General features: G+C 47.4%; 1 protein-coding gene across 1 annotated transcript; it reads left to right on the top strand.

The window, feature by feature from the left end:
• The first annotated feature begins 41,612 nt into the window (after positions 1–41,612).
• Positions 41,613–62,930, top strand: LOC142775556 (NADH dehydrogenase [ubiquinone] 1 beta subcomplex subunit 8, mitochondrial-like). Its single transcript, XM_075877012.1, has 2 exons — positions 41,613–41,988; positions 62,875–62,930. Exons 1-2 carry the CDS (start codon positions 41,613–41,615, stop codon positions 62,928–62,930), a joined length of 432 nt encoding a protein of 143 aa, XP_075733127.1.
• The last annotated feature ends 9,159 nt before the right edge of the window (positions 62,931–72,089 follow it).

Genomic DNA, 72,089 nt, shown 5'->3' with positions numbered 1-72,089 from the left:
CCAAGGTAGACTTCTAAAGAAAAAAGTGCAAATGTCAGTGCTACGTAACACTGGAGTGTTTCATACCAGGTACATCAAACTCTGAATGCGGGTTGCGTACTTCTTGAACAAGCAAAGCATTTTGATGTTCGTTCTTACATTGCTCAATGTATCCATTGAACATCATAAAATTCACAGTGGGAATGGGTGACCATAAGTGATGAAAGCATAGCTGTAACCGGCTTGTGGTCGTCTCAGAACTGGGGTTGTTCAGTTTAGACGTAGTCTAGACGCATGGCGACCGCCTGGGTTTTACTCCCTGTATCCTGCTTCTGTGGCTCGGCCAATGGATCTATTAAATAGCGTTATACTGAAAAGCAGTGCTAGTTCCGTGAAAAGAAAGAAAAAGTAGCCCCTTCGTTTGAGTGTAACCCGTGAGTGTAGAACGCGGCATTTTCTGATTTCGCTAGCTTGTTGATCGGGCTGTCATAATTTTTTCTTTGTAAGTGCCCTTCATAGTGTACAGCCTGCAACCTTCTAAGTTGAGTAAATTTCTAGCACATAGAGATCTCTTGCTGAGGCATCACAATTTTAGGAACACTTATAATTGCGATGTCTCTGCAAGGGATCCGCATGAGCTAGAAACTTGCTGTACTCTATGTTCCTACACTCAAACCTCGTTATAACGTAATGGGATATAACAAAATAATGGATATAACGACGTAAATTAAATTCTCCTTGCAAGCTTCATTGAGAACTATGTATATTAAACCGCGTTGTAGCAAAGTAAAATTGACCGGTAAATGGATATAACAAACTAAATTAGTCTATCAAATAGTCTATAAAAAAACGACCGTAGTGAGTGAAGTATATCGTTTTCTGCTTAGTTTGACGCTCGTTCGCCGCGGCTCTTTCAGAACTACCACGCCAAAATTACAGCCACGCCAGGCGCGGCCAACAGAACCGTCCTCCTCACACAGCCAGTGGAGAGGATTGACGAAGCGCTCAGCGAGTCACATGCCCGGGAAACGGCGCCACGGTGCGAACCGATTTACCTTTCATGACGGCAACTGCGTCTCCGCTGCTACCCTTTGCATCAAGAAAGGACTCTCCGCGACAGCTTTTTTAAAGACGATAGTCTTTCTTGGGGGGCCTTCAACGGAAAAATTTTGGTCTGTCTGTATGTCTGTCTGTCTGCCTGTACATTTGTCTGTTTGTCCGCCCTAACGATACCTCAAACGGCACCGAACGGCCAACTTCATTCGCAGCGCCCACCAATATTGCTCAAGGTTTAGCGTTCATGGTTGTGCAATTGTCAATTAAAAAGCAATTATCGCGCATATGTGAGGCGCCATAACAACACTTCGAAGTTTTCTATGTCTGCTTTTATACTAGAAGAGGCACACACAAGTAACTCTAAGGAATGTAGCATTTTAGCACGCTGTGTTGACAGTGCAACGCGGTGCTCAAAAAGTTGTTTCCAACGCTTTGCTACGATGTCACGGTGGTGGCACCTGCCCGTCGCTTTGCGTTCTACACGTTATCACCTCCGAGACTGGCGCGCATCTTTCTCCGCGGGCTGCACGCCTTCGTTATCGAAGGTAACTGCGAGATGGCGTTTGTGTCTAACGTGCCTCGATGCGCTCGTTCGCTCCCGCTACACGCTCGAGGCACTCAAACGCAGCGCCTCCAGAATACCCTTCACCGATTTTCTTGCGCAGAACATGAAATAAACGTTTTGTTTACTCTCTCCAGACGCAAGACTTTCGTCTTTCGACCACATTTGCGGTGTAACATACAGAATTGGAACCATTTTTTTTTTTCCTCTCTTTCTGCGTGCGGCCTTGAAAGAAGGGTCTCAACGTGCAGAGACGGAAAAGGGAGAAGCGGGGCACAGGCGCGTCGCAGATCAGTATTTGAGAAAGAGCAAACAATCTGTCAGAGTCTTTTCTTTGCTTTTGTTCTTTTCTTTCTTCAAGCACAGCGTTAAGAGGTGCCGCCCCGGCATTGGGACTGGTGCTGAGAGCATTTTCGGAACGCGGTATGTTCGAACTAAACATCGCAAGTGCTTTTCCGTTCATATTACAGAGCATTTTCGCCCATTATTTGGAAGACACAAATCTTTGACCGGACCTCAGCGTGAGTTCGTATTAACCGGAAGTTAGAATTAAGCGTGTTCGAATTGAGTTTCAATTGTGTTCATTTTCCGTTGCCCGCGTGGTCATGTAGCAGTACATCGGGCCACGAGGTGGTTTCCATCTTTGCATGCTTATAGGTGTCTGCCCATCCGAGTATACATTGCCGCAAACTGTTATAATCGATATAACGAAATAATGAATATCACTAAATAACTGTGGCTTCCCTTCAACTTCGTTACAACAAGGTTTGAGTGTATATTGTCTGCGCAAATAAACAACACAAAAACGCCAGGCCTGTGCGGAAGGCGCAGCATAGTCACAGCGAAAGCTAGAAAAGCGGCCTTTCAGATCATTTTCGAAACACTAATTGGTGAACTACTGCAAGCACACATGCTTGATTGATATGTGGGGTTTAACGTCCCAAAACCACCATATTAGCAGACTTGCTTGATACCCCGCTAGTGCATTAATGAAAATTTTTAGAGAGGGCGAGTCAGCCGGCATTCGCTATGCTATTTTTCGCCACTCTTCTGAGAAGTGTGGTATTCGGTAAACACTTACAAGGAATTTTGTGCCAATTGTTCATTCAGTGGCTAACCATGATGAAGAATTATGGCTGCAGTGGGTATGCGCCACACTTAATAGGGGAGCAAGAACAAGCTTTTGTGATGGGTTGGAGCATTGGACGGCCCACTCGTTACGCTATTGGATTGTGCGACGACTGGTTGTCCTTTCGCTCTTTCAAAATACTTTTTATTCGTATTAATAGGATTGCTTTCTCGAAATCAAGCCTGCCTAATGCGAAATTGCCAACAATCACAAGCACCGGCGTAGCTCAGTGGTAGAATACTGGGCTGGCACGCAGCGTACCCGGGCACGAGCCCCACTGTGTCATTGGTGCTAGGTTTTTTTTCTAATTTCGCGCGATTTGATTACGGAAACCGGCGGTGGTGGTGGCGGACAACTGCGCGTGACCCCAGTTGTAATCTCATAACAGATTTTGTTGTAAAAAGTCCATTTAGGAATATATACGCCCAAGCGAACCTGAACTTGGCAACGTTTAACGCTAGAACCTTATCTAGTGAGGGAAGTCTAGCTGTACTATTCGAGGAGCTAGAGGGTGGTAAATGGGATATAATAGGGCTCAGTAAGGTTAGGAGGACAGATGAGGCCTATACGGTGCTACAGAATGGGCACGTCTTTTGCTATCGGGGCTTGGCAGATAGAAGAGAACTGGGAGTGGGGTTCCTCATTCACAGAAACATAGCTGGCAACATAGACGAATACTATAGCATCAATGAAAGGATGGTAGGTATCATAATTAAACTGAATAAAAGATACAAGCTGAAGGTAGTACAGGCTTACGCGCCTACATCCAGCCATGATGATGCTTCAGTTGAAAGCTGCTATGAAGGCGTGGAATCGGCAATGAGTAAGGCAAAAACACAGTATACTATAGTGATGGGTGACTTTAATGCAAAGGTAGGGAAGAAGCAGGCTGGAGACCAGGCAGTAGGGTAATATGGCATCGGTACTAGAAACGCCAGAGGAGAGCTACTAGTAGAATTCGCAGAACGCAATAACTTACGGATTTTGAATACCTTCTACCGAAAACGAGAAAACCGCCAGTGGACATGGACGAGCCCTGATGGCGAAAATAAGAACGAAATAGACCTTCTAATGAGTGCACACCCAGGAATCCTGCAGGACGTGGAAGTGGTTGGCAAGGAACGATGCAGGGACCATAGAATGGTAAGGTCTCGAATTCGCCTAGACTTGAAAAAGGAACGACAGAAACTGATACGCAACAAGCCAATCAATGAGCTAGCACTGAGAGGGAAAGTACAGGAATTAAGAGTGTCACTGCAGAACAGGTACTCGGCTCTTAGTGAGGAAACCAACCTTAGCGTAGATACAATGAATGATAATCTGACGAGTATTATTACGGAGTGTGCAGTGGAAGTTGGAGGCGGGCTAGTTAGGCAGGATACTGGCAAGCTTTTCCAGGAAACGAAGAACCTAGTTAAGAAGCGTCAAATCATGAAAGTGGACTTTCAAGTACAACAGACAAAATAGAACTGTGAGAGCTTTCGAAGTTAATTAAGAAGCGTAAGGTATCTGATGTAAGAAGGTATACCGTGTATAGAATGGAACACGCTCTGAAAAACGGAGGAAATGTCAAAGCAGTGAAGAGGAAACTTGGGATAGGCAGAAGTCGGTTGTATGCACTAAGGGACATAGAAGGCAAAATAACTACCATTATGGATAGGATAGTTCAAATAGTGGAGGAATTTTACAGAGATCTGTACAGTAGCCGAGACAACCACGACCTTAATACTATAAGTACTAGCAGTAACCCAGATGACACCCCACCAGTATTGATAGAAGAAGTCAGAAAATCTTTAGACAGCATGCAAAGAGGCAAAGCTGCTGGTGAGGATCAGGTAACATCAGATCTGCTGAAAGACGGAGGACAGATTGTGTTAGAAAAACTAGCCACCCTGTTTACGAGGTGTCTCCTGACGAGAAGAGTACTAGAGTCTTGGGAAAACGCTAAAATCATCTTAATACATAAGAAAGTAGATGACAAGGACTTGAAGAATTACAGGCCGATAAGCTTGCTCTCTGTAGTATACAAGCTATTTACAAAGGTAATTGCTAACAGAGTAAAGAAAACATTAGAATTCAATCAACCAAAGGAGCAAGCAGGATTTCGAACAGGCTACTCAACAATTGACCACATTCATACTATCAGTCAGGTAATAGAAAAATGCTCAGAGTATAACCAACCACTATACATAGCCTTCATAGATTACGAGAAGGCGTTTGATTCAGTAGAAATATCAGCCGTCATGCAGACACTGCGGAATCAGGGCGTAGATGAAGTATATATAAGCATTCTGGAAGAAATCTACAGGGGATCAACTGCTACCCTAGTGCTTCATAAAGAAAGCAACACAATACCAATCAAGAAGGGTGTAAGGCAGGGGGACACAATCTCCCCAATGCTATTTACCGCGTGCTTACAGGAGGTTTTAAGAAGCCTAGAATGGGAACTGTTAGGGATAAGAGTTAATGGAGAATACCTTAGTAACCTGCGCTTCGCCGATGATATTGCATTGCTGAGTAACTCAAGGGACGAATTGCAACTCATGATTACGGAGTTAGACAGGAAGAGCAGAAAGGTGGGTCTTAAAATTAATCTGCAGAAAACGAAAGTAATGTACAACAACTTCGGAAAAAAGCAGCGCTTCAAGATAGGTAATAGTGCACTTGAAGTTGTAAAAGACTATGCCTACTTAGGGCAGGTAATAACCGCAGAGGCCAACCACGAGATTGAAGTAACTAGAAGAATAAGAATGGGGTGGAGCACATTCGGCAAGCACTCTCATATTATGACAGGTAGATTGCCACTATCCCTCAAGAGGAAGGTATATAACAGCTGTATCTTGCCGGTACTTAGCTACGGAGCACAAACCTGGAGACTTACAAAGAGGGTTCAGCTTAAATTGAGGACGACGCAGCGAGCAATGAAAAGAAAAATGGTGTAACCTTAAGAGACAAGAAGAGAGCAGAGTTGATTAGGGGACAAACGGAGGTTGAGGTTATCATAGTTGAAATAAAGAAGAGGAAATCGACATTGGCCGGGCATGTAGCGCGTAGACAGGATAACCACTGGTCACTAAGGGTAACTAACTGGATTCCCAGAGAAGAGAAGCGGGTTAGGGGGAGACAGAAGGTTAGGTGGGCAGATGAGATTAAGAAGTTTGCGGGTATAAATTGGCAGCAGCAAGCACACGACCGGGTTAACTGGCGGAACATGGGAGAGGCCTTTGTCCTGCAGTGGACGTAGTCAGGATGATGATGATGATGATGATGATGATGATGATGATGATGATGATGATGATGATGATGATGATGATAATAACGATGACGCCCAAGCATTGACTTTGCCTCACGTGCACCTTGGCTGGACATTCCCAAAGGAGAGCGAAGTTATAAAGAAGCGCATGACCATCTTTTGTTTCACCCCATACAAGCTTCGCCAACAGCTTCGCCTTTAAGGAAGGAAAACGAAGTTTTTCCTGAGTGGAACGCTGGTTTCAGTCTGTGTTTTTTTTCTCGTTTTTCATTGGTGTTTGTGGAAGACGCCATTTTTCGGCCTGTGGAAATTGACGTAGAATCACCAGGGCCTCCACCCATACTTTCCACGCCGTCTGTGGCCACTCTAAGAAAGCGCTCCGGCCACTCAAGTGACGTCGACAGTGAGAACACGCTGATATACTCTACAGCCAGTGATGACAGCTCCGATGAAAGTGACCTTGCGCCTGTGGCAAGACGCAAGGCGAAGAGGAGGCTACTTACGACATCTCCTTCCCAAAGTGAAGCCACTCCGAATACTCAAGAGCCACCGGTTCACACTATTTTCTTTGTCCCGCTGAATGCCGCTGACATAATGAACTGACTTCATCGTCAGGTCACGTCTATGTCACTTGAGGCACTCGTTCCGGGACAAATAACAGACGTGAGAATCAATGGCCGCAAGAACGTTCTGGCGATAGACGTTACGCAACGTACTGCTCTCAACATATTGACCAAGGTGAATGTGCTGCGGAACATCAACGTACGTTCTTTCATACCAGATGGCAAGGACTCTCGGGCAGGCGTTTTCTACGACGTCGACACTTCTATCAGCGATATTGATTTTCCCATTCTAATGAAACCAGTGACGGAAGCTACTATAATCTTGCAAGCCCGCCGTCTCGGGAACTCACGATGCGTGAAACTAGTTTTTAAGGGTGACAGTCTCCCAACTCAAGTAAGAGTTGGTGATTTTCGACGCACAGTACGGCCGTTCGTGCCGAAACCTCTTCAATGTCGGAAGTGCTGTAAAATAGGACACGTGAGTGCTGTTTTCACAAGTTCTGCTGTGTGCTTCCGATGCTCAGAGTCGCACAACAGAGAAGCCTGCCAAGCAGAACATCGCAAATGTGGCAATTGCCAAGGTCCTCACAAGGCATCATCAAAGCAGTGCCCAAATGTGAAGAAGAAGATGTAAATGCTGAGGCAGATGGCCAGAGACGGTTCCACCCACAGGGAGGCTGCTGCCAAAGTGTGATGTTGGCGTTCACGCCATAGGAAAACTCCTAGAATATCCTCTGCCAAAGCCAGGGATACACTGCTACCCCATATCACGCACTCACTACCACAAACATCAACAAGTGCCCACAACAAGCTTCCTCAGAAAGACGCAAGAAACATTGACCCTGACGCGTGGCCAGCGCTGATGTCAGTGACACCACCAGTAGAGCCGCAGCATAGCCCGCTGAAAGCTACTTCAGAGCGAGTAAGTCGTGACAGTCAAGATAACGAAATAATAGACGTGATTAAGACCCTCATAAAGACAATTCGAGTACTCCTGAATAATATTCAGACTCCGGCTGCCCACAGCGCTCTTCAAATATTGGACGCTTTGAATCCGGTGCTATCAAATCTAGAGAAGCACCATGGCTCTTTCTGTGCAGCCCTTCTGTAAACAAGTGAAAGAGGCATCAATTTTCCAATGGAATTCCCGCGGTCTGAAACCCCGCATTTCGGATTTTCGATCATATGTTTTGAAGTATCAGTTTCCAAGTATCGTAATTTGTGAACCACGTCTTCACAATGCTATACGACTTTATAAACACGAGGCTTTCAGATGTGCAACCCGTAACAAAAACAGTAAGGTCATTGTTTACATCAGGTGCGAACTCACATATCTTGAGCATCCAGTAACACCGGACGACAGCAACCAATAAGTGTGCCTGACAGTTAACCGTAAGAACGTGAACTTCACGCTAGTGGCAGTATATATTTCGCCTTCAGGCCACTTCGACCCAGCAAGATTAAGTGCCCTTATATCAGCGACACCTGGGTCATGGATTATTACTGGTGAGTTTAACGCTCATCACCCGCTGTGGGGAAGCCAGAAGATGGACCGTCGGGGAAGAAATGTGTCCTCGTTTGCATCTGATTACCAACTATATTGTTTAAATGACGGCACTCCCAAGTTTTTACGGGGTCTGACATATAGTAGCTGTGTCGACCTAACTTCTGTGTCAAGTAGCCTAAGCACCAAGGTGCAGTGGTTTGTGGACAATGAAACGCATGGCAGTGACCACATCCCCACCTATATAAAGATCAAGGGACTAAGCATGTCGCAGATCGCGTCCGCTTCACGGATAGACTGGCCAAAGTACAGATCATTCACAGAGAAGCAATACGAGAAAAACCAAGAAGGTTCTCTTGAAAGCCTAGAAGGTATAATGAAGGCCGCTATCCAAGAGCAAACGTTTAATTGTGGACTTTTGCCAGATTTTTTCAAATATGAGGTGGAGTTGGAGCGACTTCGAGCTATCCGTCGTCGCGCCGAACGACGTTATAGGCGCATGAAATCAATCTACGACTTGAGGGAAGCGAGACGTGTACAAAAGAAGATTCACCGTCGAATCAATGCATTACAGTGGCTACGATGGAAGTCATTTGCGAGTCGCTCGATCTCCACAAACCTCTTTCGCAAATATGGAGAATATTTCGCGGCTTACAAACATTGCCACAACAGCATCATCCGTTCGAATGCCTTGCTCTCCACCAAAACCGACGAGAAATTGATGTAGCGGAAGCCTTCTGTTCCAGGGTTGCAAACAAGGGGTGCGGGATCAACATCAGTAACCTACAAAACGCGCCGGTGTCCAGAGACACTCGGATGGACAATATGTTTTCTCTAGAGGAGCTTCAGGCAGCATCGGCAGCATGCAAGCGCTCGTCATCTCCTGGACCCGATGGAGTCACTTACATGACCCTTGCTAACCTAAAACAAACAGCTCGGCGTGCCCTTCTAGCTGTATACAATGACTCATGGAGCAAAGGTTTGGTTCCTCCTTCGTGGAAGTGCAGTCGCCTTGTACCCTTGCTCAAACCAGGCAAATCGCCTCTGGACATGGCCTCCTATCGCCCCATCGCGCTTGCCAGCTGTTTTGGAAAGGTAATGGGGAGAGCAGTGCTGACTCGCCTGGAGTGGTACCTGGAACATAACAATATATACCCCGATGCTTTGACCGGCTTTCTACGTGGATGGTCTTCCATAGACAATGTTGTTGATCTTGTCACGTCCGTACAACCGCAGAAAAGCCTTAAGAGGTTATCAGCGGCACTTTTCTTGGATATTCAGGCTGCATATGACAATTGATGTACTACATGAAACCATCCTGGACGCCTTGGGCAGCATTGGATTGGGAGGCCGCGTTTACTAATGGGTCTACAGCTATTTGAAGGACAGAACCTTCTTCGTTCAGACAGAAGATGATGCAACAAGGCACCATCATACTTATTGCAGCGTACCTCAAGGTGGGGTCCTAAACCCCATACTTTTCAACCTTGCGCTCATCCGCCTCGTTGACGTCCTGCCACACTCCGTACATCTGTCGATATACGCGGACGACATCTGCATCTAGGCATTAGGGGTCACGCGTCAACACGTACGAGCCAGGCTTCAGACAGCGGCTACACTGACGTCAAACTACCTTCAAGGACGAGGACTGGAACTGTCATCTGAGAAATGCTCACTGGTAGCGTTTACGCGCAAGACAATGACGCCATACTGCATCAGAATTAATGGACACACGACCAGCTATCAAAAGACCCAGCGTTTCTCGGGAGTAATAATAGATCGTGACTTGTCTTGGAGCCCTTACATCGCTCACACGAAGAAGAAACTGACCATCATCACCCACGTCCTAAGGTTTCTTGCGGGAAAATCATGGGGTGCATCGGTACGAGCCATGCTTTAACTGTATGCTGCACTTTTTCTCGGCTTCATGCGCTACAGCCTACCTGTGCTTGGCGAGGCCCGCATAACAAACGTACGCGACCTCCAGTCATTACAAGCTCAAGCGCTGAGAATATGCCTCGGGCTTCCGATATGTGCATCCTCAGCAGCGACTGTCGCAATCGCTCATGAACACCCTATCACAACCTATATTCGTGTCGATTCTTTAAAAATGCACATGAGACACGTCACCCGGATTCAATCACATCACCTCGCCTCCCTTCCAACTTCCAGGCCCCGCTCTGCGTTCTGCTCTATTATTGCCCCACATCGCACAGTGATTCCCATGAACTTCACGCACGCAGCAAGACCGTCGTTACCATTGTGGTGTCTACATCCACTGGAAGCCCTGATAACCATCCCCGGAGTGCAAAAGAAGAAAAATCTGTCAGATTTGGCCCTAAAACAAACAACATTACTGTTTATGCATGAGAAACGCAGTGGACGCATTCACATTTACACGGATGGGTCGGTCACTTCAACAAGTTCAACAGACACAGTGGTTATTCTGGAGAAATCCATCACGATAATGTTCAGGACCTCGCATCCTGCATCATCCACGGCAGCAGAACTCGCCGCCATTCGTGCCGCTCTGGAGTTCATAGTTGAAGAACCGCAGCAGACATGGTCAATCTTCTCCGACTCCAAAGCAGCCCTCCAGGGCATTGCCTCGCCATATCGTCATGGACCACACGAACAACTAATTGCTGAAATACGACTGCTTCATCACCGGGCTATAAATAAACAACATGACATAGCGTATGAATGAATACCAGGCCACTGCAGCATTGATGGAAACGACCGTGCAGATGAGGCAGCCCGATCTGCTCATGATTATGCCCCTTGTGCAGCTATACCATTATCAAGAATGGACGCCGCTGCAAGGCTTCGATCACTTGCACGAGAACTGACACTCGCTCAGTGGAATTCCCCGGCATTCACCAACGTCCGCCTTCATAATTTGTACCCACACCTACAGCTCCGTCTTCCATCAGGAATAACCAGAGCTGAGGAGACACTTTTGTGCCGTCTGTGGATTGGAGTGGCCTTTACGAATGCTTATTCGTTTTGAATCGGAATGGCCAGCAGCCCGACATGTGACAACTGTGGCTGCGCAGAGACTTTCTCCCATCTTCTCTGCGAGTGTCCTCGCTTCAGTGCGCCAAGAAAAGAACTATCGAAAGATTTAGATAGACTAGACAATCGCCAATTGTTGGAAGAAAGGGTATTAGGACACTGGCCGAGACCGTCCTCTGCACGCAAGGCATTGAGAGCGTTGTCGCGCTTTCTGCGGGCAAGTGGTCTTAGAGACAGACTGTAAGCAGTGTCTTGGATCGTATAATGACCTTCTCCTTTTTTTCAACGTCTCTTTTCTGTCATCTTTTATACCCCTTACTTCCTTCCCCAGTTCAGGGTAGCCAGCCGGTCTGAGAACTGGCTAACCTCCCTGTCCTTCCTCTTTCAATCCTCTTCCTCCTCCTCCTTCGCCAACAGCTCGGCAGCCTTTGTGATCACGCAAAGAAGCGCCGGGGTGTGGAGAAAACAGTGGGCCCCGTCCACCTCCGGAAACACGCTCTCTCCGTGCGATTCGGATGGCCTGAGAGACCCGCCGCGGGCCCGTTATCTCGGGAGGTCATGATTGCACTAATCCTAGATTTTACATTCATAAACAGCCAAGCGGGTAGCTGCCCTGAACACGTCCACATAATAACATTTTAAAGATAATCCCACAAACGATGTTCTGAAAACATTTTCAGGATGCTGTTAAGTGGACGAGGACGTTTGTATTTTTTGAGGACTAGCATAAGATGGAGATTGTTGTCTGGGGACTTACGATGCGTGAGGGCATGTTATCAATTTGGACTTGTTACAGAACATGGCGGCGACAGCAAAACCCTCCGCGAGTGTCCATATACTTAATGTCACAACAGTAATGCCATTTTTTACTGTAAAGTAGATGTTCTGGGTTAGCTCTACCTTCAGTCGCCATGTGTTTATTTTGCGCGTTTATTTTCCCAATTTCCGTACCGAACCTGCCTATATCGAAATCTTCTTTTTCCGGGAATTTGTCACTTTTGTTATATCCAGGCTCAACTGTATTACATGGAGACAATCGAACACGCTCTAAAGAACGAAGGAAGCGTAAAGCGGGGGAAGGAGAAACATTAAATAGGCAAAAACCATATGTATGCACTAAGGGACAAGGAAGGAAAAGTAACTACGAATATGGTTCGGATAGTTAGGGTCTTCTGAGGACGGAGGACAGATTGTGTTAGAAAAACTAGCCACCCTTTTTATTAAGTGTCTTCTGGTGAGTAAGGTACTAGAATCTTGGAAGAATGCTAACATTATCCTAATACATAAGAAAGGAGATGACAAGGACTTGAAGAATTACAGGCCCATCAGTTTGCTCTCCATCGTATACAAGGTATTAACAAAATTGATTGCTAACGGAATTAAGATAAAAAGAACAAGCAGGATTTCAGACAAGCTACTCAAATATCCACCACATTCATACTATCAATCAGGTAATAGAAAAAGGCTCAGAATACAGCCAACCACTATACATAGCCTTCATATATACGAGAAGGCGTTTGATTCAGTAGAAATATCAGCAGTCATGCAGATGTATACGGAATCAGGGCGTCCAAAAAACATATACAAACATCCTGGAAAACATTTACAGAGGATCAACCTCCATCATAGTGCTCCACAAAGAAAGCGACAAAATACCAATCAATAATGGTGTAGGACAAAGGGATACAATCTAGAGCATTGCACGGGCCCGGGACGGCCCGAAAGCCGGGGCCTGAACCAGCCCGGGGGCCCAGCTGGGCCGGGTAAATATTGTTGGATCTTGCCCGGGCCGGGCTCGAGCCTTTGACCTTTGAGCTTGGGTTGGGCTCGGGCCTGGGGCAGGCCCATAATAGGCCCGGGTCTCGTATACCGGGTGTTTCAAGATAATATAGGAAGGAGACATCGGCATGCTCCTTGTGGCGTTCCTTTTACTTTGGTAGAAGGTATCTTGAAATGCGTACCAAGAATATTTACCGCAGTAACTAAACAAAACAGTTACCTTTTTACGCAATTTAAAACTATTAACTTATTATCGAGGGTGTTTTTGATGTTAATGGCAAATGGGCTGCTTCGTGCATTGGTTTCGGTTTCGCCAACTAAATCACCCACTGGTAATCACTACTTGTGATTACCAGTGGCCGCCTCTCGAAAATTTCAAAATGGCTACAGACTATTGGCCGTAAGAATTTTAATTTGGCTATTTGACTCGAAAGGCTATTTTCAGTGGTTAAAAGGTTGTTTTAATTTCTGTATCTACTGTTGTAATTAGTACAGATAGAAGCTGTCGTCTTTTTTTTTCATCAGCGACAGCTTCATTGAATCTTTAAAGACAAATTACCTTCACGAGGTCGTCATTGCAGAAGGTCAGCCATTGGCAGTTGTTGTTGTTTTCTAAAGCACCACCTGTGAACCCGAAGTAGATCTTGTAATTAGATCGAACCGACTGTGAAAAGTATTGCCAAATAACAGCGGAGTCCATTGGGTGTCATATAACAGAGCGTTAATCACCATTCGACATTCCAAGGACCATCATCCGTCGAGGAGCAAGTTGGAAATTACGCGAGCAGTCATATCTGCGCCCTGCGAAGAGATTTTTATGAGAGGACGATTTCTGTTACTTGTCACAATGGGTTTATTATCCCAATACCAGTGGTATTGCCGGAAAGACATTTCCGCAGCAGGACATTGATATTAGAGGGCTCAACTAAGCCATTGATTTTCGAAATGGTCGCACAGAAGTTGCGCTACCAATAACATTAGCGGAAGATCATGGCAGTTTTTTCATTTCTTTTAACAAAGGAACAATTCAACGTTGTGCCACCCATGAAAAAATAATTACACCATGTCCTGCTAAAGGGAACCATGCGGAACCGTGGGGCTACCGCTTGCACTGGCGGCAACGTTGACGCTGGTGCTCAGCGTGGCGTTGCACAGGAGAGAAACTTGGTAAGGCTCGAAGCACGTAGTCGTGGACCGGTGTTTACTACTGGAACATGATAATCGCTGTTAATAGGCGATGAGAGACAGAAGTCTCCAAATAGACACAGAGACCTGCAGTCTGCTTTTAGTTGACACGCACACTGCGAATATTTATTGTTGACAGCGCACAGAAGAAACCTCCCACCGGCATCACCTTGGAGGTCGAGATGTAGTGCCTATATACGGTGTGGCCAGCGAATGGTTGCGCAGCAAAATCAGTCGGTATTTTTTTAATCAACAAACTTGCTTGCAGATGGTGCTTGCCTAGGCATTGCAAGTCGAGAGAGGGGAAGCAGATGCGCCAAAAGAGTGGTCACGCTGCACATCACCACTGATAAAATATCGGAAGTAATGCGCGAAACGTGTACGACCAAAAAACCACGGTTGTGTTTGTCGCATCTTCAAACGGAGCAGCAGAGCACCCCTCAATGTCCAACATGAGGAGAGAGCTGAAGACAAAGGCACTCTTGGCATCAGCTTTCCCTTCGACAACACGACAATTTCCGAAAACGGCAACTGGTTTGAATGGCTGCCACAGCATTATGCACACCTCAATACGAGCGACCTGCATCGATGCGTCGTGGTGGCCTTCATAGCAGTCTCGCTGAGCCATGTGAGCAGTTGTGGCCACTAAGACGACACCTACATGTTAAACAAGTGGGCAGAAATTGTGATGCATGGGTGCGATTTTCGCTCAACGCTCGCTCAACAGCTAATGCAAATGAGTTCTGCGGAAACCCTCAAGATGCCAGAAGAGTTAGGAAAGAAAATGAAGACAATCACCCGTTTCTAGCACAACGCCACAAAGAAAGCCGTACGGATTCCTTAAAAACAAACCTCAGAATGAAAACCGTCCTGGTCTGCAGCTTTGACCCCGGACCAGGACGACCTCATCCTGACTGCAGACGAAGACGAATTTTTTGGTAAGAGGCTTTTGTTTCTGAGAAATTCGTTTGGATTTTCTTGCTCAAAGGCTACAACACCTTTCCAAAAGACAGTGTATTCCGATCGAAGCGTCTTCGAGTCGACAGAGTCTACAGTGTTTGTGGCTGTGGCTGCGGGGAAGAGTTTACCAAGAAAGGGTATATTTTCGTTTTTAGACGTGTGCAGGTTAGCGCAGTGAACATATTTAAAGTGGCAATGCAGCTAACGCATCTCTGAAGGCTTTTCGTCCTTTTATCGCACAGAAGTTTATATTCTAATAAGGAAGTAACACTCAAGGCTAGTAGTCATGAACTGAAGTCGAAGCTTTCGAGACACCTGCATACTAAAGACACATGGTTTTTGGACTTCACTACAATCAAGCAAATAATTGAAAATTGTAGGTGAGCTTTATTTATCGTGGGGAAGATTTGTGGAAGGATGATACGGACTGGAAGAGGTTACCTACGGATAACATTAAGGAAAAGATAGTGACATGGTCGGGGTGAAGGATAAGAGAATAGCACATGACACTGACTCAAAAGACGAAGAAGGGTAGTGGGGCAGAAGAGTGTTTTTTTTTCTTGGACTGTTCAAACGTACGCCATGTTGCATACAGCACTGTGTTGAGCGCCAATAAAAGCCTGAGGGATTTTTCATAAAAACGTTACACTGTCAAAGATCGAAGGCTGTCACAAGACGACGCGATAGGCATGTTCAGGAAAAAAACTCGCAGCATGTCTACGGAATGAATATGATGAGTGGGGCGAAGCGTCCGTCCAACTGGTAGTCTGTATGTCCGAAAATGTCGAAATTGTCTGTCTGTTCGTCCGCCTGTCTGTCTGTCAACTGCACAAAATTGTAAACTATACGAAAACCAATAACGCCCTTTAATGATATTCCAAGGGCATATACACACAATGTCATCTATAGAGCAAATAAAAAACTAGAAGTGACATACTACTACTACTACTACTACTTCTACTACTACTACTACTACTACTACTACTACTACTACTACTACTACTACTACTACTACTACTACTACTACTACTACTACTACTACTACTACTACTACTACTACAGAAGAGGGAACAGCTCACGCCCTAAAGAGCTTCGCTCTAAAACGAAGACGGTGGCACGCTTGCTCATGGGGGTAAATCGCTTTGGAAGATTGTGGAACTGGTGTGGCCGCTGTTAGGAAAGAGGGTGAGGAAAATAACCTTCTTGTATTGAGTTTGAACACGTAGTATACGTTCGAGACAGCCAAAAAGCCAACACGACAGCTTTAATTTTTGTAACGCTGCCTAGCATGGTGTATCCCTCCCATAAACAGCTAGAGCATGCTTTTTAGCAGCGAAGATCTTTTTAGTCTAACCATGTCCTGCGTCAGGCGTAACCGGCATATTCTCCTGAGTATTATATTAGAGGACGCTATTTCGTCACCATTTCTCCACTCAGTTCTTAGATGGCGTTGGTCCAATAGAACTATGTGCAATGTGATGGACGATGCACGGATAGACAAATGGACAGATGATCGCACGGACGGACGGGTTAACTAATGCATGGACGGACAGACCAACGTATGCATGGATGAACGCACGCACGGACAAATGTTTCGCCCCACTCATCATCATTAGCTCCGTGGATATGCTGTATTTTTTATTGCATTGCCTAATAAATTGTGCCCGTGGTGTCTGTCTCTTCTCGTCCAAGTGCATGTTGTGCGAAAATAGCCATAATACATTACTTTTGCAAGAGATGTCATACTTTTACTCGACAGCCACGGCTCGCATGCAACTTATGTTGACGCAAACTAAAGGTCTGCCATTTTTCCCACCCTATGCGGGCATATTTTGTAGTGGTTCTTTGGAATGCAAAAATAAGATCGTGTGGTTAGCACTGCGTACATGAGACAGCTTGCTATGGCTACAAATACATATTACCTCGCAACTATTTTCCAAAAGTGTTACGAGTGTGAATAAATAAATGTACACAAAGTGCACCAGGTGAAATCGTGACCCTGAAAGAACACTTACTAGAATATATTTTGTGTGAGGAAGATACCTTCATAATAACCGAAAGTGGGCTGTGCCTCCTTTATGTTCAAGACCAAATTAACTGAAACGGGCCGGGCAAGGCTGGGCTCAGACTATTCGAGCTTGGGCCGGGTACGGGCCGTATTTAAAAACACCGGGCCGGGCTCGGGCCGATTGCCGTTCTCTAGTAAAATCTCCCCCACTCCATTTACCGCGTGCTTACCGGAGCTTTTCGGAGGCCTAGAATGGGAAGTGTTAGGAATAGGAGCAAATGGAGAGTACCTTAGTAACCTGCACATCGCCAATGAGATTGCATTGCTGAATAAGGACGATTTGCAACTCATGATTACTGGATTAGACAAGGAGAGCAGAGAGGTAGATCTTAAAATTAATCTGCAGAAAACAAAAATAATGTACAACAATCTCTGAAGAGAAAAGCACTTCGAAATGGGTAGTAACGCACTGGAAGCTAAAAGACTACGTCTGCTTAGTACAGGTTGTGAGAGTCTATAGAGGTTCATGCATTACGTGAGCGCCCGCATGCGTGGTAGCATAGTGTCCGATTAGTAGCGCCACCTATGAATACGACACCCAAACGTCAGCTCAATGACATGCCCAAGTGTGGGTCGGTACTTTAGTCCCTCTCGCTTTTGCCTACGGTGTAGACGCATGTTTTTAATAGTGAATAAACGCCTTTGTATGGTACTGCCATGCCTCGGCCTTTATGTCTGGCCCACCCTTCACAACTGGCTCTGTCGACCCCCGAACCATGCGTGGAACATTGCCTTTTGCCCACCTTTGGAAGTTATTCATTGGACTGGCTGCACAGCACTGGTATCAACTTCATCCTTTGTGCAGCGTCTGCTGCCGATAAGCCGATCCCCCGCTTCGTCCAAGCCATCCTGTGTCTTGCCTTTTTTGTCGCCGACTGTCGCGCTGACAACCACTGGACCGCTCAATAAACTAGCTCCCCTGCAGTGCCTAAACGATTTGACTTGCCCACCTTTTCGTCTCTCGTGGCTCTTGTGTCTCCTTATTGTGAGCGCCATGCTGCTCGTGATTTGGAGCAAGGCTACGCCTGAAGACCTCGCGGGCTTACAGCTGATTTCCTCCATGAAGAGTTGTCTCACCGAAACCTCGGCACTGCCGTGCCGAAGGGAGAAATAAAAAACCGTCTTATCGCGAATATCACCGAAACCTGCTCAATGACACCTTTTTTGCCTTCTTCATACACCTCAGCACCCAGCCAGCACCCCAGGTCTATGCCACTTCCATCAAGCTTCGATGCAGCACAAAGTACCGAGCTCTTGGCGGGTTTACTTCAGCAGCTCCTTCAAGTGTGGAGACTGCAGCATTCCAGCATCCAACTGGATTAAAAATTTGGAATGAACCCGAAACCTGGCTTCATGGGAACCTTCAACCCTACTCGCCTTCTCTCTGAGAAAACTTTGTCGAGCAGCCTCAAGTTGGAAAGCAGTCATCGGCCGTCAGTGCCCCGTCTGGGAAACCTTCAGGCAGGCGTTCATAGGTTCATTCAGTGCCAAGCAAAACTCGCTACAAGGGCCACAAACTTTTGTTTGTTGTGTGCAAGTGCACAAAGAAACCTTTGTTAATTACTGTTTGGTGAAGTTGATGCTCATTTTTAGATGCCCAGTCACTCTCACGGATACTCAGTGCATAGAGTACGCTCTTCAAGGCGTCGCTAACGTGAACCTGTCCACTACTATTGCAGCCCAAGAACCAAAAACCGTGGCCGTATATATGGACATCGTAACGCAGCTTGATCAAACATTGCGCCGTTCTTCTCGTCGACTCCCACACCTAGCTTATTTAAGCACCACGACGCCAAGCCCACAGCTACCACAGTGATGAGCGCACGAATCTTCTGGCCACATCACACAAAATAAGCCAGCCACAGCGAATTTCATCAGCTCTACCTCAAGACTGACAAGAAGCTCAAGACCTCGCAATGTCTGCGAAGCATGGTGCTCCAGATCGCCATCCTGGCCAGAACTTGGCTGAAGTTGTGTGTTTTTAGTGCCACGAAAAGGGTCATCTCGCGTTTAAGTGCCCATCTAGAGCTACAGTCCTAACGTCTATAGCCCATTCTTTCACAGCTCTTCACAGTACCCTTTCAGAGACCCTCGACAAATCTCTCGTTCAGTGTGCCACTGTCAACGCCAGAATTGCTGGTGTTGACCTAGTGGATGCATTTCCTGACAGTAGATTCAAAGTGACTCATGTTTTTTGCCACCTGGTCAACTCCTTTCCCCTGCGACCCTGGACCGGACTTCCTGTAGTTGTCGTTGGTGAAACGACAGTGACTCCAGCAGGTGCCATCTGCTTGAAGATATCTGTGGGACCCATCACTCGTTTGTTTGAAGCTGCTGTCCTTGATAATAATTTCGTGCCACCTATATTGGGTGACGACGGTTTTCTGCAAGCCATGCACAGGTAGTGTTCCAGCGACCCATGCCAACTGAAATTCACTATTTCTCAACAGGAACACTTGTACGGTGCCATGAACAACTGTTTCCCAGGATATCGAACGCTATCACGATACAGGGGTCATTTTTCAATTGCCATGTACTTGGACACACAGCTCAGCAGGCCTCCAGTAAATGCCACTCCCAGACCTCAATAAAGACACCGTTTTTGATGACGTCGACGCTCGTTTGACGTGCAATAACTAGGTGATATCTCCACCACCATCATCAGAGGACAAGAGCATTGAAGAAAAAAAATACTAGAGAAGAAAGAGCTGCAGACACGGCTCAGCTGCGCGGCACTGAAGCAGAAGAGAAGATTAATGTCATAAAAGCAGCAGACGCTTTGGTGAAAGAAAGTGGCCCATTGAAAAAAGGACTGTACGAAGGCATTCTCTGGTGACTTTCTATCACATTCAGACAAAACAGGATATTTGTGAGAAGTCAGTGACGACTCTGCAGAAAAGCGTCCCCGTAAGACCAGTCAGGGCGAGGTGTCACCAATAGGTGAACCTCCCTCTTCAAAACTCTTGTGCCGTTCTATCACCTCCTGTTGCCCGTGATCCCATTGTACCTCACCCTGACCAAGGCGCATCTATCGCTCTTCCATGCATCCCCACGCAAGCGAGGCTGACCCAAGCTCGTCACCGTCAACAGCCTGAACGAAGAGACAGAGCACGCTTGCATGATTGCCCGCAGTGAGATGGCTGCAGCTGCGGTGATTTCAGTGATCACTAGCCTCAAAATCAACTCAATCCCTCTCCCACCTTTTCCGCAGCAACCCAAAGTGCTGTCATCACCGATTGCACCAGACGTGTTGAAAGATCCCCAGCGGTGGCCACGCTCCAAAAGCCAGGAAGATGTATCTGAAGGAAAGTCATCGGACACTGAAGGCTCCGTCGGGCGCCGGAAGAGCAAGCCGAAGCGTCCACCCACAAAGCCTGTAACAGATTAAACCGAAGAGTTGGCACCCAAATTCAGGTCAATATATCAAATCATCAACCAGAACACGCCAGTTACGTTTGTCGTTAACTGCATAACTGGGCAAGGTCCTCATGATGAATTCCCAAAACAGGGTAGTGCACGTTTCTCAGCTTAAGCACTACGTGCAACTATATGTTGAGCCGTAAATTGTAAAAACACAACAGTTGCAGTGGTGTGACTCATCCGACCTTCTAGTGTTGCCGATGAGTCGTGCCAACCACCAGTTTCCACCGGCCCCGTAGCTTCGCCTTCAGTGGTACCCTCATTGCGGCACCATCTCCAAAAGCAGCCGCCCGAATGCTTCAAGGACTACTTTGCACAGTGAAGCCACCAAACGAACTTGATCTAACAAGGAAGGGCCGAATGTGAGCGCCCGCATGTGCGGTAGCTAGCGTCTGATTAGTAGCACCACCTACAGCCCCCATAAATGAGCTCAACGACATGCCCAAGTGTGGGCTGGGACTTTAGTCGCTCTCGCTCCCACCTACAATGCGGACGCACATTTTAATAGACCTTTTGCAAGCCCACTAGCACCGCTAACGGGCGCACAAGCGCTTAGGGGAAAAGTTGGTACGCCACAGCAACCGCCGCGACGAGCGCGCGGGCCTCAAGCTTCAATTTTTCGTTTGCACAGTGCCAGTGCTTCTCAAATCAAGTCAACTGGGCAAGGTGTGATATATCAATGCATGATTCACTCACTAACTGCAGAGTTTGGGTGCGATGAGTTGTCAACGATTTACACTTGTCCCCATTCTCAACCAGCTGAGCGGCTGAGAAGCGTCCATTAGCCGGTCAACTCAATACTATCCTTTAGCGTCCATCCACCTTCAACATAAATAAAAAATAGTACAACATTGTTGCCTAAAAAGTGCAACCACTGTCTATAAATTTATGGATGCATTAGGAATCAATTATGGTCCTTTGACACTGTTTATGAGTAAATTGTGCAGTTCTGATATATTTGAGGAGTGCTTTAAAAATAAGTGCAACTAGTTGAAAAAAAATGCATTGACTAAATCACTGTGCGCCGTTCACCGCATACGCATTTACCAACTTTCTTTGGCACTCTAACTGCAGGTTGGAATAAAGCCTACAAGGCAAAGAAAAAAGTACAACTTGGAAAGAAATATGCACACCGGAAACGCTCCTTCATGACTAAAAGGTTATCGCACGTGTTAAACATTTATAAGAAAATTGCTGTGCATCGCACATGTCACAAAGAGCTACAAAAAGACTTACAACTGAGGTGCGTGTTCATAGTTGAATAATGAAGTTGCTTGTTTTGTAGCGATATAAAAGGTTAATTGACTTAAATAAGGTGCGGTGTTCTTTATGATATGCCTCCGAGTTTTCTCGCGTGGTCTGGTTAGGGTGACTGTGCAATATTACTGTGCATGCAGGCCTTCAAAGTTGAAATTACGTTTGCATCACTGAAAGTGCGAGGGGAGTCGAGATGGCTTCATTTAATGAATTTCGACGCTATCTGAGAGGCGTGGTAATACATCAATGAGTCTGGCTGATCTATATATGTTAACACAAGAGGAACTTGGTTGGCAACTCAAAGAACAATTGGCGTAGTATTTTTCTCTTCCCACGTACTGCAGAACCCATGCGACCTTTTGCGCTCTACAGAAGAAGTGTTACTAAGCATATGGTGCGGAGAACACTATCCTCACCTCATATCGCTTACCAACTTCCTTTCAGACTGCGCAAAACGTATACACGGACTAAGTGCAACATTTCTAGTTTATTCGCGGGTGAGGGTCGTCCGAAATAATCTTCCTGTTTTTTTTTTAGTGCAAATGAGCTGTCCTCAAACCAATACAATATGATAAGGCAGGACACCGCTCTTCATTGCAGCTGCAAACTGTTGCTCATGTAATGTGCCCAATTTATTTTTTTCGCTGAGTATAAGTACGATATCGCTATTTCTCACTGTGAAACGTTTGAATGCGCCAACGCGAACTTAAGTAGTAGTTTAACTCATCGCGGAACACACCGCCAGCAAATTATTAGGGCAAGGTATGTCGCACGCGAATTCTAGTTCTATCTCTTCGTATTTAAACTAATTTAGAATGTGTTTACTTTTTTTAAGCGCGTGACTTGTCCGTAAAGTTTTTTTTTAAATTCTATAGCTGTAAAACCTTTCTTCAGTCTTGTGTTAAGGATTCAATCAAACCTCGAGTGGTAATAAAAGCCACAGTGCATTATGAGCAGTTCATCGTTGAATAACTATGAATTCAGTATTCGAGCTCACATTCCTCGAGGTAGCATGTTTTGACCACATGTATTGGTCCGCAACAACTCGATTGATTGATTGATTGATTGATTGATTCATTGATTGATTGATTGATTGATTGATTGATTGATTGATTGATTGATTGATTGATTGATTGATTGATTGATTGATTGATTGATATGTGGGGTTCAACGTCCCAAAACCACCATATGATTATGAGAGACGCTGCAGTGGAGGGCTCCGCAAATTTCGACCACCTGGGGTTCTTTAACGTGCACCCAAATCTGAGCACACGGGTCTACAACATTTCCGCCTCCATCGCAAATGCAGCCGCCGCCGCCAGGATTCGATCCCGCGACCTGCGGGTCAGCAGCCGAGTACCTTAGCCACTAGACCACCGCGGTGGGGCAAAATCCGCAGCAACTCACATGCCGCTCTTCACGTACACCAGTCCTGGGATACTTACAGTGACTACGTTATTCATTTCACATTTTATGCGTAGATATGCATGCAGGTGCGTTTGGACCCTATTCAACAAGCGGCAACATGTTTTTCGTTTTGTGCTCGCACGGTGCCAACGAGCAGCAGCTGCAGCAAGGACCGCTTCTTTCGGCGTACCAACTTTTCTTATAGTGCTCCACGTGCCCACGGGGCATTGTAGGATTGCTTTAAAGAAGTCTATTGTGAATGAATATTGAATTCGTTTGGTACTTCCATGCCTAAGCCTTTATGCCTGGCCCACCTAGCCCTCACAGGTAATAACTGCGGATCGAAAACACGAGATTGAAGTACCTAAAAGAAGAAAATTGGCGTGGAGCGCATTCGGCAAGCACTCACAAATTATAGCTTGTAGATTGCCACTATCCCTCAAGAGAAAGCAATAAAACAGCTGCATCTTGCCGGTACTTACCTACGGAGCAAAAACCTGGAGGCTTACAAAGAGGGTTGGTTTAGCTTAAATTGAGGACGACGTAACGAGCGATGGAAATGAAAATGACAAGTGTAACCTTAAGAGACAAGAAGAGAGAGTTAATCAGAGAACAAACAGGGGTTAAGGATATATAGTTGAAATCAAGAAGAAGAAACAGACATGAGCCTTGCATGTAGTGCATAGGCAGGATAACCGCTGGTCATAAAGGATAACTAACTGGATTCCCAGAGAAGGCCAGTGGGCTAGAGGGAGACAGAAAGTTACGTGAGAAGATAAGATTAGGAAGTTTACGGAAATAAAGTGGCAGCAGCAAGCACAGGACCGAGTTGACTGGCAGATCATGGGAGAGGTTTTGGTTCTGCAGTGGACGTAGTCAGGCTGATAATTATTATGAATGTTGGTTACTTAAAGTCATTTTTCAGTCGAGATCCATGAGGCTATTGTAATTTTTCAATTTCAATAAAATGTGAAGTTTTCTATGTGCCAAGACCACTAAAACTACTGTTGGACCACGTGGTTGTCGCCATCGCCACTGCTCACAGCGCCACGGTTCATGAAGCAGCCATCTTGTTCAGTCAACGCTGAGCATCACACTGATCGCATCGGATAATTAAGCCTTTCACTGTGATGTGTTGAGTGCTTCAGCGGTGCGCTAGATTAAAGTATGGTTGAACTCCATCGTTTCCTAAATATACACTTGAGGAAACTCTTCCGCTAGTGATAATTTCAGGCGATTTAAACGATGTGTTAAATGGAGATACAGCAGGACTAGCAACCACACTGGCGAAAGGGGTCGATAATATGCGCACCACTTCTCCTCAGGTACAGGTAGTTATATGCACGATACCGGAGGTACCGGTGCGTCACAGCAACCTGCAAAGAGTGGTTGTCAACGCAAACAAAGAAATATTGCGGATGAGTTGGGAGAAAGGCGTTCAGGTGGTGGAAATAAAATGAGAGGTGCATATGTGGGGCGGTTTTCAGCGAGACAGAATTCACTTCGATGGGTGGCTAGGTCATGAGGGGCGTTGGCGACTTGCGGGACGCGCAGTAGCTTTTTTGGGGGGCACGCGGGCTCTTCGGGGTGCAGAATAGCTAGTAACGAGGAAAACAACCAGTGATACTCTTTGACAGGTGGTATGGACAGATACGATTCCAAAGTGGCACCAGTATCTAAGATAGGTAGAGTCCGGGGCAGAATTAGACGTAGTCACGAGCGCCGAGCCAATTCAGACATAGGATATATTAAAATGCAGGGTGCCAGGAACAGGCTGAAGTGGGAAGACGTAGAAGAACAACTAAGCGAGGAAAAGCTGGTGATACACGGTTTTGTAGAAACACATCTTAGGGACATAAAACAACCTCCTAACAATCCGGACTATGCGTGGGAATATCGTAATAGAACAGAACGCGGAACAGAATGCGGAAGAAAGGGGGGTGGTATTGGGGCATTTATTCATAAAAGTACAGACTGGCAAAATGTCAAGCAGGAGTGCAAGGAACATTTATGCTAAAATGGAAAGTGGCAGGGCAAACGACACTCCTTGGTTTCGTGTACTTGTGGACAGGAGCAAAGGCCAGAGAAGAAAACCAGGCAATGGTAGAGTGTATATCAAAGGACATTGAGGAGCTAGGAGGAGAGTGCGAGATAATTATACTAGGAGATCTGAAGGCACACATAGAAGATATAGATGGTACACCGAGTCGGCAGGGCAAATGATCATGGATATGTCTGAAAGGCATGATTTGATTATTTGCAACAGTACCGAGAAGTGTGAAGGGCAAATAACATGCGAGGTAAGAAGGCTGCAGTCGACGATATATTACGCACTGATGTCACATAGGATGTATGATAAACTCAAGGCATTGCACATAGATGAAGGTGGCTCCAGTAGTCTGAGTAGTGATCACAAACGTATCAAGCTAAGTTTTGGAAGAGCAGTGAAAGTGGGAAGAAGACAAAATGAGCAACTACAGGAACATTTTTATTCAGAAAAGCAAATAGAAATAGCTACTAAACAAATTGAGAAAGCAATCACTGGGGATAATAAAACAGCGTGGACATACAGGAATCTGATTAGACTGTTTGAGCAAGAGCTTGATAAGGCACGTGACAAGTCACCCCAGAGAAAAAGACACAAAGCCAAAAGTTTGTGGGATAAGGAAGTTAAGAGAGCCATATCAAAACGTCAGGAAGCCTCTAGGGAACACAAACATGCTAAGCAGAAGGGTGAACCGACAGATGATGTTGAAAGAAAATAGGAAATCTTTCTAAGCTGTAGAATGAATGCATCTCTTCTGATCAATGAAACGATTAGAAAAAAGGGAGCTCAGTGGCTGGCAGAAGTACATAAAAAGATAGAAAAGCAACTGCGAAATTTTTGAACCATCTAAACTCTCTAAGAAATGAGACGAGCCTAGAGCAGAGGTTTATATCTACAGCTCAAGGTACTGGGCTAGAAGGGGACGACGCTATTGAATATAAAGGAACAAGTGTGACAAAAAAACTTCAACAAAGAAGTGCTTTATGCACCTCTATAGACAAGGATTAATAAAGTGGCGCAATGGCTCCATTTTCACAACGAGAGTGAGAAAGGGCTGCGAAGATGGTTGCTAGTAATAAATCAACAGGCCCAGATGGCATTCCAATTATGCTGATAAAGTCATTAGGTCCGAAGTCTAAGCAGGCCTTAAGAGAGGCAGTGAGCGAAACAATAATCGATGGTGAAGTCCCCAATGGATGGAAACTTAGCAGGATGAGCATGATCTATAAAGGAAAGGGGGACAAAGCTGACATAACTAAATAACGTCCTATAACAGTGACAACAGTGCTCTTCAGGCTGGCGATGCAGATTATAAAGGAAAGACTGCAAGCATGAATAGAGGATGATGGGGGGCTAGGGGAACTGCAGAATGGGTTTCGGAAACACAGGAAGTTGTAAGACAATCTGTTCTCACTGGCGCAGTGCATCAAAATAGCAGAAAAGCAACACAGACCCCTGTGGCTAGCATTTTTGGATATCAAGGGAGCGTACGATAGCATGGTTCAAGAGTAGTTGTGGGGAACACTGGACACACTAGGTGTGAAAGATGGAGTCACTAATCTTTTAAAGGATATCTATAAAGGTAACAAGGCCGTTATAAAGTGCGAAAACAGGTATCCAAGCCTGCAGAGGTACAATGGGGGCTTAGGCAGGGGTGTCCTATGTCATCCTTATTATTCATGATGTACCTACTAGGATTAGAGGCCAAATTAGAGGGAAGTGGACTGGGCTTCAACCTCTCTTTCGTCAAACAAGGAAACCTCATTGAACAGGCACTACCAGCATTGATGTACGCAGATGATATAGCGCTAATGGCCGACAACAAGGAAGATTTGCAGAGAATAATGGACATCTGCAGTAATGAGCGAGATAGGTTAGATTTCAGATTCACTAAGAAAAAATCGGCAGTCATAATTTTTAATTAAAATGAAAGTAGTGAGCTTATAATACAGGAGGTTATGTTAGAGATAACAGATAAATACAAATATCTGGGTGTATAGATAAGCAATGGGGCCGAGTACCTAAGGGAACACGAAATATACGTGACAACTAAAGGCAACAGGAATGCAGCGGTGATGAAAAACAGGGCACTGTGGAATTACAATAGGCATGATTTTGTGAGAGGAATGTGCTAAGAGGTCATGGTTTCTGGTCTCACATTCGGCAATGCGGCCTTGTGCATGAGATCAGAAGTTCATGCAAGATTAGAAATTAAGCAACGTGGAATAGGTGTGCTTGCTTTGGGAGCTCACGGGAATACACCAAATCAGGGAGTACAAGGTGATATAAGATGGGCATCATTTGGGGGCAGGGAAGCTAGCAGCAAGATAAAACTTGAGAAGCGATTGAGAGAATGGGAGAGGAGCGTTGGGCTAGTAAGCTATTCAGCTACTTGTACATGAAGAATGTCGATACAAAATGGAGGAAGCGAACCAGAAAGTTGACTGGTAAATACTTAGAAAATAGCAGAGGGTCAAAAAAAATTATCGGTTAAGAAGAAGGTGAAGGGAGCTGAGACCAATATGTGGAGAATTGGCATGATTAAGAAGTCCGCACTACAGATCTATCGAACGTTCAAGCAGGGAATTGCCAAGAAAAGGATCTATGATAATACTCAGGGTAGTTCTCTACTGTTTGAGGTTAGGACGGGAGTATTGCGAACCAAGACATATCAGGCCAAATACGAAGGAGTAGACACGGTATGCAGTGCGTGTGGAGAGGAAGAGGAAAGTGCCGAACACTTGACATAGTTTTGTAAAGGGCTTCACCCTATAGTTCAAGATGATGGCGCAGAGTTTTTCAAAGCACTGGGGTTTAGGGACAGGGAGGGCAAAATAGACTTTAAGAGGGTAGAACAAACTAGAAGGAGGTTATATGATTGGTGGCTAAAGTCAAGGCACGAAGGAAAAGAAAACCGTTCACTGTAAAGTACGAATCATCAATCTCACTATTTAAAGAAAAAAAATAAATCTAGTTTTTAGTTCATTAGGTATTACAGCTTGGTGGCGCCAGCCACCGCCCGATCTAAAGGGTACAGCCATATCGATCCATCCATACATCCATCCATCCTACGAAAGCTGTAATGCCCAGAGCTTCAGCGAGCATGGGAATGATGGCAGAACACGGATTTGTATATTCTTTGTACTTCTGGCTCTCTGTGTCTTTGTGTGGTTTGAAGCGGTTTTCTTACGAAACGAAAATTGGCAAATTTGGAACGGTTGCGCTTCACTGCCTTATTCTTTTAGGGCTACCATTTCGAATCTGGTCACGAAGTTCAAAAATATGCGTTCTTTTGATCGAAACACAGCATAGAAGAAGCCACAAGTGAAATTCGCCTTCCGCGAGTACGAAGATTAGGCGAATCCGTGTACTACCCATCATTCCCATGCTGGCTAAACCGTCACAGTGGCACAGTCCCCTCTAGTTACTTTTAGGAAACCTTATATTGTTTGAACTTAGAACAGTGCAACTGGATACGGACAAAGCAGAACACGCAAACACACACACAGTGCTGTGTTTGTGTTTTCGTGTTCTGCTCAGTTCCCGTCCAGTTGCACATAATATAAACCAACTAGCCCACCAACGCACTGTGGGTTGATTCCGCACGTGTTGCCACTGCTGATTTTGTGTTCTGTCGTGGTGAGGGTTGATAGCGGCAACTCGCGGCCCCTACCGAACGCTTGACCTGGCGACAAAAGTCGAATGTCTTGAAAGAAGTTGACCAGGGAGGCACTGACAAGGAAGACATCGCGTGAAAGTACGGCAGTAAGCCTAACTAGCTTTACAAGTTCATCTAGTGCAGACAGGTGAACGCAATGACGGTAGTTTTTGGGCCGTTGTTAGTGAAGTCTGTTCTGAAAAACCTGTGTTCCATACATGCAGTCCACTAATGAACAGACGAATTGTGCAGATGGTTCGGCTAGTAGATGACGACATAGAAACGAACCGCCACCGAGGACTAGCGATGTTGTTGCACGTCTTCCTCTTGTGCAGCGGCTTTTATGTTTTGTTGAAGAAGACGATGCTGAAGAAGCACTTCGACATGTGTAGTGCTTGGAAAACTTGCTAGCCGCAGCCAGGTTAGGCAAGAGACGATGACAGACTATTTTTTTTGAAGGGCTGTCAGGTTAGAGGAAGTACAATTATATAGTGACTACAATGTAGCAATTACGAGCTTTGACAGGGTCCACGATCCTAGAACTGTGGTTAATCTTATGAACAAAGTCAATGCTAGATGAAGAAAGTGCTTAACAGCGCAAATGACAGGAGGGAATAGAAGAGACAAGAACAGAGCACCAACCAGCCCAATTGAGCGCTTTGTTGCCGTCAATGTTATCTATACTGAAACCTGATGATTTCCTGCGCATATGGGACAAGTGGACGAGACTCGGGTCAACCTGCACGAGGGGAGCGAATGACATTGCACGAGGACTTCTTTGCCATGCTAGTTAGACCTAACCCGACGCCCCCACCATTCTGGCGATCATAAGGATCATTTAATAACATATGACATTTATCACATATGACGTCACAAGATATTATTACTTTGGGCATAGGCAATTCTCACTGCCACACATAATGTTGAACAGGGCCGAGGCAGTCATGCTACGTTTACTGCAAAACCAGAACTTACCCAACTCCGTATTTTCTAGTAAAATTCACCCTTACAGTGAAATTCAAGGCGAGTGTGAAACGTGCAATGGCATCATTAAAATCAGACACATATGCTGGCGGGCTGTCCCGCGACTTCGCCAACCCCAAGAACAATGGTTTTGCTGAGAGCGGATGGTGGAAAGTGCGTCTTATCAAGATCAACTGACTGCAGTCCAGAAGGTCCACGATGCTGCCATAAGGCTCGGCCTGATAGTACCGACGTGGATGCAGCCCGCCTCGGTCTGAAAAACTGGGCTGCAGGACACGAAAAGGTTTTGTGAATAAATTAATTAAAGGGTAGTTTATGATGCATTTTGCTTAGTTGGAAGTTGGTTTGATTCGAAGTTTTTGCCATCCCCGTGAACTTCACATTAGCGAGATTCGACTGTAATGTAAATTAAGTGATGTAGACAGTCTACGACACAGCTCCGTCCTAATGTCCATAATGTCTACGTTGAAGCCGCCGTAGTTTGAAGGCTTTGTAATTATTCCAGGTGTTATATTGTTCTGTCACAATAATGATTGCTTGTTGTTGGTTCATTGTTGTACATTTTTGTTAGTCACCCACGAATCTCCCAGTGACAGGCACAGATGACTGCAAAGCTGGGCCCTCGACCGCCACCGAGGACTAGCGATGTTGTTGCACGTCTTCATCTCGTGCAGCGGCTTTTATGTTTTGTTGAAGAAGACGATGCTGAAGAAGCACTTCGACATGTATGCATTTGTTGAATGGTAACTTTATAATTATGAGAGGATTATTATTGTGATTAAAATGGCGGCCCACTGCCCAGTGCCCATGCTCCTCAGCATGCTTCACAGCAGTAAGCTTTAACTTTGCCATGTAACTTTTCCACATAGCTGGCATACTGCAGCTGAAAATAAGAAAGGCGCTGACCAACAGAACGAGTAATATTGTAAACGATGACTGGTCTGACTGCCCGACTCCCTGAACAACAGCATGTAACAGTGGCCGAAGCCGAGCCCAATTTGGCTTGAGTTGGATTGGGGCACCTGTCAGCGACACTCGAGTTCGCACAGCTGAATTCTCCGGCAGCGTTTCATTCTCCGGCAGCGCCTCCTTCTCCGGCAGCGTATCCGTGCTTGCTCGGGAAACGCTGCACTGCGTTAACGTGGACTCCGAGCCCTGAGCGCGTCCACTCGACGCGGTTGCCCATTGGTTCAACGAACATTCAAAAAACAAAAAGTGAGCCTTCGAGCGAGACCGCATAGCAACGCATCGCCAGAGAGGGAGAACGAGCCGAGATTCGAGCCGGGACCGCAGAGCAACGCACCGCAGAGCGAGCCGAGATGCGAGTGGCGTCGGACGTATCCGATCGAGCTCCTGCACCGAGTCCAGTTTTCTTTTACATGTAACCACTGCCGATTCACCTGTAACTTAGCACAATACAGTTTTTCTTAAAATTTGAACCTTGCCTTGACTACATTCATTCGGACATCGCTGACATGGCGCAGCCGACAGGATGTGAATCGACCGAGCTGCATGCGGAGGAGGAAACGACGCCACGCCGTGCATCGTCTCGGGACTCCAAAACGACCATCGTCGAAAGTGTGTTCACGACCCTCGACCACAGCAGGATGGCCAATGTAACGAAAAAGCAACTCATCGACGAGCTGAGAGCACGAGGTCTACGGTGCTCCGGACGAAACGACGAGCTCATCGCAAGAATCATCCGCGACAACATCACTCGCCAAGCCCTAGAGCCGACGGACTCGTCAACGAAGGACCAGGCTGCCTACGACGACGACAGGCAGGTGCACCTGGAGACGCTGTCCGCCGACAACGCGAGGCTTTGCGCTGAACTGAGCAGCCTGCGAGCCCAGCTTAACCGTGCGACCACGAGTGAACGTGAGACATTGCACGAAGCCCATCAGAACGCTTCACTGCCAACGGAACGGGTGACGACTCCAACCCTCGGGCTGCACCATTCCGTCCCTGCTGACATAACGATGTCCTCGCGTTCGACGCAGCCACCGTCACTGAACGACGGCACCAACCAAGACGCGGCACGCCCCGCCGCGCCGACCGTTTCAACGCACGAGGGAGAACCTTCCATGGCCCAGATCCTCGCCGCGCTCGTGAACACACAAGCCCTGCTCGCCAACACGCTGTCGAGAGGTCCACCGACGACGAGCCCGATCCAGATTCATTCCACAAGTGACACGTCATCCTCAGTCCCCTTTTTCGATGGGACGCCGCAACAAAGTACTCACTAATGGATTACGCAAGTGGAGAGAATCGCAGCGCTCGCCCACTGGACGCCATCGCTGACGTTGGTGACACCTGCAAGCCGCTTGACGGGATCTGCCAAGGATTGGCACAGCGCCTACGGCTCACAGTATGACACCTGGGAGCAATGGAAGGAAGCGCTCATTCTCCGATTCAAACAAAAGCTGACAATGCAGGAGTTCCTCGAACTGCAGACGAAGCGACGCCTTCCGAGCCACGAGACCATCGTCGAGTACATGTACTCGAAGAACGCCATTCTGAACAAGGCGCCGTACCGTTTAGCAGAGGAAGAACGTATTTCCCTCATTCTCAGTGGCATTGAGGACGACACATGGGCCAATCCACTCGCAGCGCAGCTGTGTGGCACAGTAACCGAACTCATTGACAGAGCGGCTTTGCTCGACGCGAGGCGTCGCACGACCGTGTGTGCCGAGAACGACAAGAAGCCGTCATCGTCTACAGCAAGCCGTGGTCAGGGTTCAAACCACCGGGTGCCAGTCAGCAGCTCTGCCAACTTGCCGAAAGCCAACCCGCGCAGCGATTTCTCGGGAGCTCCACACCCGCGGCCCATCTCTGCTCGTTCGTGCTTCAACTGCGGCGACATCGGTCACCTGTCCCGTGATTGCAGAAAGCCGAAAACGCCAGCAACGATCAGAGCGGACGAGAAACGAGCGAAGAGGGACAATAGCAGCCACGAAACAGGGACTACGTCACCTAGGCAAGCGAACTGTTTTTGCATTCGACGGGCGGCACATTACCAATAGTGTCCGGTACTGCTAACAACCGACCCGTCCGCGTGTGCATTGACAGTGGCGCCAACTTATCCATCATGAGTGCCAATGCCTTGACGGACGACATTTTCACGCACGCATGGTTATCGCGCGAGAACATTGAAGTTCTCAACCGCAGCATATGCCCAACTCTCGCTGCAACGCTTGATGTGACATTGGGCACCACGAATGTGCGACTCGAAGACGTCGTGGTAACGGAACTGCCCAGTGGCATCGACCTGATTTTGGGATCAGACTGGCGACGAGTCGCGATCGTCGACGTAACGTTTCACACGTCAAACGATGTGACTATCGTTCCAGTCGAGCCCTCCGGAAAATTTTCATCGTCCGAAGTGCCACCCCCCAAAGAAGGCACACCACACCGCACCGGGGAAACGCTTATTGCGACGTTCTGCCGGCAATCGGACGAGAGTGTTTACGAAGACGAAGGGTACGTGCGCCTCAACACGAAATGTCCCGCACCCGACGAAGACTTCACGAGTCTAGTCGAAGACGCCACACGGAAGATAACGAAGGATGCCACCGAGGCAGAGAGGGAACAACTTCACGCAATTATGTTAAGGCATCACCAAGCGTTCACTTCCAAAGGCGACACTTTGGGCGTGTGTCCGCACACCGAGCAGCACAGCATCGAACTCAGAGACAGTGCGCCAGTATCATCGAGGCCGTACAGATGCTCACCGGCTGATCGCAAGTTCATCCGAGAACAGGTGAATGACTACCTCTCCAAGGGCATCATAAGGCCGAGCGAAAGCGAGTACGGTGCTCCAACGATAGTCGTCGATCAGCCGCACCACCCAGCGACTCCACGAAGAATGGTACATGACTATCGCAAGCTCAACGAGAAAACCATCAACCCTTCTTATCCAATGCCCGTCATGGAAGATGTTATTGACGATGTCATGCGCGACGGATCGGCTTACTTCACTGTGTTGGACGTGAAGACGGCATTTCTGACTATACGAATGAAGCCGGACGACGTACACAAGACCGTATTCGTCACTCCTGACGGAAAGTACGAATACCTTCGAATGGCCTTTGGGTTTTGCAAGGCCCCTCAGACCATGCAAAGAGTCATGCGTCGCACGTTCGATGGCTTACCTAGGACAGCTACGTACATGGACGATGTCGGGCAGGGAGCCACAACAGTGAGGGAGGCTTTGGATTTGCTGAACAAAGCACTCAGGAGAGTCGTTATCGACGGCTTGAAGATGGATCTCCGGAAATGCTAGTTGATTCAAGACAAAGCATCTTTCCTGGGTTACGTGATCTCCGCCGAAGGACGAACACTGGACGAATCCAGAGTTGCCGCTGTCGAGAAGTTCGAGCCGCATCGCAACGCAAAGAAGCTGTACTTCTTCCTGCAGTTCGCTAACCACTACCGAAAGTTCATACCGGAGTTTGCAAAGGTCACGCACAAGCTACGGCGCCTTCTGGCGAAGGACGTTCCTTTCGTTTGGGCTGACGCTCATGAAGCAACCGTCAACGCCATAAAACACGCCTTGAAGAACCCATCAATTTTGGCGAGCTTCCGCCCAGACTGCCCGACTAACGTTCACGTCGACGCTTCGCAAACCGGGCTGGGTGCGGTGCTTTCTCAAACTCAAGACGGAAGGGAGCGAATCATAGAGTACGCAAGCAGATCACTAAACGAGCACGATCGTGGTCTACACTCTAATATGCTTGAGTGCATGGCGCTCCACTGGGCGATCACTGAGAAGTTTTCGGTCTACCTGAGAGGAGGCCCTCGTTTTACAGTGTTCACGGACAACTTCAGCTTGTCATACCTCGTCCAGAAGGGAGCCAGCAACCGCAGATTTGCGAGGTGAACGCTCGACTTAGCAGAGTACACCTTCGACGTCAAGCACAAGCCAGGACGCCAGAACTCCCCTGCTGACGCACTCTCGAGGCAGTCGGAATCTGCAGAGGCTTTCGACCAGGGCGTTTCAACCCGAGACCTCCACTGCTACGCAGTAGTGGTCGGCAAACACAGTCGCCTACGCGAGTTTCAGGAGAGGGATACTGACTGCAAAAGATTTCGGGAGGAAGCCAAGCACAAATCTTCAGACTACGAGATCGAAAACGACATACTGGTGAAGAAATCTCTCGAGGGAGGACGGGTTCGTCGGAGGGTGATCATTCCCGCTACCCTCCGAAGCAGTGTGATGATCGTTTTTCACGACAACAACGGCCACCTAGGCGTCGAGAAGACAAGAGACCTGATCCAGCGAAAGTACTGGTGGCCATCGATGAGAAAGGACATGCGCGAGTATGTTGACTCCTGCCACACGTGCCAGACTATCAACGCCCGCACGACACGGAATGAAGGTTGCCTCATCCCACGCGATATTCCTACTGAGCCAAATGCGGTGATATCCCTGGATCACATGGGTCCGCTAAACGAGAAGGGAGACCACATCCTCGTGTGTATCGACCACGCCACGAGATACATGGACGCCGTGACCATACCGAGCACTTCGTCGACGCATTACCTTGACTTCATGACAAACCGGTGGATTCCGCGATTTGGAGTTCCCAGCGTCATTATTACGGACCAAGCCAAGGGATTCGTGAACAAGAAAACCAACCAATTCCATCGCAGACTGGGAATTGCTCATCAGAACTCCCCACCGTACTGGCCACAATCAAACGGACTGATCGAGCGAATGGTAGGAACATTGAAACAGGTGCTACGCAAAATGCTAAACAACAAGGACAAATGGCAGAAGGAACTACCCCGAGCAACGCTAGCAATCAACACCACGAAGCATCGTCACAGTGGCCACAGCCCATTTCGACTCATGCACGGCTACGACCCAAAACTGCCTGGAGAGCTCAACCTCGCCTCAGTCGAGGGAGACATCGACGAGTCTTATAGACTACACGACTTGGCAAGGGGACGTGCGGAGACAAGAGAGAGGCTACTGCAGAGTCAGCGCAAAACAACGGTCCAATACGACAAGAAGCGGCGAACTCCGAGGTTCATAACGGGGGACCTCGTCCTGCTTGAGTTGAGCGCTCGAGGCACATTAGACCCTCGCTATGAAGGTCCGTTCGAGATAACGGCCCTCGTCGGAGGAAACAGGGCCGAGATCCAAAGAGTACCCCACACACCGGGCATGATGAACCAAAAAATCGTCAACGTGGAGCAGCTTCGTAGATATAAGGAGCCGCTCCTAGAAGTTACGGATCCATCGCCATCTAACGACACGCACGCCTGAGGACAGGCGCAATTTTCGGGAGGGCCGTGTCAGCGGCACTCGAGTTCGCACAGATGAATTCTCCGGCAGCGTTTCATTCTCCGGCAGCGCCTCCTTCTCCGGCAGCGTCTCCGTGCTTGCTCGGGACACGTGGCACTGCGTTAACGTGGACTCCGAGCCCTGAGCGCGTCCACTCGACGCGGTTGCCCATTGGTTCAACGAACATTCAAAAAACAAAAAATTACGGCATATTCACGGGGTGAATGATGATGAATGGGCGAAGCTCCAGAGGCATTCATCGGTAAACTGTGAATCTTCCATGTAATTCGCCCAGTCGATCATCATGTAAAGACGTGAGAAACGCTGTGTATGTATATACACAAATCAACTTTTATTTGTTCTTAGTCGATGGATGGCTTGCGATGTCCCTTCATTATGACGGCTTTATGGTCTGTGAAATAAAGGGAGAGCGGTTCCTGTATGGGTTGCAGTGGGCAATTTGCAAATACTAAATCTATGCATGTTCCTCGGATCGTGGAAGGTTTCATATGGTCAAACGATATACGTCTGAGTGCATATCTAGAAGCCATATGTTGGATAAGTCAATTATTGTCTATGATAGCCACGTTAAAGTCTCCAAGTAGTACAAATGGTCCATTCTTGTATTTGTTCCCATAATTTCGTAACGCAGTGTCTATGAATGTCTTGATGTTCCCGGTCGACAGGTTGGGTGCGAGGTACATGGTCATGAGGACGATTCCAGAGTCAAAGAGTTTGATGGCTGCATATTCTCCGTTTTGGCTTTGACTCGTGAGTGGTAGTCTGAGATCTTCAGCCGTTTCGGCAGGATCTTGGCGGTGGCGTCACGCAGCTTCACGGAGCGCTTCTGCCTCGCGCGCTCGCACATCGGGATTCTGTCTGCGAGCGCGCGCTGCTGCCGCCTTGCGCTCTCTCCGCTGTGCAGCCTTATCCATCCGGCGACTCCGAGCGCCCGCCAACAGCGAACGGATTTTATTACAACGCTCCCCCTACCCTATTGGAAAAATTGCCATGGTGAATACTGGAAAACATGGTGGGCGTAGTGGAAATAATAGTGGGCATGGTGGAAATAATAGTGGGCATGGTGTAAATTATGATGGCTATGGTGGGACGTAGTGGAAAATTTGGTGGTTATGCCGGGATATACTGGGTGGTATGGTGTACAGATGATGGGTAAAGTGGAAATGATGGTGGAAAGCAGAGGCTAGATAGTGGGCAATAATGGGACACTCTGCCCACCATTGCGATAATGCTGGGAAGCCCTAAGCATATGGTGGGTGGTGCTTATTATGGTGGGCTACATGGTGTACCAAGCTGAGAAACTCTTCCCACCATTGCGATAATGCTGGGAAGCACTAAGCAGATGATGGGTGCTGCTTGTTATGGTGGGCCATATGGTGTACCAAGCTGAGAAGCTCTGCCCACCATCGCGATAATGCTGGGAAGCAGTAAGCAGATGATGGGTGGGCTTATAATGGCGGGCAAATTATATAGTGTACCAAGCTGGGATCTGTACACTACATGTTCTACCATCATGATTTCCACCAAAGGTTAGGCCTACTGACCGAGCCCGTACAATTGTGTTATCCGTGCTTCCGGGTTTCAGAATACACGATTACGACGATTAAGTATGACAATACAGTGCAGCCATATAGCATCAAATAACCTAAATGAAGCATTTTTCATTGTCTATGGTGTTCGCTCAAGAAGCAACAAACATCGATGTGACGCGATTAAAGCACTCCTAGAGAACGTAATTAAGTGTCTTCTCACCGACAGCCGCCGGTCGCACTCGCCGGCACTTCTCTAGCTTTTGTACGAGAACTCAGACGTGGCAATTCGTGTGCTTGGTGAACCATTATGATAGCGTAATGTTTCCGGTACACTGAATTCGTTTTGGCCAAGCCGTTAAGTAGTTGTTGCTTTAGCGAAAGAGCTACAGCATTGCGCTGGCGCGACTCTACATTGCGCGAAAAGCATCCCAATACTCAATCGAATAAATTAGGCGGGCGTATCTATGAAATGAGCCTTGAAGCGTCATAAAGCGTGAGCAGATGTCGCCCTTTAGAACGAGCGCGAAACGGATATTAAACTTGGCAGACCCCGCCGGTAAACTGTTGCTGCTCCCCAGTCCACTTGGTTTTTTATTCCTTGAAGTTGTGAATTGTAAAAAATAGCACTAGTGCCAATAACATACAGGCAATCGTTACAGGCCGCAGTTGCTTGTGTTTAATAAATGTGCAATTTTTAGTAGCAGGTGTAGATCTTGTCTATGTTGTGTACACGATAAACATAACTTAAGTTGAACCTTAAGTTTGTATGCCAACTAAGTATTTAACACGCAAACGCCGTCATGTTGGTGTGGTACAGTGGTTAGCGTCTTCGAATGGGAATCCGCAGGTTGCACGTTCGATCCTCCGTGGCGCCCTGTTTTTTTTTTTTTTACGGGACGGGTGTTTTTTTATACCATTTTTATAGAATTCTTTTTTATTTTTTGTGGCAGCTCGTCACGGTGATTCTGACGTCATTTCGCGCTCAAGTGTTGCCGGCACTGCAGCACCCACCATACCCACGATGCGCCATGGTGGGTGTTTCCCACCATTCACCCACTACAATAATCCACTATAATGGTGGGTGGTGGTTTCCACCATGCCCACCATTCGTTTTTTTCCGATAGGGTAGCGTACGTCGCCGCACTAAATCGAACGATTGCCTTCAACCAATGACACGCGCCATTGGTAACATCATTCCTATTTTATAGGATCTCGCGTCTTTCATCAACTACAAGTACCGCTTTCTAGTTTATAACATCTTGCATCTTTTCATCATCAGCTACAAGTACCACCATCTAGTAAACACTACAAGAACTAAACGAGAGGTGGCTACATACAGGAGACGGTACCGCCATCTAGTGAACACTGCAAGAACTAAACTAGAGGTGGCTACATACAGGGGACGGTACCGCCATCTAGTGAACACTGCAAGAACTAAACTAGAGGTGGCTACATACAGGCTACAGGGGACGCACAGCCCACGCCCTAAGGAGCTTCGCCCCTAAAAGTGAGCCTTCGAGCGAGACCGCATAGCAACGCATCGCCAGAGAGGGAGAACGAGCCGAGATTCGAGCCGGGACCGCAGAGCAACGCACCGCAGAGCGAGCCGAGACGCGAGTGGCGTCGGACGTATCCGATCGAGCTCCTGCACCGAGTCCAGTTTCCTTTTACATGTAACCACTGCCGATTCACCTGTAACTTAGCACAATACAGTTTTTCTTAAAATTTGAACCTTGCCTTGACTACACTCATTCGGACATCGCTGACAGCACCTATCGACATCTTATGCTGATTTCACTGAGTACCGCCTACGAAACTTGCGCAGCTTCCGTGAGCTGAAAACTTGCACGACGGCATTATGTATTTTTGTCTTTGTTGTGGAATTGTAGTATCGGCACGTTGCGTCGTCGTTCTTATAGTTATGATGCATGATTTGCATCGTATTGCTCTAGTCATTTATAAAAAAGGCCAATCAGTATCAACACGAGCTTCTCTCAAAAGAACTACAAAAAAGTATGTATGAGACCCACCGTTGTATAAAACGCACCTCCGAAAACTTTGAAAAAAAAAACACGTTTTATACCGCGGGAAATAGGGTAGGTGGGGACGCATATCAATGCAGGTTGAGTCTGATCTAATCCAATCTACATCCTAAATACTGGAGTCAGTAAATACAGCAGTTCAGGCAGATCTGATTCAATCAAATTCACATCGTAAGTGGCGTGGGCTACAGCCATTGTAGTCAGCTAGATTATACTCCAAAGGCAGAACCGGCCAGACTCTTGAGTCCTCATTTTACACAGATGCCAGAAGATGTCGCCACTTACTACGTTTCCTAGCAGGTTTGACTTTGATATCCGGCAATCGCAGGCTCCTCCAAACTTTCATCTGCGGTTGCCTTTAGCTTATGTGTATGCTTCCTGATTCTTCTGAGCATCAAACAGCTGACTTGCTCACTGCTTGGCTGAGGAGTTTTATTCTAGCCACATATACATAAGTTTCTAATTTACTGCACGCGTTGAGAACATTCTGAGTACATATGGTAAGTATGTTTATACTTATATGGAGTGCGTGTTTTTTTCGACCACTCAAGGGTTTATTTCCAGGGCACAGAGTTTTACATGCAGACGTGGCGATCAAGGAATTCGCTTTTAATGATCATGTAAAACCTGGAAAAGTTGGGGAATATAGAAATACCAAATTGGTAGACAACCTGAATGGTACGGCAAGCGCATCTGAATTTCCCCTTTCCCCGCGGTTCCCATGTCGGCTGTGGCACTTAAATGACCAGAACATAGGTTTCTTACATTTATTTTTACAGAGGTATAATGGTTTAGTATTAAGATGACTTTTAATATGTTAGCTAATCTCTAATCTTGAGTTGCTCTTCATGTTGGATGCAGTAATTTAATCGCATTATGAACATTGCAACTTTTTAACATTATATTTTTTATTCGTCTAAGCTATAGTTGCTGTCTAAAGCGCCGCCTATGTTTTTTCTTTATGTTGCTATGCTTTTAGCTTCAATGTCGTAAGGTTTAATATATATATATAATTTTGCGGTATGTCTGGATGCTTGATCAGCATTGCGGGCTTTCTAAAGACCACGGGAATTTTTAGTGTTTACCAGAAAGCAAAAATTCCAATTAACAGTGATGTGTGACTCGAGAAATCTGCTCTGAAACTAAAGTTTGGTGCTCCAAGACACACTTTATAATGCTACACAGCTGCTACAAAACTCCTATTTTACTGCTTCAAAGCTGCTCGAAAACGGCATTATTCCTTCTTCCAAAGGTGCTCCTAAAAACTGAAGCCCACTTCCATCTCTGAATACTTTTTGAAGTGAAACAAGGCCCATGCCCATGTCACTTTTTCTGGTTGAAAAGAAGTGGAAATAACACTAAATAGTAGCAGGATTTCAAGTTTGGTAGAATGTGATTACCCAGGAAACTTGTTAAGCTCTAATATTTACATAGAACAATAAAACAGGCATAATGGGCTTTTGAACATTTAATAAATATAAATAAGTGTGACGGTAGTATTTTCATTGAACCTCAAAGCGGGCGCTTTGTGGCAGTGTCCATTTCTTCTAAATAGGTGTGTCTCAGATTATAACTCCTCCACTGCAGTGAACAGGAGGTTACAGGAGTTCACATGACGGATAACATTGTGACGATACAATGCGAATGATTAGAAGTGATGGCGTAGTGGTTAGAGCATCCGCCTCACATGCAAAAGGTCCGTGGTTCGAATGGCGGTGCCGCACAGTTCCCAACTGGATAAAAAAATCCGCGTGGTGATGGAACTGCATTAACAGGCCTGGGGTGCTGCCTCACAAGTGACCACCACCGGTGACGCACTCCCTCACCAGAGAAGGATTGGCCCCCCTGATGCAGTATCTGGCCACTACCTCCCACATACATACGTCAATGCATACGTCCTACATGCATATGGCGGTCAGATCTGCGTTGCAGATCGACGAGGGTCAGATCGGACAAATCGCGCGGTGCCAGCTGAAGGCTCCAGTGATCACATCATGCCGGCCAGCAAGCTACTGGAACAAGGACTGGCGCCCGGGTCCAGCGCCGCAGACGGAGGAGGAGATGAGAGCGGCCGCCAAAAAGTACAAGATGCTGTACGAGGACTACAAGGTGCGGGCCGAAAGCGAGGGTCTGACGTGGAGCGACTACCCAAAGCTCCCAACGGTGACGGCGGGATCCAGGGATCCCGAAGACGACTACGACTTTCCCACCCTGAAACGAAACTATGGCGAGCCGGTCAACATCTACGTCGATGCGTACACCCCCGAAAGATTTGATCGTTGCTGCAACGCAGCAGAGGGGGCTAAGAATCTCTGGATCAGGACAGGCCGCCATTGGAACTTGAACTTGGCAACGTTTAACGCTAGAACTTTGTCTAGTGAGGCAAGTCTAGCTGTACTATCCGAGGAGCTAGAGGATGTAAAATGGGATAAAATAGGGATCAATGAAGTTAGGAGGACAGATGAGACCTATGCGGTGCTACAGAACGGGCACGTGCTTTGCTATTGGGGCTTGGCTGACAGAATAGAACTGACAGTGTGGCTCCTAATTCATAGAAGCATTGCTGACAACATAGAAGAACACTATAGCATTAATAAAAAGGTGGTAGGTATCTGTGAGGATTCGAGAAAAACGACAACGACGAAGGTGCGCGACAAGGCACGTGCGATTACGAGGCAACTGTGCGCCCCTCAGCTGATGACTAGCGGTGGCCCATAAAAGTGGCGTGCCACGATTGGGCCACGTGTGATCATTACGTGGCGGTAAGCTTTGTGGCTGGGGACGAGCTGGAGCAGCGGCAGACGGGAGACAGCGGGCCGAGGCGTCGGACGCAGTCGATCCAGGTTCCGGCCGGGGAACGCGGCTGTCCACGCTACTGCCGTCCAACTACCAGCCGGCGCGGCATTGCCGGCACGAGTACTGCATCTCGGGGCGCAGCCTAGCCTGCTGTTTTCTTCCTTGCCGAGGGCATCGCGGATCTCGGCGAGGCGTCTCCGTGGTCAGACGTTCGGCACAGCGATGAACGTGGCCTGGCTAATGGTCACGATTGCGCCGAGCATCGCGTCTAGACGGAAGCTGTTCACTGGACTGGCTGGCCATTTACACGAATGGAGCATCGCGTCTCCGATGCGGGTTGACTTCTCCGTAGCCGCACCCATGCCATCAAGCGCCGGTGTCACCAGAGCGTCGCCCATCGGCAAGGGACGAGCGAGACGTACTGCCGGGGGAGACGTGGGTGTGTGTTCGGAGGACCACGGAGCCGGGCGAGGTTCAGGGTGGCCGAGAATCCAGGTGCCAGGGGAGTTCTGGCTGAATTGAGGATCGCCGAGCGGTGCCGAGCCGTACCGAGCGACGCGCCAGACTCGGACGTGGGCGAGCTCATGAGCTGCAGTGTGCACCCGAGGGTACCCGGCGGTGCCCTGGCCAAGAAGAAGGAATGTGAGAAAAGGAGCTCGAGGGTTGAGGCCACGAAGGCAGACGAAGCGGTGTGACGCTCGAGAGGACGAGTTCCTGGCAGCGTTCCTGAGCCGGACGTGGGACCCGTACGTGTCGGCCAGGTCGAGCCCCGGTGTGTCCGTTCGAGGTCGAGTCCGTCGGCCTGTGCAAGGTCCAAGGACGGGGCCTGCTGAACGGCTCCTGCCTGGGTGCAGTGGCTGAGAGCAGGTTCGTGGGTGAGGCCTACCGGGCGTAGTCCTCGTGAGCCGTGGCCTGACCCTAGACCTCAGGAGTTGCGACCCTGACTGCTGGGTTGGCCGCGACGTCCGACTAAACGGCGCTGCACATGGTAGCGCATACGTGTGCCGTCAGCCGTTCCAGCCGTGCCACCTTTGCCCTCGCGCACGTCGACGACCGCATCATGTCGGGACGACGGGGACCCAAACTGTGAGGCTGCGGTTTCTGCTTGCAAACCGAGAACTATACGCGCTGGACACTGAGTAAGCGTAGCCGCGAGCTCTCCGCATAATAGAGGTCTGACTCTCGTGCAGGTGGCGTGATGCTTGGCGTGTAGGGTTGGATATATAGTTTTATTTTCACCTGTCATTTCCTCTCTAGTGTGCAATATAAAGCTTCTTTTATTCGCATCAATTGTTGATGTTAATTCTTTCTCGTCCGCTATCGACAAGCATAGTGACGAACGTCCTTAACCATCACAATTTCTGGCGTCCGCAAGACAAGACTAAGCTCTCGCGTTACATCTGATAGCCTCACGTTGTTTGTGTGTGGCGGACGAGAATGGACGAAGAGAAAAGCTAGTTGAGCTAGGGAAGGAGATGGGGCTGAGTGGAGAGGCTTTGCTGGCATGGGTGAGCGCTGAGGAAAAAGAAATGAGGGACCAGAAACCGAAAGATCGAGAGGAGGCACGTCTAGCAGCACAGGAAGAGCATGAGCGTGAAAGAGCTCGCATGGAGGCTGAAAGGCTCCTGCTCGAGGAGCAACGTCTGTTCATTGTTGTGTGAGAAAAGTTGTTTTGTGGAAACAACTTTCTTGTGTGGGCGGTTATTGTGAGGATTCGAGAAAAACGACAACGACGAAGGTGCGGGACAAGGCACGTGCGATTACGAGGCATCTGTGCGCCAATCAGCTGTTGACTAGCGGTGGCCCATAGAAGTGGCGTGCCACGATTTGGCCACGTGTGATCATTACGTGGCGGTAAGCTTTGTGGCTGGGAACGAGCCGGAGCAGCGGAAGACGGGAGACAGCGGGCCGAGGCGTTGGACGCAGGCGATCCAGGTTCCGGCCGGGGAACGCGGCTGTCCACACTACTGCCGTCCAACCACCAACTGGGGCGGCATTGCCGGCACGAGTACTGCATTTCAGGGCGCGGCCTGGCCTGCTGTTCTCTTCCTTGTCGAGGGCATCGCGGATCTCGGCGAGGCGTCTCCGTGGTCAGACGTTCGGCACAGCGATGAACGTGGCCTGGCTAATGGTCACGGTTGCGCCGAGCATCGCGTCTCGACGCAAGCTGTTCGCTGGACGGGCTGGCCATTTACACGCATGGAGCATCGTCTCTCCGATGCGGGTTGACTGCTTCGTAGTCGTACCCACGCCACCACTCTGCCGAGCGTCATCGTCACCATCGCGTCACACATCGAGACGCACCCCGCTTCCGATCGCCTGTCGCCGCCTCCTGCCCTGCATCTCGGCGTTCGTCGGGCCCCCTATCTCATCGTGAGGTTTTGGAACTTTCCGCCTTGAATTCGCGTTCTGTAGTTTTCTTATTCGATGAGACAGTTTTGTTACTTATCCGGCTTCATGGTTTTTCTTGTTCTGTGTTCTATGTTTTTCTTTCGTGCTCTGTCATAAACGTGGTGTGTGTTGCTACCGCGTTGTCTCAAAGTCCATTTCTCCTAACACGCCACGGAAAGCAAGCATGACGAACTTTGGCCCCGATAAAGAGCATTTTCATTACAATAAATCACTAACTAAACTCAATAAACTAAACTCAATTAACTAAACTCAATGAAATATACAAGAAGAAGGTGATACAGGCTTACGCGCCTACATCCAGCCAAGATGACGCTTCATTGAAATCTTCTATGAAGACCTTGAATCGGCAATGAGTAAGGTAAAAACACAATACACTATACTGATGGGAGACCTTAATGCAAAGGTAGGGAATAAGCAGGCTGAAAACCAGGCAGTAGGAAATAATGGCATCAGTACTAGAAATGCCAGAAAAGAGCTACTAGTAGAATTCGCAGAACGCAAGAATTTATGGATTCTAAATACTTTCTACCGAAAACGAGGAAAGCCTGAGTGAACATGGAGGAGCCCTAAAGGCGAAAATAAGAACGAAATAGACTTTATACTCAGTGCACACCCAGGCGTCATGCAGAATGTGCAAGTGCTTGGCAAGGTACGATGCAGTGACCATAGAATGGTACGGTCTCGAATTCGCCTAGATTTGAGGAAGGAACGACAGAAACTGATCCGCAAAACGCCAATCAATGAGCTAGCACTGAGAGGGAAAGTACAGGAATTCAATTTCGCTTCAGAACAGGTACTCGGCTCTTAGTGAGGAAACCAACCTTAGCGTAAATACACTGAATGATAATCTGACGAATATCATTATGGAGTGTGCAGTAGAAGTTGGAGGCATGGTAGTTAGACAGGACAGTGGTAAGATTTCTCAGGAAACGAAAAAGCTCATTAGGCAGCATCAAAGCATGAAAGTCTCAAGTAAAACAGATCAAATATAACTGGCAGAGCTTTCCAAGTTGATTAATAAGCGTAAGGTATCCGATCAAAGAAGGTATAGCATGCAGAGAAGCGAACACGCTCTGAATAATGGAGGAAGCGTCAAAGCAATGAAGAGCAAACTTGGGATAGGCGAAAATTTGATGTATGCCCTAAGGGACAAAGAAGGCAAAATACCTACCAATATGAATAGGATAGTTAAAATAGCGGAGGAGTTTTACAGAGATCTGTACAGTTGCCGGGAACACCACGAGTTTAATACTAAAAGAGCTAGGAGTAACCCAGTTGACTCCTCACCAGTAATGATGGAAGAAGTCAGAAAAACATTGGAGAGCATGCAAAGAGGCAAAGCTGCTGGTGAGATCAGGTAACATCAAATCCGCTGAAAGATGGAGGACAGATTGTGTTAAAAATCAAGCCACCCTGTTTACGAGGTGTTTCCTGACGGGAAGAGTACCAGAGTCTTCAAAGAATGCTAACATCATCTTAATACATAAGAAAGGAGATGATAAGGACTTGAAGAATTACAAACCGATCAGCTTGATCTCCGTAGTATACAAGCTATTTACGAAGGCTAACACACCTAAGAAAACATGAGAAATCAATCAACCAAAGGTACAAGCAGGATTTAGGACAGGCTACTCAATAATCGACCACATATACTATCAATCAGGTAATAGAGAAATGCTCAGAATATAGCCAACCACTATACAGAGCCTTCGTAGATTACGAGAAGGCGTTTGATTCAGTAGAAATATCAGAAGTCATGTAGACACTGGGGAATCAGGGCATCGATGAAGCATATATAAACATCTTGGAAGAAATCTACAGGGGATCAACTGCTATCATAGTGTTTCATAAAGACAGCAACAGAATACTAATCATGAAGGGTGTAAGGCAGGGAGATACAATCTCCCCAACGCTATGTACCACGTGCTTACAGGAGGTTTTCAGAGATCAAGAATGGGAACAGTTAGGGATAAAAGTTAATGGAGAGTACCTTAGTAACCTGCGCTTCGCCGTTGACATTGCATTGCTGAGTAACTCAGGGGACGAGTTGCAACTCATAATTATGGAGTTAGACAAGAAGAGCAGAAAGGTGGGTCTTAAAATTAATCTGCAGAAAACGAAAGTAATGTACAACAACCTCGGAAGAGAACAGCGCTTTGAGATAGGTAATAGTGCACTTCAAGTTGTAAAAGAATATGTCTACTTAGGGCAGGTAATAATCGCGGAGCTGAACCACGAGATTGAAGTAACTAGAAGAATAGGAATGGGGTGGAGCACCTTTGGCAAGCACTCTCAAATTTTGACCGATAGATTGCCACTATCCCTCAAGAGGAACGTATATACCAGCTGTATCATGCTGGTACTTATCTACGGAGCAGAAACCTGGAGACTTACAAAGAGGGCTCAGTTGAAATTGAGGACAACGCAGCAAGCAATGGAAAAAAAATGGTAGAAGTAACCTTAAGAGACAAGAAGAAAGCAGAATGGGTTAGGAAACAAACGGGGGTATAGATATCATAGTTGAAATCTAGAAGAGGAAATGGACATGGGCAGGGCATGTAGTGTGTAGACAGGATAACCACTGGTCAGTAAGGGTGACTAACTGTATTCTCAGAGAAGGCAAGCGGGTTAGGGGGTACAGGAGCTACGGGTTAGGGGGTACAGGAGGTACAGGTGGGCAGAGGAGATAAAGAAGTTTGCAGGTATAAAATGCAGCCGTAAGCACAGGACCGGGTTCACTGGTGGAACATGGGAGAGGATTTTTACTGCAGTGCACGTAGTCATGCTGATGATGATGATGATGAATGGTAACAGAGAATTGGATGCTTGTGCAGCTATCTGGCCACACTCCAGACTTGGTAATGAAAAAATGTTTTGCTGCGAAAAATCAAGTGTTAGATAGCTATACTTCTCTCAGAAATAATGCACTCAGCAAAAAGAAATCAAACGAACAAAAAGAAAACTAAGTTACCGGAGACTCCCATTAAGGCAAACTTGAAGGGATCACCGTCATTTGTTCGTGATATCAGAAGTGCTCCCCCAAATAAATATCAACATGGTAAGTGCATACGAATGTGTTGAATATGTTACTTGAAAACACTGAATAGAGTTTAATTAAAGTGAAACCTCAATATTACATACCTGCCAAAAACGCAGCATAACCTTGCACTCAATGTACTACGCATAAGGCTCCAGCTTACAAATTTTCATCTCCTGACGTGTGTACCGTTGCCGCCGACAAAAGTATAAATGCAGAGCCACAGCAAATGTACGGACTAAAATGTGCGCCACAAATCCATATCCTACTTTTTGCCAAAGCCCAGCAAATAATCTCGCCCTTTCACACAACTGTCCAATAGCACACAGTGGCGACGTGAAGGAGCGTTTCAAAACTGCGGCGGTGTCTGGGATACACACCGTAGTATAGCCACTGAAAAAACGTAATTGGCTGTGCACAATGCATTTGGTGACACAGCCTGCTTCTAAGTAGAAACTGGGTTTTATTTTTATTTTTCATCTCTTTCTCAACGCAGTCCGCTCGCAGAGAGCCAATCGCTTACAGGCTAGTTGCGTCCACTGACTTGCGCGTGTTTCGGCTGCGTCTTAAAAGCATCCAGTATGGTAAACACAAAGCTATGCTTGGTGAACCATGCGCGTGCTAGCGCCTTCTCGGTGCTTGTGACCTGCATAGCTAAACGCCGTCACAGCAACTGCTTGCGTTTCCGCGAAGCAGTCCGCTTGTCTACACAGTCCCGCACAACGAAGTGACAGCAATCGGTGGCCTGTGCAATGAGCTTACAGTGGCACTACACTACACACGTGCCCTAGCTGACCTTAGGCGATACTTAGGGTGATAAGGCTTTTTGTCGGCAAGTCATACCGGCAAACTTGTGTGTGGTTGCCGCCTCATATTCGGTTTTCCCTGTGATTACCTCTAAAGGCATCACGTCAATTGCATGGAAGTTGGTATGATTGATCGACCGATCTCCCCAATTATCAAAACGACTAAAAACAGCTTCCGGTACATGGTGCCATCTGGAAGTTCAGTGGCGCAGTCAACTTTTATGGTGCAAAATGTTATCACGGTACACAGTTAGTATATGTACCGTGATAACCAGTAGGCAAAAAACAAACCGCCATGGCTTAAACGGTCTGCAAATGCATTATTCTCAATGATACTAAGCCAAGATCAGTTGCAGCTGTATCTCAACGATCTTTAACAGTACAGTTGGGAGGAAAGATAAAAAAAAAAGCATTTAGTTAGCCCAGCTTGGTAAAAACTGTAGCTCTAAGTATAGTGTTTAAATGAATGAATTGAGCACTCAATTTCTAGAGTTCCTAATTATTATGCACATGAATAAATCGCTACTACAGTTTACCAATAAAATTGTAACTCAACCTTATTTTGAAAAGTTAAAAAAAGACAAAAAGAGGGAAGCACAACTTTCCTTCGAAGAATGAATAATTCATTCTTCTGGCTGTTCCTATGCAGTGAGCACCTTCCACTGGCTTCGATATCGCTCTTGCCGACCCCTGCATTGTGTGCTGTTACCTTTTCAAAGTCCGTATACGACGAGTTACTCCAAGTTTGCAAGCGTTTATTTGATATTTTCTTAATTTCAGCCTATAGTATCTTTTCCTGACTGATGTGCAGCTGTAGATTTAAGTTTGCCTCACTCACCATCACAAGTCTCGCACACAGAAAAAAGACACGATGCAGCTATATTTGTTGTGCCGAATTAACTTCATTTTGCCGTGTACGTTCATTAGTAAAAATAAGTTATCGCGATTCGCATTTCAATTAGCACTTGACTGGAAACAGATACGATGCGCACAGGCCCTATGTGAAATGATGCAAACTGACCACAACATGCGCTCGGCTGCCATTGTGCGATGGTGATGACAATGCATCTGACCCTCCACTGGCCACAAATGTGTTGCCACAAATGTGTTTTCAGTTTTATATGCAAATATAGTGCATAGACAATTTTTGTTACTGTCTCCCTGTTTTTTTGCTTTTCTTTCTTCTGCCCCCTCCTTCCCCCACGTTTTCCCCTCAAGCTAACCTCTTATGTTACTTTGTTCTCCACTGTTCTCCTGTTTGCGAACTGATGAACGTAGAGAGAATACAAAGGATGCAATGGCTTGAGGGTCCCAGTTGTTACTCCTTAGGTGATTAATCTACAAAGAACTTCCTCCCCCTCTTTCTTATTGCTTCGAATTTATGAAATAGCCTTGAAAGGTTTTGGCTGCGCCATATAGGCGGCCCTTTGTCCACCTAAAGGCTAGGGGTGAGGAAGATACCAGCTGTATGTGCTGACCTTTTTTTTCCACTTACATTGTTTCTTTTCTGCACGTTGCGGTTTGATTTGAGTCGGCATGAGGAGGTATTTTCTCGTTTTTTTCATTACCTCTGTAGTTGCAAATACGGGCACAGATAGAGCAACGACGAAGATGACGCTTGTTGTGGCTGAGGCTTGTGCTGCTGCTGCTGCTAAAACGACTGGCTGCTAACTCACTGCTGTCCTCATCACAGGCACATTAAACGGTTGCCTAAACTGGAGTTCTGTTTCCGGACTCCACCTCAGCCACCCGGCTCGCCAATGCCTGAAGACATAACCCAGCCACCTGCAGTCTTAATCTCATCTGTTACCTGTACCGGAACGCCCAGGCAGTTAGATCCACTGATTTTCAACCCGTCCAACAACAGAGACGCTGAAGACTGGCGGTCCCAGTATGAAGGGGTAAGCGCTCACAATAAGTGGGATGGCACGGAAAATCTCCGTTACCTTAACTTCTACCTCGCGAGAGTGGCACAGCTGTGGTATAAAGCTGAAATTCCGTCTTGGTCAACCTTGAAGACGCGCTTTGCAGAAGTCTTCGGTCTACCCGCTGTTCGCAAGCTCCGCGCCAAACAGGGCTGGCGCGGCCACGCACAGCGCTCTGGTGAAACCTTCACCTCGTATTTTGAGGATGTTCTGGATCTGTGGCGTCACATCGATCCCGACATTCCGACACTGACAAAATACGGCACATCATGAAAGATATCGAGGACGACGCCTTTCACATGCTTGTTGCAAAAAATCCCCGAACTGTCGCCCAGCTGCTTCACCACTGTCAGAGTTACAACGAGCTGCGAAGATCGCATTTCTATGCAACTTCCAAACCTCGGTACGAGCTCCACATCTGCGTGAACCTTTGGCGCAGTTTCCTCTGAACAAACCACGCTAATGCAGCAAATTCGACAGTTCGTCTCAGAAGTGGCGCACCAATTGTCTCTTGTGCCCTACGTTCTGACACTCCGCCTCCCGCATACCACCCTTCGCCTGTCTCTGCACCTCTGACTTATGCTGAGGCCGCAATACGATCGTCGCCATCACTACCACCCGTCACGGATCCTTCTCGACAGCGCCATCCTCTCTAGGCAGCAAGTCCACCTATCCGTCCAAACCCACCTCATTTTCGCCACCCCACACCGCCGTCAACTAATTCTTGGCGCACACCGGAAAACAGGCCAATTTACTACTTATGCCACCTTCCTGGCCATATAGCACGCTACTGCCATCGTCGTGATTACAACTCAAATGCTGGTGAGGCCAGTTACGGCTCCAATCGTCCCGAGCCGCCACAGTCATCTTCGTTCCCCCGATTGTCGGATCAGTGGCTGTCACGTCACCGCGGCATCGACAGAAATCCATCACTCTCACCACGACACCTTTCTGTTTCTCCGAAGCTTCCTCGATCGCCACCCGCCCCAGCGAAAAACTGACCAGCGCAGTTCCCGAGGCAAGAGCTGCGCCCATATCAAAAACTTCAAGGCCTCTATTTTTACCAACTAACGAAATAACTGTGCATATTGATGGTGTACCTGCGCAAGCACTGGTTGATACTGGTGCTGCCGTGTCTGTGCTCAGTGGTGAACTGTGCCGCAAGTTGAAGAAGCTTAGGCTGCCACTTTCCGACGTCTCTCTCCGCACGGCAACGGCGCATCACATCCAACTCTCTGTGGCTTGCACAGGTGGACTGGTCATCCAGGTTATTTTGTTTGTACAGTTTAGCCCACAAATAACGGCCCCACTTAAAACGAACTTTTGCTTAAAACGAGCAATATCCGCATAACCGTGAAAATATACACTGTTTCAATGACACAAATTGGCACTTACAACGAACGTCTCAGAGCGACGCCGGTCGGTTACAGCGAACGGAGTCGGCGCTCTGCCGACTTCCCGGGAAACCACTTAGGATCATCGATCAGGCATCGGCGAGGTGCACATTGGTAAACGCCGACACTGCCTCCACGCGCCTCTGATGCCACTCTCCCCGACCACTTTTTGTTACGCACCCCTCTGTACATTGTCCCCCCCCCCCCCCCGCTACTGTGAGCACCCCATTTCGCCGAACGCGGCCAGTGTTTTCACACTACCACCGATTTTTGGAAGACCGGTCGGCCATCTCTCCCATTTTTCATCGTTGGTACTGTCGTTGGCGTCCCCGGCCTGGAGTGACCAGACCATTTGCCGACATCGTCTACATCCAATCGTCTGCGCCTCGTCTTATCTTAACGTTCTAGTGCACGCGCGTACGGTACGCCACCCACTCTAATAATTCACGATTAGTTTTGTGTTTAGGACCTATTCTCACTAACTTCGCACTCGGCTAAACATGCCTTTCGCACGCACGAGGAAGCTGCATAAAAACGGCCGTTAATTTGCGCGGAATGAATCGCGAAGTATCAAAGTCGGTGGGGCCACGCAAACCCACCGGCACAATAAAACGAATTTTGACCACGGCCACCGATTCTTTGAATGATGCCGACCACTCAAAAACTGCGTCTGTAATGCCTGACAGATTGTAGAAGTTTAACATGATGCCATTAAGCCTCTGTAATGCACCTATCACTTTCGAACGTCTCAGCGACAACATCCTCAGAGGCTTTAAATGGAACACATACTTGTGCTACTTGGTGACATCATCGTTTTCTCGAACGACATTCACTCCTATCTCAGCTGCTTCGCAAGCGTCCTGATGTAGATCGTCCTGATGTAGACGATGTTGGCAAATGGTCTGGTCACTCCAGGCCGGGGACGCCAACGACAGTACCAACGATGGAAAATGGGAGAGATGGCCGACCGGTCTTCCAAAAATCGGTGGTAGTGTGAAAACACTGGCCGCGTTCGGCGAAGCGGGGTGCTCACAGTAGCGGGGGGGGGGGGCAATGTACAGAGGGGTGCGTAACCAAAAGTGGTCGGGGAAAGTGGCAACAGAGGCGCGTAAAGGCAGGGTCGGCGTTTACCAATGCGCACCTCACCGATGCCTGATCGGTGATCATAAGTGGTTTCCCGGGAAGTCTGCAGAGCGCCGACTCCGTTCGCTGTAACCGACCGGCGTCGCTCTGAGACGTTCGTTGTAAGTGCCAATTTGTGTCATTGAAACAGTGTATATTTTCACGGTTATGCGGATATTGCTCGTTTTAAGCAAAAGTTCGTTTTAAGTGGGGCCGTTATTTGTGGGTTAAACTGTACAAATAAAATAACCTGGATGACCAGTCCACCTGTGCAAGCCACAGAGAGTTGGATGTGATGCGCCGTTGCCGTGCGGAGAGAGACGTCGGAAAGTGGTAGCCTAAGCTTCTTCAACTTGCGGCACAGTTCACCACTGAGCACAGACACGGCAGCACCAGTATCAACCAGTGCTTGCGCAGGTACACCATCAGTATGCACAGTTATTTCGTTAGTGGGTAAAAATAGAGGCCTTGAAGCTTTCGATATGGGCGCAGCTCTTGCCTCGGGAACTGCGCTGGTCAGTTTTTCACTGGGGCGGGTGGCGATCGAGGAAGCTTCGGAGAAACAGAAAGGTGTCGTGGTGAGAGTGATGGATTTCTGTCGATGCCGCGGTGACGTGACAGCGACTGATCCGACAATCGGGGGAACGAAGATGACTGTGGCGGCTCGGGACGATTGGAGCCGTAACTGGCCTCACCAGCATTTGAGTTGTAATCACGACGATGGCAGTAGCGTGGTATATGGCCAGGAAGGTGGCATAAGTAGCAAATCGGCTTGTTTTCCGGTGTGCGCCAAGAATTAGTTGACGGCGGTGTGGGGTGGCGAAAATGAGGTGGGTTTGGACGGATAGGTGGACTTGCTGCCTAGAGAGGATGGCGCTGTCGAGAAGGATCCGTGACGGGTGGTAGTGATGGCGACGATCGTATTGCGGCCTCAGCATAAGTCAGAGGTGCAGAGACAGGCGAAGGGTGGTATGTGGGAGGCGGAGTGTCAGAACGTAGGGCACAAGAGACAATTGGTGCGCCACTTCTGAGACGAACTGCTGAATTTGCTGCATTAGCGTGGTTTGTTCAGAGGAAACTGCGCCAAAGGTTAAAGCAGATGTGGAGCTCGTACCAAGGTTTGGAAGTTGCATAGAAATGCGATCTTCGCAGCTCGTTGTAACTCTGACAGCGGTGAAGCAGCTGGGCGACAATTCGGGGATTTTTTGCAACAAGCATGTGAAAGGCGTCGTCCTCGATATCTTTCATGATGTGCCGTATTTTGTCAGCGTCGGAATGTCGGGATCGATGCGACGCCACAGATCCAGAACATCCTCAATATACGAGGTGAAGGTTTCACCAGAGCGCTGTGCGTGGCCGCGCCAGCCCTGTTCGGCGCGGAGCTTGCGAACAGCGGGTAGACCGAAGACTTCTGCAAAGCGCGTCTTCAAGGTTGACCAAGACGGAATTTCAGCTTTATACCACAACTGTGCCACTCTCGCGAGGTAGAAGTTAAGGTAACGGAGCTTTTCCGTGCCATCCCACTTATTGTGAGCGCTTACCCCTTCATACTTGGACCGCCAGTCTTCAGCGTCTCTGTGGTTGGACGGGTTGAAAATCAGTGGATCTCACTGCCTGGGCGTTCCGGTACAGGTAACAGATGAGATTAAGACTGCAGGTGGCTGGGTTATGTCTTCAGGCATTGGCGAGCCGGGTGGCTGAGGTGGAGTCCGGAAACAAAACTGCAGTTTAGGCAACCGTTCAATGTGCCTGTGAAGAGGACAGCAGCGAGATAGCAGCCAGTCGTTTTAGCAGCAGCAGCAGCACAAGCCTCAGCCACAACAAACGTCATCTTCGTCGTTGCTCTATCTGTGCCCGTGTTTACAACTACAGAGGTAATGAAAAAAACGAGAGAATACCTCCTCATGCAGACTCAAATGAAACCGCAACGTGCAGACAAGAAACAATGTAAGTGGAAAAAAAAGGTCAGCACATACAGCTGGTATCTTCCTCACCCCTAGCCTTTAGGTGGACAAAGGGCCGCCTATATGGCGCAGCCAAAACCTTTCAAGACTATTTCATAAATTCAAAGCAATAAGAAAGAGGGGGAGGAAGTTCTTTGTAGATTAACCACCTAAGGAGTAACAACTGGGACCCTCAAGCCATTCCATCCTTTGTATTCTCTCTACGTTCATCAGATCCCAAACAGGAGAACAGTGGAGAACAAAGTAACATAAGAGGTTAGCTTGAGGGGAAAACATGGGGGAAGGAGGGGGCGGAAGAAAGAAAATCCAAAAAACAGGGAGACAGTAACAAAAAATTGTCTATGCACTATATTTGCATATAAAACTGAAAACACATTTGTGGTAACACATTTGTGGCCAGTGGAGGGTCAGATGCATTGTCATCACCATCGCACAATGGCAGCCGAGCGCATGTTGTGGTCAGTTTGCATCATTTCACATAGGGCCTGTGCGCATCGTATCTGTTTCCAGTGAAGTGCTAGTTGAAATGCGAATCGCGATAAGTTATTTTTACTAATGAACGTACACGACAAAATGAAGTTAATTTGGCACTATAAATATAGCTGCATCGTGTCTTTTTTCTGTGTGCGAGACTTGTGACGGTGAGTGAGGCAAACTTAAATCTACAGCTGCACATCAGTCAGGAAAAGTTACTATAGGCTGAAATTAAGAAAATATCAAATAAAAGCTTGCAAACTTGGAGTAACTTGTCGTATATGGACTTCGAAAAGGTAACAGCACACAATGCAGGGGTCGGCAAGAGCGATATCGAAGCCAGTGGAAGGTGCTCACTGCATAGGAACAGCCAGAAGAATGAATTTTTGATTCTTCGAAGGAAAGTTGTGCTTCCCTCTTTCTGTCTTTTTTTAAATTTTCAAAATAAGGTTGAGTTACAATTTTATTGGTAAACTGTAGTAGCAATTTATTCATGTGCATAATAATTAGGAACTCTAGAAATTGAGTGCTCAATTCATTCATGCAAACACTATACTTAGAGCTATCGTTTTTACCAAGCTGGGCTAACTAAATGCTTTTTTTTGTTCTTTCCTCCCCACTGTACTGTTAAAGATCGTTGAGATACAGCTGCAACTGATCTTGGCTTAGTATCAATGAGAATAATGCATTTGCAGACCGTTTAAGCCATGGCGGTTTGTCTTTTGCCTACTGGCTATCACGGTACACATACCAACTGTGTACCGTGATAACATTTTGCACCATAAAACTTGACTGCGCCACTGAACTTTCAGATGGCACCATGTACCGGAAGCTGTTTTTAGTCGTTTTGATAATTGGAGAGATCGGTCGATCAATCATACCAACTTCCATGCAATTGACGTGATGCCTTTAGAGGTATCACAGGGAAAACCGAATATGAGGCGGACCACTCACAAGTTTGCCTGTATGACTTCCGACAAAAAGCCTTATCACCCTAAGTATCGCCTAAGGTCGGCTAGGGCACGTGTGTAGTGTAGTGTCACTGTAAGCTTATTGCACAGGCCACCGATTGCTATCACTTCGTTGTGCGGGACTGTGTAGACAAGCGGACTGCTTCGCGGAAACGCAAGCAGATTGCTGTGACGGCGTTTAGCTATGCAGGTCACAAGCACCGAGAAGGCGCTAGCACGCGCATGGTTCACCAAGCATAGCACTGTTGTTACCATACTGGATGCTTTTAAGACGCAGCCGAAACACGCGCAAGTCAGTGGACGCAACTAGCCTGTACACGATTGGCTCTCTGCGAGCGGACTCCGTTGAGAAAGAGACGAAAAATAAAAATAAAACCCAGTTTCTACTTAGAAGCAGGCTATGTCACCAAATGCATTGTGCACAGCCAATTACGTTTTTTCTGTGGCAATACTACGGTGTGTATCCCAGACACCGCCGCAGTTTTGAAACGCTCCTTCACGTCGCCACTGTGTGCTATTGGACAGTTGTGTGAAAGGGCGAGATTATTTTGTGGGCTTTGGCAAAAAGAAGGATATGGATTTGTGGCGCACATTTTAGTCCGTACATTTGCTGTGGCTCGAGATCTGCATTTATACCTTTGTGGGCGGCAACGGTACACACGTCAGGAGATGAAAATTTGTGAGCTGGAGCCTTATGCGTAGTACATTGTGTGCAAGGTTATGCTGCGTTTTTGGCAGGTATGCAATATCGAGGCTTCACTTTAGTTAAAGTCTATTCACTGTTTTCAAGTAACATATTCAACACATTCGTATGCACTTACCATTTTGATGTTTATTTGAGGAGCACTTCTGATATCACGAACAAATGACGGTGATTCCTTCAAGTTTGCCTTAATGGGAGTCTACGGTAACTTAGTTTTCTTCTTTTTCGTTTGATTTCTTTTTGCTGAGTGCTGCATTTCTGAGAGAAGTGTAGCTATCCAACACTTGATTTTTCGCAGCAAAACATTTTTTCATTACCAAGTCTGGAGTGTGGCCAGATAGCTGCACAAGCATCCAATTCTCTGTTACCATTCATCATCATCATCATCAGCATGACTACGTGCACTGCAGTAAAAATCCTCTCCCATGTTCCACCAGTGAACCCGGTCCTGTGCTTACTGCTGCATTTTATACCTGCAAACTTCTTTATCTCCTCTGCCCACCTGTACCTCCTGTACCCCCTAACCCGTAGCTCCTGTACCCCCTAACCCACTTGCCTTCTCTGAGAATACAGTTAGTCACCCTTACTGACCAGTGGTTATCCTGTATACACACTACATGCCCTGCCCATGTCCATTTCCTCTTCTAGATTTCAACTATGATATCTATACCCCCGTTTGTTTCCTAACCCACTCTGCTTTCTTCTTGTCTCTTAAGGTTACACCTACCATTTTTCTTTCTATTGCTTGCTGCGTCGTCCTCAATTTCAACTGAACCCTCTTTGTAAGTCTCCAGGTTTCTGCTCCATAGATAAGTACCAGCATGATACAGCTGTTATATACCTTCCTCTTGAGGGATAGTGGCAATCTATTTGTCAAAATTTGAGAGTGCTTGCCAAAGGTGCTCCACCCCATTCCTATTCTTCTAGTTACTTCAATCTCGTGGTTCAGCTCCGTGATTATTACCTGCCCTAAGTAGACATATTCTTTTACAACTTGAAGTGCACTATAATCTATCTCAAAGCGCTGTTCTCTTCCGAGGTTGTTGTATATTACTTTCGTTTTCTGCATATTATTTTAAGACTCACCTTTCTGCTCTTCTTGTCTAACTCCGTAATTATGAGTTGCAACTCGTCCCCTGAGTTACTCAGCAATGCAATGTCATCGGCGAAGCGCACGTTACTAAGGTACTCTCCATTAACTCTTATCCCTAACTGTTCCCATTCTTGATCTCTGAAAACCTCCTGTAAGCATGTGGTAAATAGCATTGGGGAGATTGTATCTCCCTGCCTTACACCCTTCATGATTGGTATTCTGTTGCTTTCTTTATGAAACACTATGATAGCAGTTGATCCCCTTAGATTTCTTTCAGGATGTTCATATATGCTTCATCGATGCCCTGATTCCCCAGTGTCTGCATGACTGCTGATATTTCTACTGAATAAAACGCCTTCTCGTAATCAATGGAGGCTCTGTATAGTGGTTGGCTATATTCTGAGCATTTCTCTATTACCTGATTGATAGTATATGTGGTCGATTGTTGTGTAGTTTGCCCTAAATCTTGCTTGTACCTTTGGTTGATTGATTTCTCATGTTTTCTTAGCTGTGTTAGCCTTCGTAATAGCTTGTATACTACGGAGATCAAGCTGATCGGTTTGTAATTCTTCAAGTCCTTGTCATCTCCTTTCTTATGTATTAAGTTGATGTTAGCATTCTTTGAAGACTCTGGTACTCTTCCCGTCAGGAAACGCCTCGTAAACAGGGTGGCTTGTTTTTTTTAACACAATCTGTCCTCCATCTTTCAGCAGATCTGATGTTACCTGATCTCACCAGCAGCTTTGCCTCTTTGCATGCTCTCCAAAGTTTTTCTGACTTCTTCCATCATTACTGGTGAGGAGTCAACTGGCTTACTCCTAGTTCTCTTACTATTAAACTCGTGGTTGTCCCGGCAACTGTACAGATCTCTGTAAAACTCCTCCGCTATTTTAACTATCCTATTCATACTGGTAGGTATTTTGCCTTCTTTGTCCCTTAAGGCACACATCAAATTTTCGCCTATCCCAAGTTTGCTCTTCAATGTTTTGACGCTTCCTCCATTATTCAGAGCGTGTTCGCTTCTCTGCATGCTATACCTTCTTTGATCGGATACCTTACGCTTATTAATCAACTTGGAAAGCTCTGCCAGTTATATTTGATCTGTTTTACTTGAGACTTTCATGCTTTGATGCTGCCTAATGAGCTTTTTCGTTTCCTGAGAAATCTTACCACTGTCCTGTCTAACTACCATGCCTCCAACTTCTACTGCACACTCCATAATGATATTCGTCAGATTATCATTCAGTGTATTTACGCTAAGGTTGGTTTCCTCACTTAGAGCCGAGTACCTGTTCTGAAGCGAAATTGAATTCCTGTACTTTCCCTCTCAGTGCTAGCTCATTGATTGGCGTTTTGCGGATCAGTTTCTGTCGTTCCTTCCTCAAATCTAGGCGAATTCGAGACCGTACCATTCTATGGTCACTGCATCGTACCTTGCCAAGCACTTCCACATTCTGCACGACGCCTGGGTGTGCACTCAGTATAAAGTCTATTTCGTTCTTATTTTCGCCTTTAGGGCTCCTCCATGTTCACTTAGGGTTTCCTCGTTTTCGGTAGAAAGTATTTAGAATCCATAAATTCTTGCGTTCTTCGAATTCTACTAGTAGCTCTCCTCTGGCATCCGTACTAGAAAGTACGGATGCCATTATTTCCTACTGCCTGGTCTCCAGCCTGCTTCTTCCCTACCTTGGCATTAAAGTCTCCCATCAGTATAGTGTATTGTGTTTTTACCTTACTCATTGCCGATTCAAGGTCTTCATAGAAGCTTTCAATGAAGCGTCATCATGGCTGGGTGTAGGCGCGTAAGCCTGTATCACCTTCGTCTTGTATATTTCATTGAGTTTAGTTAATTGAGTTTAGTTTATTGAGTTTAGTTAGTGATTTATTGTAATGAAAATATTCTTTATCGGGGCCAAAGTTCGTCACGCTTGCTTTCCGTGCCGTATTAGGAGAAATGGACTTTGAGACAACGCGGTAGCAACACAGACCACGTTTATGACAGAGCACGAAAGAAAAACATAGAACACAGAACAAGAAAAACCGTGAAGCCGAATAAGTAACAAAACTGTCTGATCAAATAAGAAAACTACAGAACGCGAGTTCAAGGCGGAAAGTTCCAAAACCTCACGATGAGATAGGGGGCCCGACGAACGCCGAGATACAAGGCAGGAGGCGGTGACAGGCGATTGGAAGCGGGGTGCGTCTCGATGTGTGACGCTATGGTGACGATGACGCTCGGCGGAGTGGTGGCGTGGGTACGACTACGAAGCAGTCAACCCGCATCGGAGACGCGATGCTCCATGCGTGTAAATGGCCAGCCCGTCCAGCGAACAGCTTCCGTCGAGACGCGATGCTCAGCGCAACCGTGACCATTAGCCAGGCCACATTCATCGCTGTTCCGAACGTCTGACCACGGAGACGCCTCGCCGTGATCCGCGATGCCCTCGGCAAGGAAGAGAACAGCAGGCCAGGCCGCGCCCTGAGATCCAGTACTCGTGCCGGCAATGCCGCCCCAGCTGGTAGTTGGACGGCAGTAGCGTGGACAGCCGCGTTCCCCGGCCGGAACCTGGATCGCCTGCGTCCGACACCTCGGCCCGCTGTCTCCTGTCTTCCGCTGCTCCGGCTCGTCCCCAGCCACAAAGCTTACCGCCACGTAATGATCACACGTGGCCAAATCGTGGCACGCCACTTCCATGGGCCACCGCTAGTCATCAGCTGATTGGCGCACAGATGCCTCGTAATCGCACGTACCTTGTCTCGCACCTTCGTCGTTGTCGTTTTTCTCGAATCCTCACAATAACCCCCCACACAAGAAAGTTGTTTCCACAAAACAACTTTTCTCACACAACAATGAACTCCTCGAGCAGGAGCCTTTCAGCCTCCATGCGAGCTATTTCACGCTCATGCTCCACCTGTGCTGCTAGACGTGCCTCCTTTCGATCTTTCGCTCTCAGGTCCCTCATTTCTTTTTCCTCAGCGCTCACCCATGCCAGCAAAGCCTCTCCACTCAGCCCCGTCTCCTTCCCTAGCTCAACTAGCTTTCTCTTGTCGTCCATTCTCGTCCGCCACACACAAATAACGTGAGGCTATCAGATGTAACGCGAGAGCTTAGTCCTGTCTTGCGGACGCCAGAAATTGTGATGGTTAAGGACGTTCGTCACTATGCTTGTCGATAGCGGATGAGAAAGGATTAACATCAACAATTGATGCGAATAAAAGAAGCTTTATATTGCACACTAGAGAGGAAATTGCAGGTGAAAATAAAACTATATATCCAACCCCACACGCCAAGCATCACGCCACCTGCACGAGAGTCAGACCTCTATTATGCGGAGAGCTCGTGGCTACGCTTACTCAGTGTCCAGCGCGTATAGTTCTCGGTTCGCAAGGAGAAACCGCAGCCTCACAGTTTGGGTCCCCGCCGTCCCGACATGATGCGGTCGTCGACGTGCGCGAGGGCAAAGGTGGCACGGCTGGAACGTCTGACGGCACACGGATGCGCTACCGTGTGCAGCGCCATTTAGTCGGACGTCGCGGCCAACCCAGCAGTCAGGTTCGCAACTCCTGAAGTCCAGGGTCAGGCCACGGCTCACGAGGACTACGCCCGGTAGGCCTCGTTCATGACTTCTTTGCGCAAACACGTACGCGGACACAAGGAAAAGAGGCAAACAACACGGGCGAAAACTCACAACCGGTTTATTTTGAACAACAAACTGTACCTATATCTTCACGTAGCCCACACGCCCCCCCCCCCCCCATCGGTGGATCCAGGAACACACGAGATAACGTAAAGAAAGCTTATTCAGCGCTACGTCATGATAAGAACAACAAAACGACAAAATTTGAAGAGATCACGCATCTGCAGACGGATAGTTGCACGTGCCTTTCAAAAAGTCAAATTTTTTATCGGACAAGGTGACGGAAGCTTGGCTAACACATTTTTCTCCCATGTTTCTAATATGAAATGCTTCAATCAACTCCCTGTTAATTTTTCTCTTGTGAGTTGACAGAATCTTTGTGTCTGGAAAAATTGGTACGCACCCACAAGACTTGCAGTGATCCACCAGATGTGTTCGTCCTGAACTACGTAATGCCGAGTCATGCTCCCTCAACCGTGTGTTTACAGACCTTCCAGATTGCCCGACATAAGATCTGCCACAGCTGAATGGAACCTGGTATACCACTGCTGTTCTGCAAGACCGGTATTGTTGGCTGTGTTTCATCTGGCAGCTGTTCTTGCTCTGCGTAGTGCCGGACTCCACCATGTTCCGAAGTCGTGGACACAACTTAGACAGCTTGTTGGGTGCTGTAAAAACCGAGGTTACTCCGTATCTCGCTGCCACGTTTTTAAGCCATGGGACAACCTATGAACATATCGGAGAACTTCAAGCCTTCTTTTTTCACTTTGTACTCTTTTGAGACTTCTTTCCGTACCTTTTATCACTGGGATGAGTTTTTTGCAAATAGTGTTCAGCAAATGGCTGGGATACCCAGCTGCCCTGAGCCTGCTTAGCTGGCCCTGAAAGCTGGAAGCAATCTCGTGCACACATGACCGAAGCAATGAAGATCTAAAGCATGAGGATACTATCGCATTTTTTATTACTTTTGAGTGACTAGATGCAAAATTTAGCAGTGGTTTTTTGGCTCGTGGACTATACTGCCAACACACGTGATCTGCCTTGAAAAGCAACTTGATGTCCAGAAACTGTAGAGAATTGTATTGTACAAACTCTATTGAGAACTTCAGCCCACAGGAATTTTCTCTAAACACCTTGAGAACTGTGATGACGTTCTGGTTATAGTTATCTTTAGGTACGAGTACAAGATAGTCGTCCACGTACCGGAAAATGTGTTCCGCAGTCCCTGCTAGACTATCTGACATTTTTCTATCAACGCGACTGAGGAAAATGTCACTTAGGATGGGTGCTACAGCCGACCCGATACATACACCAGCCTTCTGCACATATAGGTCCTTGCCAACACCAACAACAGTGGACTGTAAATACACCATGAGCAGTTCCAGAAATGCCTCCACTGTTAACCCGCACCTTGACCGGAACTCCAACTCGTCGTTGTGTTGCGTGATGCAAACTTTTACGCTCTCCGCTGGTTCACTATGTGGAAGCGAATAGTAGAGGTCTTCTACATCAATGCTCGCTGCGCTCAGGCGTGACGGGTTATCCTTGCGAAAGAAGTCAACCAGGGCTTGCGAGTTGCGGATTCCGTAGGGGTCATTAATTTTTAGGGCAGACAACTGTCCTTGTAGAAAGCGGGAGACCACTTCGAGCCACGTGTGTCCTTCTGATACGATCGCCCGAAAAGGAACGTCATTTTTGTGCGTTTTGGCAACGAAAAACATGTCAAGCTGCATTCCTTGTGCTTTTTTGACATTCGCTGCGACTGCGTCGAGTCCCAGACTCGACAATAACTGAAGTGCACTCTTCTTTAAGTTGGCCGTTTGGCCGGCACTTTTTTAAATTTTTTCTCAACGGCTGCGCTAGCCTTTTCTGCGAACAGGCTTTCTGACAGCACCACAAAATGGCCTTCTTTATCCGAAAGAATTTGCCTCAGTTTTTCTTCTGCAAAAAAGGACAAAAGTGGTCAAACACTCACAGGCCTTTGGCGTTGATTCCTTCTCCGAGACAATACATCCACGCATTCAGACGAGCACCCTGGGCGAAGCTCTTCTTCAACGTTTTTTGACACCTGCCGGCAAAACGCGAAATTATCCACGGGAGACGGTGACTCTTCGAGTGCGAACTTCAGACCTCTTTCAAGCATCTGGATGTACTCAGCAGGAATGTTGTGTTCACCTAGAACTAATACCTCTTGTTTGGCAACTTGTGTCTTTTTCTTCTTCCTGGGTAACCCACGAAGGACTGACTTCCAGAGAGCCTCGGTGCTCTTGTCAGCTATTCGGCACCATTCTCTGTACCTCTTGCCACGGTCATTCGTGCCTTGTTCCCTAGCGCAGGTTACTTTGAGTAGATCTTTGTAGTAGCGGGCTTTAAACCACATCTCAGAGTTCAGAATGCTGCATATTCGACGGGCGTGGCCGCTCGACGGATCCAGGTTCCCGAACAGAACGTGAACTTCTGGGGGACACTGTCCAATTTTCCTGTACCATGACGCCGTCCTTGCTTTACATATACTTACTGCTATTATTGAAACCACCGTGGCGGGGTTTGCGAGATGAAGATTAGTACACTGAAAAGGGCCCTGTGCACAAGAAATTTGTAACAACAGTACTGAAAGTTGGGCGAGTTGGTACTCATTCATGACTTCTTTGCGCAAACACGTACACGGACACAAGGAAAAGAGGCAAACAACATGGGCGCAAACTCAAAACTGGTTTATTTTGAACAACAAACTGTACTTATATCTTCACGTAGCCCACACAGCCAACAATACCGGTATTGCAGAACAGCAGTGGTATACCAGGTTCCGTTCAGCTTTGGCAGATCTTATGTCGGGCAATCTGGAAGGTGTGTAAACACACGGTTGAGGGAGCATGACTCGGCATTACGTAGTTCAGGACGAACAGATCTGGTGGATCACTGCTAGTCTTGTGCGTGCGTACCAATTTTTACAGACACAAAGATTCTGTAAACTCACAAGAGAAAAATTAACAGGGAGTTGATTGAAGCATTCCATATTAGAAACATGGGAGAAAAATGTGTTAGCCAAGCTTCCGTCACCTTGTCCGATAAAAAATCTGACTTTTTGAAAGGCACGTGCAACTATCCGTCTGCAGATGCGTGAACTCTTCAAATTTTGTCGTTTTGTTGTTCTTATCATGACGTAGCGGTGAATAAGCTTTCTTTAGGTTATCTCGTGCGTTCCTGGATCTACCGAGGGGGGGGGGGGGGGCGTGTGGGCTACGTGAAGATATAAGTACAGTTCGTGGTTCAAAATAAACCAGTTGTGAGTTTGCACCCGTGTTGTTTGCCTCTTTTCCTTGTGTCCGTGTACGTGTTTGCGCAAAGAAGTCATGAATGAGTACCAACTCGCCCAACTTTCAGTACTGTTTTTCCGGTAGGCCACGCCCACGAACCTGCTCCCGGCCACTGCACCCAGGCAGGAACCGTTCAGCAGGCCCCGTCCTTGGACCTTGTACAGGCTGACGGACTCGACCTCGAACGGACACACCGGGGCTCGACCTGGCCGACACGTACGGGTCCCACGTCCGGCTCAGGAACGCTGCCAGGAACTCGTCCTCTCGAGCGGCGCACCGCTTCGTCTGCCTTCGTGGCCTCAACCCTCGAGCTCCTTTTCCCACATTCCTTCTCCTTGGCCAGGGCACCGCCGGGTACTCTCGGGTGCACACTGCAGCTCATGAGCTCGCGGCCCACGTCCGAGTCTGGCGCGTCGCTCGGTACGGCTCGGCACCACTCGGCGATCCTCGATTCAGCCAGAACTCCCCTGGCACCTGGATCCTCGGCCACCCTGAACCTCGCCCGGCTCCGTGGTCCTCCGAACACACGCCCGTGTCTCGCCCGGTAGAACGTCTCGCTCGTCCCTTGCCGATGTGCGACGCTCTGGTGACACCGGCGCTTGATGGCATGGGTGCGGCTACGGAGAAGTCAACCCGCATCGGAGACGCGATGCTCCATTGGTGTAAATGGCCAGCCCGTCCAGCGAACAGCTTGCGTCGAGACGCGATGCTCGGCGCAACCGTGACCATTAGCCAGGCCACGTTCATCGCTGTGCCGAACGTCTGACCACGGAGACGCCTCGCCGAGATCCGCGATGCCCTCGACAAGGAAGAGAACAGCAGGCCAGGCCGCGCCCTGAAATGCAGTACTCGTGCCGGCAATGCCACCCCAGCTGGTAGTTGGACGGCAGTAGCGTGGATAGCCGCGTTCCCCGGCCTGAACCTGGATCGCCTGCGTCCGACGCCTCGGCCCGCTGTCTCCCGTCTGCCGCTGCTCCAGCTCGTCCCCAGCCACAAAGCTTACCGCCACGTAATGATCACACGTCGCCCAATCGTGGCACGCCACTTTTATGGGCCACCGCTAGTCATCAGCTGAGGGGCGCACAGTTGCCTCGTAATCGCATGTGCCTTGTCGCGCACCTTCGTCGTTGTCGTTTTTCTCGAATCCTCACAGATACCTACCACCTTTTTATTAATGCTATAGTGTGCTTCTATGTTGTCAGCTATGCTTCTATGAATTAGGAGCCACACTGCCAGTTCTATTCTGACAGCCAAGCCCCAATAGCAAAGGACGTGCCCATTCTGTAGCACCGCATAGGTCTCATCTATCCTCCTAACTTCATTGATCCCTATTTTATCCCATTTAACATCCTTTAGCTCCTCGGATAGTACAGCTAGACTTGCCTCACTAGACAAGGTTCTAGCGTTAAACGTTGCTAAGTTCAAGTTTGAATGGCGGCCTGTCCTGATCCAGAGATTCTTAGCACCCTCTGCTGCGTTGCAGCAATGATCAAATCTTTCGGGGGTGTACGCATCGACGTAGATGTTGACCGGCTCGCCATTGTTTCGTTTCAGGGTGGGAAAGTCGTAGTCCTCTTCGGGATCCCTGGATCCCGCCGTCACCGTTGGGAGCTTTGGGTAGTCGCTCCACGTCAGACCCTCGCTTTCGGCCCGCACCTTGTAGTCCTCGTACAGCATCTCTTACTTTTTGGCGGCCGCTCTCATGTCCTCCTCCGTCTGCGGCGCCGGACCCGGGCGCCAGTCCTTGTTCCAGTGGCTTGCTGGTCGGCATGTTGTGATCACTGGAGCTTTCAGCTGGCACTGCGCGATTTGTCCGATCTGACCCTCGTCGATCTGCAACGCAGATCTGACGAGGGTTAGATCTGCGTTGAAGATCTGACTGCCATATGCATGTAGGACGTATGCATTGACGTATGTATGTGGGAGGTAGTGGCCAGATGCTGCATCAGGGGTGCCAATCCTTCTCTGGTGAGGGAGTGTGTTACCGGCGGTGGTCACTGGTGAGGCCGCACCCTAGGCCTGTTAATGCAGTTCCATCACCACGCGGATTTTTTTTATCCGGTTGGGAACTGTGCGGCACCGGGATTCGAACCACGGACCTTTTGCATGTGAGGCGGATGCTCTAACCACTACGCCATCACTTCTAATCATTCGCATTGTATCGTGACAATGTTATCCGTCATGTGAACTCCTGTAACCTCCTGTTCACTGCAGTGGAGGAGGAATCTGAGACACACCTATTTAGAAGAAATGGACACTGCCACAAAGCGCCCGCTTTGAGGTTCAATGAACATACTACCCTCACACTTATTTATAATTAATAAATGTTCAAAAGCCTATTATGCCGGTTTATTTGTTCTATGTAAATATTGGAGCTTAACAAGTTTCCTGGGTAATCACATTCTACCAAAATTCAAATCCTGCTACTATTTAGTGTTATTTCCGCTTCTTTTCAACCAAAAAAGTGACATGGGCATTAGCCTCGTTTCACTTTAAAAAGTATTCAGAGATGGAAGTGGGCTTCAGTTTTTAGGAGCACCTTTGGAAGAAGGAATAATGCCGTTTCCGAGCAGCTTTGGAGCAGTAAAAATGGAGTTTTGTAGCAGCTGTGTAGCATTATAAAGTGTGTCTTGGAGCACCAAACTTTAGTTTCAGAGCATATTTCTCGAGTTCTCGATTTCTCGAGTTTTTCGATTTCTCACATCACTGTTAATTGGAATTTTTGCTTTCTGGTAAACACTAAAAATTCCCGTGGTCTTTAGAAAGCCCGCAATGCTGATCAAGCATCCAGACATACCACAAAATTATATATATATATATATATATATATATATATATATATATATATATATATATATATATATATATATATATATATATTAAACCTTACGACATAGAAGCTAAAAGCGTAGCAACATAAAGAAAAACATAGGCGGCGCTTTAGACAGCAACTATAGCTTAGACGAATAAAAAAATATAATGTTAAAAAGTTGCAATGTTCATAATGCGATTGAAACAGTGCATCCAACGTGAACAGCAAGTCAAGATTAGAGATTAGCTAACATAGTAAAAGTCATCTTCATACTAAAGCATTATACCTCTGTAAAAATAAATGTAAGAAACCTATGTTCTGGTCATTTAAGTGCCACAGCCGACATGGGAACCGCGGGGAAAGGGGAAATTTAGATGCACTTGCCGTACCATTCAGGGTGTCTACCAATTTGGTATTTCTAAATTCCCCAACTTTTCCAGGTTTTCCATGATCATTAAAAGCGAATTCCTTGATCGCCACGTCTGCATGTAAAACTCTGTGCCCTGGAAATAAACCCTTGAGTGGTCGAAAAAAACACGCACTTTATATAAGTATAAACATACTTACCATATGTACTCAGAATGTTCTCAACGCGTGCAGTAAATTAGAAAATTATGTATATGTGGCCAAAATAAAACTCCTCAGCCAGGCAGTGAGCAAGTCAGCTGTTTGATGTTCGGAAGAATCAGGAAGCATACACATAAGCTAAATGTAACCGCAGATGAAAGTTTGGAGGAGCCTGCGATAGTCGGATATCAAAGTCAAACCTGCTAGGAAACGTAGCAACTGGCGACATCTTCTGGCATCTGTGTAAAATGAGGACTCAAGAGTCTGGCCGGTTCTGCCTCTGGAGTATAATCTAGCTGACTACAATGGCTGTAGCCCACGCCACTTACGATGTGAATTTGATTGAATCAGATCTGCCTGAACTGCTGTATTTACTGACTCCAGTATTTAGGATGTAGATTGGATTAGATCAGACCCAACCTGCATTGATATGCGTCCCCACCTACCCTATTTCCCGCGGTATAAAACGTGTTTTTTTTTTCAAAGTTTTCGGAGGTGCGTTTTATACAACGGTGGGTCTCATACATGCTTTTTTGTAGTTCTTTTGAGAGAAACTCGTGTTGATACTGATTGGCCTTTTTTATAAATGACTAGAGCAATACGATGCAAATCATGCATCATAACTATAAGAACGACGACGCAACCTGCCGATACTACAATTCCACAACACAGACAAAAATACATAACGCCGTCGTGCAAGTTTTCAGCTCATGGAAGCTGCGCAAGTTTCGTAGGCGGTACTCAGTGAAATCAGCATAAGATGTCGATAGGTGCCCCAATCCAACTCAAGCCAAATTGGGCTCGGCTTCGGCCACTGTTGCATGCTGTTGTTCAGGGAGTCGGGCAGTCAGGCCAGTCGTCGTTTACAATCTTACTCGTTCTGTTGGTCTACGCCTTTTTTATTTTCAGCTGCAGTATGCCAGCTATGCGGAAAAGTTACATGGCAAAGTTAAAGCTTACTGCTGTGAAGCATGCTGAGGAGTACGGGCACTGGGCAGCGGGCCACCATTTTAATCACAATAATGATCCTCTCATAATTATAAGGTTACCATTCAACAAATGCATAAAAACACAATTGAGCGTTAGTCAATGACCGGCATGAAAGGGGGGCTTTGGTAGCGACGTGGTCGAAAACAGCAGCTGGCTGTGAGAACTTCAATCCACCTCGACTGATGCTATTCATTTTCACATGGTCACTTTCTTCCAGCTCTCATTCCATGTGTGTCTGTATGCCATCACATGGTTGTTGCTTGTGCCCCATCGCGGTGGTTTAGTGGCTAAGGTACTAGGCTGCCAACCCGCAGGTCGTGGGATCGAATCCCGACTGTGGCGGCTGCATTTTCGATGGAGGCGAAAACATTGTGGGCCCGTGTGCTCAGATTTTGGTGCACGTTAATGGTGCATTCAGACGACGGATCGAATCCCGATATGGCGCGACGGACGGTGCGTCACGTGACCTCACATCAGCGATTCCCCTCGTCCGCGACTCGCCCGCGTGGCTCGCGGACGGATGAACCCAACCTGTTTCTCACATCGGGATTCTGGCGGGGGAGAGCCGGTCCTTCAGCGGAATAGCTTGGGGTCGGTGGCAACCAGTACACTTTTCGTCTGCTCGCGGCATGTCCTCCATGGCTCGCGGAGAGCTGCATGACTGGTCGGCATCATCTACGATTGAGCATTGTTTACTTAGTTTCCGGAGACTTTGTTCTCGGGTGATTAAATATGCAGAAATCACTTTTGGTGGTTCGGGAAATGTCGCCGCCGTCGCTTAACACGCGAGATTCTTAGCCGTCATGGTGGTGAAATATTCCAACTTCTGCAACCGGCGACGTGCCGCTTCTAAAAAAAAAGGCGGGAGACACGTTTAGAAGTTCTACAAGTGGGGAATAATGTAGTTGAAAGAATATCCTGCTAGCAACTCCCTTTTCTCCTGAAAGAGTAACACTACTCGTTCATTTGTCACAACACGACAGACATCGCAGCCAAGCTGCGCTTCTTGCGGGCACCCATGTTGAATACTCTCAAACCGGTCTGCTGCCAGCGGGCGCAGGTGAGCGCCGAATCTGCTGTCAAGGGTAATCCGGCTGTTTTCCCCTAGGACACCGTCCGTCGTGTGGATGCGCCTGCAGGCAGACCATCCGCGGATTAGCTGTCCGCGTCCACGACAAATCCGGATTCGGTCCGTCGTCTGAATGCACCATTAAGAACCCCTTGTGGTCAAAATTTCTGGAGCCCTCCACTATGGCGTCGCTCATAATTATAAGGTGATTTTGAGACGTTAAACTCTACGTATCAATCATTATTTTTGTTGCTTGAGAGCTGCATGTGCACAGTAGGCAGCCACAATGCAAACCAGTGCAGCCATGTTCTGTCGTGGCTTGTTCAATTCAGCATTGGCCCTCAAGTGCCTCCTGAGGATTGGATGCATTTTCTAGGCGTATCTTAGCCTAATCTTCGAACACTTGAGTTATCAACATGATAAATAGTGTTAATCACCCACTCACCTGTATCTCCTAAAGTGAGCCTCAAGTGAGTCGGTTGGAATGTCGCTTGAGAGGACGCATACAAGGTCGAGTTCTTGCGAGCACTATCGAGACGCTTCGATCAGGGCATACGTAGTATTGCCATAAAGCTATGTTGGTGCCTTTTGTGAGAGCGTCTGTTTGCGCATTTTTGTCCCTCCAGTAAAGAAGCCAGCTAACAAACTTCTCCAAACATTGCAGCTGATATTATTGCACTCTGGCTTTTGCCACACATCTTTAAGTCTGCATACTGTGCTTGGAGTTATCACATTCACAACAATCTACTAATTTACAATTATAGTCAGTAAAATTTGCTGTTTCAATTCCAAGAATCAAATGCGAAGTTTCATCTTCAGTTATCAAAGCTGACGACTCGAAGGGGTTAAATACTTTCTGAGTGAGCTCAACACTTTCTTGCTCTAGTTAACAGGAGTTCAGAGCCTTGTAAGTCAGACCATAAGCAAATTTACACCACTATATTCTTCAGCTTCATGCAGTTTTCCTAGCTTTATGAATGATGCACCTTCCAGCTTTTTGTTCTCCTCATTATAACAAAAAATGAGCATAAAACAGTTGATGTCCGATTTCCCGGACCCTCAAAAGATCGCGAAAACATTAATAAAACCAGGCAGTTCGGGAAAACGAATGCAAGTATAAACACTTCTTTAATGGGTATTTTTTCGCTTGCAGAGACGGTCATGGCAGGGGTACAAGATTGTCATTGCAATTCAGCAAAGGTATCGTATGGGTGGCTCTGAAAAGAACCGTTTATACTTCTTTCTTCCATTATACATATATTCAAAAATATATGTATAATAAAAGAAAG

This window comes from Rhipicephalus microplus, chromosome X (assembly GCF_043290135.1).
Source record: "Rhipicephalus microplus isolate Deutch F79 chromosome X, USDA_Rmic, whole genome shotgun sequence".
Lineage (NCBI taxonomy): Eukaryota > Metazoa > Arthropoda > Arachnida > Ixodida > Ixodidae > Rhipicephalus > Rhipicephalus microplus.
This window is presented reverse-complemented; position numbering and strand designations above follow the sequence as displayed.

What these genes read in the sequence shown, in the direction of transcription:
- LOC142775556 (XM_075877012.1), top strand. Translation starts at nt 41,613, where the DNA reads ATGCATATGGCGGTCAGATCTGCGTTGCAGATCGACGAGGGTCAGATC. An exon ending in CACCCCCGAAAGATTTGATC is followed by an intron (nt 41,989 to 62,874) that starts GTTGCTGCAACG and finishes TTTTGCAAATAG; the next exon opens with TGTTCAGCAAATGGCTGGGA.